General features: G+C 41.6%; 1 protein-coding gene across 1 annotated transcript; it reads right to left on the bottom strand.

Moving 5' to 3' along the window:
- Positions 1-20,556: 20,556 nt before the first annotated feature.
- Positions 20,557-71,766, bottom strand: TMEM242 (transmembrane protein 242). The gene is made up of 4 exons (XM_073627905.1): positions 71,611-71,766; positions 63,795-63,895; positions 57,906-58,043; positions 20,557-21,890 (listed from the first exon to the last, which is right to left on the bottom strand). Exons 1-4 carry the CDS (start codon positions 71,693-71,695, stop codon positions 21,777-21,779), a joined length of 438 nt encoding a protein of 145 aa, XP_073484006.1. The 5' UTR covers positions 71,696-71,766; the 3' UTR covers positions 20,557-21,776.
- Between the last annotated feature and the right edge of the window lie 323 nt (positions 71,767-72,089).

Here is a 72,089-nt window from a genome sequence, read left to right as displayed (position 1 = left end):
CTGTATGCACGTTCACCACGCAAGACTCCATTGCTGAAGAAAAAGCATGTTGAAGCTTGTTTAAAGTTTGCTGCACAACATTTAGACAAGTTTGTGAAATATTTGGAGAATATAGTTTGGTCAGATGAGACCAAAATTTAACTCTTTGGAGGCCATAATACACACCATGCTTGGAGACAATGATCCCAAACACAAAGCCAAGAAAACTCTCAAGTGGTTTCAAAGAAAGAAAATAAAGCTGCTAGAATGGTCCAGCCAATCACCTGACTTGAGTCCCATAGAAAATCTATGGAAAAAACTAAAGATCAGAGTTCATAGAAGAGGCCCACGGAACCTTCAAGATTTAAAATTTGTTTAAAGTTTGTGAGCAATGCATGAGACAAGTTTCTCCATACAGGAGGCGTCTTGAAGCTGTCATTACCAACAAAGGATTTTGTACGAAGTATTAAATACATTTCAGTTAGCACGTTCAATACTTTTCCCTGTGTCATTTCATTTTATTACACATAACTTAATTTCTGAACTTATTTGTTTTGGTTTCTTTGTATGTATGGATTGCATGGATTAAAATAGCAAAAAACTAGTGCGCAAAACCCCACTCTCAAAGGACCATGAGCGATAGTACCAGATAGAACAGCTGCCAACATAAAAGGTGTCCTCACACACCCTGATAAATAGGTAATATAGGTAAAAAGAGTATGTGGCGCTAATCTATCTAAATGTACCACTCACAATTGTGAAAAGGACCTCTCAAATTAACATGAATCTGAATCCTGAAGTTCACAGTGCACGCAATGCCTAAGGTTAGTGTAACAACCAACAAGCACCTACAGATAGTTACCATAGACCAGTGTACATATTATTTCGATGTGAACACTACACTTCAATATTGACTACTACCTTCTCCTCTTTAAAAACAGCCAAACTATATTAAAGTGCTAAGTGCTGGTTACTATTCCTAGTGAGAATATATAAATAAATCAAACAGTGTGCATAATGTTCCTAAAACCACACCATGTAAAAATATAACCAAAATATTGAAAAAAGTATTGATGGTGAATAAAAATATTTCTCAAAATATATAAATAAATCATACAATGTGCATTGATATTTCTAAAATCCACAATGTGCAAAAATATAACCAAAAAATGAAATAAATATTACTGGTGAATAAATGGAATACAGTTCCTCACAATCTAAGCATAAAAACTGCAATGCAATGCTTGATTAAAGGATGCGACTCTGCACTCCATATCTATGCATCAGTGATCAAGTGCAAAACAAAGTGACAATTGTGCAAAGATCATGCATGTATAAATACGACTCCAATAATGACCCCAAGATGAACACCCCTCCCACCTGAAAAAATGCAAAAACTGTGACAAATATAATGATTGAGTCCAATTAAATGTTGATCCATGCAATGTGACTCTTAATGTCCATAAAAGTCAATAATAACGTGCCAGAAAAGGTGACTTAGTGCTGTAATCTTTCACTTCAAAACTGGTGCAGCACACAGGTGTTTCCCCCAGCCTCTCACCTCAAATGGCGGCCCCCAATGGGCCAAGTCAAGCAGATGGTTAATGCTTCTATGCAGAGGATGAAGGTCCAGAGACTGTCCCCCTCCTCCGGAGGGTGTGCGTGGGTCAGGCTTTCTATAGTAATCACCACCGCTCACACAAACCCCAGAATGACAATAAGGAAGAAGAAGATGCTCCCATAGTGTAGTAATTCAATTAAAGTTTAATGTAACATATGTAGCGACTTACATTTAAAAAATGAAAATAGCAGCAGGAACAGTAAGGCTTCCGGGTTCGGCCGTCCCCGGGAAGCGTCGGCACCTGGCTCCTCCTACCCTGACGCGTTGCGTCACACCACGTGACTTTATCAAAGGGAATATTTATATATTTTGAGAAATATTTTTATTCACCATCAATACTTTTTTCAATATTTTGGTTATATTTTTACATGGTGTGGTTTTAGGAACATTATGCACACTGTTTGATTTATTTATATATTCTCACTAGGAATAGTAACCAGCACTTAGCACTTTAATATAGTTTGGCTGTTTTTAAACAGGAGAAGGTAGTAGTCAATATTGAAGTGTAGTGTTCACATCGAAATAATATGTACACTGGTCTATGGTAACTATCTGTAGGTGCTTATTGGTTGTTACACTAACCTTAGGCATTGCGTGCACTGTGAACTTCAGGATTCAGATTCATGTTAATTTGAGAGGTCCTTTTCACAATTGTAAGTGGTACATTTAGATGGATTGCATGGATTGTTACCGGACAAGTGGTGAAAATTTCATGTCAATAGCACCTTTAAAAATATATTTACCTAGAAAAATGGTGACGTGTTCAATACTTATTTTACCCGCTCTATATTACCGAAAGTATTGGGACACCTGCTTTTACACACACATGAATGACATCCCAGTCTTAGTCCGTAGGGTTTAATATTGAGTTGGCCCACCTTTTGTGGATATAACAGCTTCAACTCATCTGGGAAGGCTGTCCACAAGGTTTAGGAGTGTGTCTATGGGAATTTTTGACCATTCTTCCTGAAGCGCATTTGTGAGGTCAGGCGCTGATATTGGACAAGAAGGCCTGGCTCACAGTCTCCGCTCTAATTCATGCCAAAGGTGTGCAGGCCAGTCAAGTTCCTCTACGCCAAACTTGCTCATCCATGTCTTTATGGACCTTGTTTTGTGCACTGGTCCAAATCATTAGATGGGGGGTTATTATGGTGTGGGGCTGTTTTTCAGGGGTTGGGCTTGTGAGTGGAAAATGATTTCAGGTGAGCGTGGGCTGCCTCGGAGCAGGAGGGCAAGCACCACTGGCAGGTGGGGTCGAATGGGAGCCATTCTCCCAGCGATCGCCCAGGGGAAGAGAATGGATGAAGAGGAAAGCTGGCCGGATCATCACAAAGCAGGGATTGCAGACAGAACACGTCCCAGCATTGGACTGGCGTTCTGTCTGTCACAGGCACCAGGTAAGGAGGCGGGACTGTGTTTGACCGCAAGCGGACGGCAATTTAAATGAAAGCTGTTACAGCGGGCAATCCACGCTCTGTGATGATCTGGCCGCCCACTCTCTTCCTCTGCACAGGTCACGCTGCAATAATAGGCACAGGTCCCGCACAGGCGAGGCTGCATTGGTGGGCACTGGTCACGCTGCAATGATAGGCACAGGTCACGCTGCAATGATGGGCACAGGCGAGGCTGCATTGGTGGGCACTGGTCACACTGCATTGATGGGCACAGGTCAGGCCTCATTGATGGGCACTGATCACACTGCATTGATGGGCACAGGTGAGGCTGCAATGATGGGCACAGGTGAAGCTGCATTGATGGGCACTGGTCACGCTGCATTGATGGGCACAGGTGAGGCTGCATTGGTGGGCACTGGTCACGCTGCATAGATGGGCACAGGTGAGGCTGCATTGATGGGCACTGGTCACGCTGCATTAATGGGCACAGGTGAATCTGCATTGATGGGCACTGGTCACGCTGCATTGATGGGCACAGGTGAGGCTGCATTGATGGGCATAGGTGAGGCTGCATAGATGGGCACAGGTGAGGCTGCATTGATGGGCACTGGTCACGCTGCAATGATGGGCACAGGTGAGGTTGCATTGATGGGCACAGGTGAGGCTGCATAGATGGGCACAGGTGAGGCTGCATTGATGGGCACTGGTCACGTTCCAACGATGGGCACAGGTGAAGCTGCATTGATATGATGGGCACAGGTGAGGCTGCATTGGTGGGAACTGGTCACGCTGCAATGATGGGCACTGTTCACGCTGCATTGATGGGCACTGGTCACACTGCATTGATGGGCACAGGTGAGGCTGCATAGATGGCCACAGGTGAGGCTGTATTGATGGGCACTGGTCACAATGCAATGATGTGCACATGTGAGGCTGCATTGGTAGGCACTTGTCACGCTGCAATGATGGGCACAGGTGAGGCTGCATTGATGGGCATAGGTGAGGCTGCATAGATGGGCACAGGTGAGGCTGCATTGATGGGCACTGGTCACGCTGCAATGATGGGCACAGGTGAGGTTGCATTGATGGGCACAGGTGAGGCTGCATAGATGGGCACAGGTGAGGCTGCATTGATGGGCACTGGTCACGTTCCAACGATGGGCACAGGTGAAGCTGCATTGATATGATGGGCACAGGTGAGGCTGCATTGGTGGGAACTGGTCACGCTGCAATGATGGGCACTGTTCACGCTGCATTGATGGGCACTGGTCACACTGCATTGATGGGCACAGGTGAGGCTGCATAGATGGCCACAGGTGAGGCTGTATTGATGGGCACTGGTCACAATGCAATGATGTGCACATGTGAGGCTGCATTGGTAGGCACTTGTCACGCTGCAATGATAGGCACAGGTGAGGCTGCATTGATGGGCACTAGTCACGCTGCACTGATGGGCACAGGTGAGGCTGCATTGGTGGGCACTGGTCACGCTGCATTGATGGGCACAGGTGAGGCTGCATAGATGGGCACAGGTGAGGCCAGTGTAACCCTACATAAGCTATATTGTTAATACATTTTCCATCACCCAGTAAATTTGGGCCCATTTTTTTTTTCATTTTTTTCTCATTATTTATACCTCACGTGGCGTTAGGTGACTCTTGCACGTGCGGAAGCCTCACTGGGGGCTGGTTGTCCACATTGATGGCTCCTGTTCATTGTTAGGATAGCAGTCATTGTACGTACATCCCAACTGCTTTCAGTCCTACGCCAGGTAGTACAGGTAGTTGGATCGATACATTTGCATTACTCTGTACTCACTCAAGTACGCAAATTACTATTTTGATCAATTTTACATTTTCTTTAGTAGTTGTGCGTAACCTCCATTTGTCTACATCCCTCATGAGCCACAGCTATCCTTCTGTATGGACAGCTATCCTTCAATTGTGGGGCCAGGCGGGGGATCTGCTTGTGCTTCCGGACAAGATGCCCTATGGGAAGCCTTCCAGTTCTTAGGTTTATGTCCACATGGCGGTTGTGTCTACCTTTTAGAGGAGATTACATTTTTTCACTAAATTCTTTTCATGGTGCCTTTTTTCCCCCAAAGGTTGTGACCTAGATACCTTATGTCTCTTTTCAGATAATAAGACATTGCTGCTCCTGAAGAGTGGATATAAATACTCCACAAAACGCGTAGAGCCTTAGTATATGCAATGCTCAACTGATCATGTATTTAATTTTTATTCATATGCATATGTGTAATGCTACTAGTGATTTCTAACAAATAGGAAGTTTCTCAGTTGATGTAGTCCATATTTCTACACTCTGTCATGCAACTCATGTTCCTGTATGTACATAGATGAATTTTACTGTTTCATTATTTATTGCTGTATGAATTTTTTCATGATTTACATTAAATATGCCGTTTTGACCTCCGATTGGTGACTGCATGTTTCATTTAAAGGCCCACGTTGTTCTTTTTTTTTTCCAATTATACCGGGATGGAGGCTAGAGACACTTGTGGTCTCTGCCTCATTCAGGCTGGATTCACACCTATGCATTTTTAGTGCTTTTTGCATTTTGCAGATTTTCACTACAGTCCATATAACATGGTTTCCTATGGAACACGTTCTGTAGTGCAAATCTGCAAAATGCAAAAAGCACTAAAAATGCATAGGTGTGAATCCAGCCTCAAAGTCCCATACCCCCTCCTTCTTCCTACATAAGCCATATTGTTAATACATTTTCCATCACCCAGTAAATCATATGGATCAGAAAAATAGTGCAGTGGCCATTGAGCCCCTGGTCTTTGGGGGAAATAAGTGTACTAGCATGTGCGTTAAATACTTTCTGCCAATTTTCCACTGTTAGGTCTGGAATATCCCCCAACCATCTATTTTGCATAATAAATAAGGACCTCAACTGACGATCCACAAGCAGGACATAATAAGAGGTGAAGAGGCATGTATGATTAGGTCGGAGAAGGGTGTGTTTGAGCTGGGTATTACTAAGGGAAACATTACGTAGGCCAAATTGGGCTCCTGGTGTGTGACAGAGCTGTATATAATAAAATGACCACTGTAACGGGATATGCAGCTCGCATCGAAGCTGATCAAAAGACTTAATTGTACCAGCCTCATATAATTGGTGTAAATACAGCAATCCTTGGCTTGCCCACTGCAGACCACATGGAAGTGAGTGGAAGTGAGGCAATCTGGGATTATGCATGCCAGAGTGGCTGATTAGGAGAGCACAGATGGTTGTCCTCCTCCAACATATTTGGAACATTGGGTGTAGATTCGAAGGGACATTTTAAGAATAACAATCCCCTCAGTTACTGGTTAAGAGCGTCTTTACACAAAATTGGATGAAAGACCATTTTAAATAGATTTACTTGACCCATCAAAGAGAGAGGTAGTTTATCCATTGCGCAATCTTAGTATGGAAGGAGGAAGTACAGGGGGCCAAATTATTGTCCAACCAGGATAAAGGGAGTTGAATTTCTACACCCAAGTACCTGAATGTAGAAGTAATCCGTAGAGGGCAATCCGGAGGAAACGTAAAAGCAGGATTCTCATCGATTAAAAAAATATGTGATTTATTCCAGTTAACCCGATAGCCTGAAAACTGGCCAAAACTCTGAATTAAATAGGCAACCTGATGCAAGTTTGTTTGCGGGTCTGTGAGGTATGGGAGCATATCATCCATGTAAAGCGAGACACGTTCATCCAAAGAGAAAATTGGAAATCCCCAAACTCATAGGCGTGCACACATGGTGTTCAGGGGTGCCTAGGCACACCATAATCACCTTGTGTGGTGCAGTTCCCCCTTGTTTAGACCCCTGATATTTCACCAAAGCCCCCTAACAGAGCTCCTAAAAAAAATTGTAAAAAAATAATTTAAAAAATAAAATTATAAAAAAAAATATAATAAAAATAAAAACTACTGACATCGTCTAGTACCCTACTGGTACCAATCTGCTCTACTTACACCGACAGCATATACATACACATGCACACACACGTTTGAGCTTTTGGGTGCACACACTAATGCAATAGGCTGCACACATCTTTGCCTGACCCACAGAAAGGGTCTGTAGAAGCTCCACCAAAGGCTCTATGGCCATGGCAAATAACAGGGATGAAAGAGGACACCACTGTCTTTGTACCTCTACTTATGAGAAAGGGATCACAAATATGAGAATTTTTTTTTAACAGAATCACCCTTTTTAAGGTACAAGGTACATGAGCACGGACATAGCAATGCAAACAATCAAGAAAACTTTGGTACATAATACAGTATCTCACAAAAGTGAGTACCACCCTCACATTTTTGTAAATATTTGATTATATCTTTACATGTGACAACACTGAAGAAATTACACTATGCTACAATGTAAAGTAGTGAGTGTACATCTTGTAAAACAGTGTAAATTTGCTGTCCCCTCAAAATAACTCAACACACAGCCATTAATGTCTAAACCACTGGCAATAAAAGTGAGTACACCCCTAAGTGCAATTGTCCAAATTGGGCCCAATTAGCCATTTTCCCTCCCCGGTGTCATGTGACTCATTTGTGTTACAAGGACTCAGGTGTGAATGGGGAGCAGTTGTTTTAAATTTGGTCTTATAGCTCTCACTCTCTGATACTGGCCACTGGAAGTTCAACATGGTATCTCATGGCAAAGAACTCTCTGAAGATCTGCAAAAAAGAATTGTTTCTCTATATAAAGATGGCCTAGGCTATAAGAAGATTGCCAAGACCCTGAAACTAAGCTGCAGCACAGTGGCCAAGACCATACAGCGGTTTAACAGGACAGTTTCCACTCAGCCTCATCATGGTCGACCAAAGAAGTTGAGTGCACGTGGCTCAGCATCATATCCAGAGGTTGTCTTTGGGAAATAGATGTATGAGTGCTGCCAGCATTGCTGCACAGGTTGAAGGGGTGGGGGGGTCAGCCTGTCAGTGCTCAGACCATACGCCACACACTGCATCAAATTGGTCTTCATGGTTGTCGTCCCAAAAAGAAGCCTCTTCTAAAGATGATGCACAAGAGAGCCCGCAAACTGTTTGCTGAAGACCAAGCAGACTAAGGACATGGATTACTGGAGCCATGTCCTGTGGTCTGATGAGACCAAGATAAACTTATTGGGTGGTGGGTGGTGGTCAGATGGTGTCAAGCTTGTGCGGCGGCAACCAGGTGAGGAGTACAAAGACAAGTGTTTCTTACCGTGTTTCTTACCTACAGTCAAGCATGGTTGTGGGAGTGTCATGGTCTGGGGCTGCATGAGTGCTGCCGGCACTGGGGAGCTACAGTTCATTGAGGGAACCATGAATGCCAACATGTACTGTGACATACTGAAGCAGAGCATGATCCCCTCCCTTCGGAGACTGGGCCGCTGGGCAGTATTCCAACATAACGACCCCAAACACACCTCTAAGATGACTGCTGCCTTGCTAAAGAAGCTGAGGGTAAAGGTAATGGACTGGCCAAGCATGTCTCCAGACCTAAACCCTATTAACCAGTTGCCGACCGCCGCACGACTATATACGTCGACAGAGCGGCACGGGCAGGCAAAAGGACGTGTATGTACGTCCTTGCCTGCCCGCGGGTGGGGGGTCCGATCGGACCCCCCCCGGTGCCTGCGGCGGTCGGCAAATCTCCCCCGGCGATTGGAGGTGAGGGGGAGGCCATCCATTCGTGGCCCCCCCCTCGCGATCGCTCTCAGCCAATTGGATCATTTCCCTGCCTCTGTATTGTACACAGAGGCAGAGGAAATGATGTCATCTCTCCTCGGCTCGGTATTTTCCGTTCCGGGCCGAGGAGAGAAGACTGCAATGTAAGTGCACAACACACACACACACAGTAGAACATGCCAGGCACACAAAACACCCCGATCCCCCCCCCGATCGCCCCCCGATCCCCCCCCAATCACCCCCCCCCCGTCACAAACTGACACCAAGCAGGTTTTTTTTTTTTTTTTTTTTTTTTTCTGATTACTGTATTGGTGTCAGTTTGTGACAGTTACAGTGTCAGGGCAGTGAGTGTTAGGCCCCCTGTAGGTCTAGGGTACCCCCCTAACCCCCCCTAATAAAGTTTTAACCCCTTGATCACCCCCTGTCACCAGTGTCGCTAAGCGATCATTTTTCTGATCGCTGTATTAGTGTCGCTGGTGACGCTAGTTAGGGACGTAAATATTTAGGTTCGCCGTCAGCGTTTTATAGCGACAGGGACCCCCATATACTATCTAATAAAGGTTTTAACCCCTTGATTGCCCCCTAGTTAACCCTTTCACCACTGATCACTGTATAACCGTTACGGGTGACGCTGGTTAGTTTGTTTATTTTTTATAGTGTCAGGGCACCCGCCGTTTATTACCGAATAAAGATTTAGCCCCCTGATCACCCGGCGGTGATATGCGTCGCCCCAGGCAGCGTCAGATTAGCGCCAGTACCGCTAACACCCACGCACGCAGCATACGCCTCCCTTAGTGGTATAGTATCTGTACAGATCAATATCTGTCAGGCCTGATCCCTGCGATCGCTAACAGTTTTTTTGGTAGCATTTTGGTGAAATGGCAAGCACCAGCCCCAGGCAGCGTCAGGTTAGTCCCAGTACCGCTAACACCCACGCACCGTACACCTCCCTTAGTGGTATAGTATCTGAACGCATCAATATCTGATCCGATCAGATCTATACTAGCGTCCCCAGCAGTTTAGGGTTCCCAAAAATGCAGTGTTAGCGGGATCAACCCAGATACCTGCTAGCAACTGCGTTTTACCCCTCCGCCCGGCCCAGCCCAGCCCACCCAAGTGCAGTATCGATCGATCACTGTCACTTACAAAACACTAAACGCATAACTGCAGCGTTCGCAGAGTCAGGCCTGATCCCTGCGATCGCTAACAGTTTTTTTTGTAGCGTTTTGGTGAACTGGCAAGCGCCAGCGGCCTAGTACACCCCGGTCGTAGTCAAACCAGCACTGCAGTAACACTTGGTGACGTGGCGAGTCCCATAAGTGCAGTTCAAGCTGGTGAGGTGGCAAGCACAAGTAGTGTCCCGCTGCCACCAAGAAGACAAACACAGGCCCGTCGTGCCCATAGTGCCCTTCCTGCTGCATTCGCCAATCCTAATTGGGAACCCACCACTTCTGCAGCGCCCGTACTTCCCCCATTCACATCCCCAACCAAATGCAGTCGGCTGCATGAGAGGCATTTTTATGTCCTCCCGAGTACCCCTACCCAACGAACCCCCCCAAAAAAGATGTTGTGTCTGCAGCAAGCGCGGATATAGGCGTGACACCCGCTATTATTGTCCCTCCTGTCCTGACAATCCTGGTCTTTGCATTGGTGAATGTTTTGAACGCTACCATTCATTAGTTGAGTATTAGCGTAGGGTACAGCATTGCACAGACTAGGACACACTTTCACAGGGTCTCCCAAGATGCCATCGCATTTTGAGAGACCCGAACCTGGAACCGGTTACAGTTATAAAAGTTAGTTACAAAAAAAGTGTAAAAAAAAACACAAACAAAAATATAAAATAATAGTTGTCGTTTTATTGTTCTCTCTCTATTCTCTCTCTCTCTATTCTCTCTATTGTTCTGCTCTTTTTTACTGTATTCTATTCTGCAATGTTTTATTGTTATTATGTTTTATCATGTTTGCTTTTCAGGTCTGCAATTTTTTATACTTTACCGTTTACTGTGCTTTATTGTTAACCATATTTTTGTCTTCAGGTACAGCATTCACGACTTTGAGTGGTTATACCAGAATGATGCTTGCAGGTTTAGGTATCATCTTGGTATCATTCTTTTCAGCCAGCGGTCGGCTTTCATGTAAAAGCAATCCTAGCGGCTAATTAGCCTCTAGACTGCTTTTACAAGCAGTGGGAGAGAATGCCCCCCCCCCCCCACCGTCTTCCGTGTTTTTCTCTGGCTCTCCTGTCTCAACAGGGAACCTGAGAATGCAGCCGGTGATTCAGCCAGCTGACCATAGAGCTGATCAGAGACCAGAGTGGCTCCAAACATCTCTATGGCCTAAGAAACCGGAAGCTACGAGCATTTTATGACTTAGATTTCGCCGGATGTAAATAGCGCCATTGGGAAATTGGGAAAGCATTTTATCATACCGATCTTGGTGTGGTCAGATGCTTTGAGGGCAGAGGAGAAATCTAGGGTCTAATAGACCCCAATTTTTTCAAAAAAGAGTACCTGTCACTACCTATTGCTATCATAGGGGATATTTACATTCCCTGAGATAACAATAAAAATGATTAAAAAAAAAAAAAAATGAAAGGAACAGTTTTAAAATAAGATAAAAAAGCAAAAAAATAATAAAGAAAAAAAAAAAAAAAAAAAAAAAAAGCACCCCTGTCCCCCCTGCTCTCGCGCTAAGGCGAACGCAAGCGTCGGTCTGGCGTCAAATGTAAACAGCAATTGCACCATGCATGTGAGGTATCACCGCGACGGTCAGATCGAGGGTAATTTTAGCAGTAGACCTCCTCTGTAAATCTAAAGTGGTAACCTGTAAAGGCTTTTAAAGGCTTTTAAAAATGTATTTATTTTGTTGTCACTGCACGTTTGTGCGCAATTGTAAAGCATGTCATGTTTGGTATCCATGTACTCGGCCTAAGATCATCTTTTTTATTTCATCAAACATTTGGGCAATATAGTGTGTTTTAGTGCATTAAAATGTAAAAAAGTGTGTTTTTTCCCCAAAAAATGCGTTTGAAAAATCGCTGCGCAAATACTGTGTGAAAAAAAAAAATTAAACACCCACCATTTTAATCTGTAGGGCATTTGCTTTAAAAAAATATATAATGTGTGGGGGTTCAAAGTAATTTTCTTGCAAAAAAAAATAATTTTTTCATGTAATCAAAAAGTGTCAGAAAGGGCTTTGTCTTCAAGTGGTTAGAAGAGTGGGTGATGTGTGACATAAGCTTCTAAATGTTGTGCATAAAATGCCAGGACAGTTCAAACCCCCCCAAATGACCCCATTTTGGAAAGTAGACACCCCAAGCTATTTGCTGAGAGGCATGTCGAGTCCATGGAATATTTTATATTGTGACACAAGTTGCGGGAAAGAGACAAATTATTATTTTTTTTTTTTTTTGCACAAAGTTGTCACTAAATGATATATTGCTCAAACATGCCATGGGAATATGTGAAATTACACCCCAAAATACATTCTGTTGCTTCTCCTGAGTACGGGGATACCACATGTGTGAGACTTTTTGGGAGCCTAGCCACGTATGGGACCCCGAAAACCAAGCACCGCCTTCAGGCTTTCTAAGGGCGTAAATTTTTGATTTCACTCTTCACTGCCTATCACAGTCTCGGAGGCCATGGAATGCCCAGGTGGCACAAACCCCCCCCAAATGACCCCATTTTGGAAAGTAGACACCCCAAGCTATTTGCTGAGAGGTATAGTGAGTATTTTGCAGACCTCACTTTTTGTCACAAAGTTTTGAAAATTAAAAAAAGAAAAAAAAAATTTTTTTTTTTGTCTTTCTTCATTTTCAAAAACAAATGAGAGCTGCAAAATACTCACCATGCCTCTCAGCAAATAGCTTGGGGTGTCTACTTTCCAAAATGGGGTCATTTGGGGGGGGTTTGTGCCACCTGGGCATTCCATGGCCTCCGAAACTGTGATAGGCAGTGAAGAGTGAAATCAAAAATGTACACCCTTAGAAATCCTGAAGGCGGTGATTGGTTTTCGGGGTCCCGTACGCGGCTAGGCTCCTAAAAAGTCCCACACATGTGGTATCCCCGTACTCAAGAGAAGCAGCAGAATGTATTTTGGGGTGCAATTCCACATATGCCCATGACCTGTGTGAGCAATATATCATTTAGTGACAACTTTGTGCAAAAAAAAAAAAAAAAAATTGTCACTTTCCCGCAACTTGTGTCAAAATATAAAATATTCCATGGACTCAACATGCCTCTCAGCAAATAGCTTGGGGTGTCTACTTTCCAAAATGGGGTCATTTGGGGGGGGGTTGTGCCATCTGGGCATTTTATGGCCTTCAAAACTGTGATAGGTAGTGAGGAGTAAAATCAAAAATGTACGCCCTTAGAAATCCTGAAGGCAGTGATTGGTTTTCGGGGCCCCGTATGCGGCTAGGCTCCCAAAAAGTCCCACACATGTGGTATCCCCATACTCAGGAGAAGCAGCTAAATGTATTTTGGGGTGCAATTCCACATATGCCCATGGCCTGTGTGAGCAATATATCATTTAGTGACAACTTTTTGTAATTTTTTTTTTTTTTTTCATTATTTAATCACTTGGGACAAAAAAAATGAATATTCAATGGGCTCAACATGCCTCTCAGCAATTTCCTTGGGGTGTCTACTTTCCAAAATGGGGTCATTTGTGGGGGTTTTGTACTGCCCTGTCATTTTAGCACCTCAAGAAATGACATAGGCAGTCATAAATTAAAGACTGTGTAAATTCCAGAAAATGTACCCTAGTTTGTAGGCGCTATAACTTTTGCGCAAACCAATAAATATACACTTATTGACATTTTTTTTACCAAAGACATGTGGCCAAATACATTTTGGCCTAAATGTATGACTAAAATTGAGTTTATTGGATTTTTTTTAGAACAAAAAGTAGAAAATATCATTTTTTTTCAAAATTTTCGGTCTTTTTCCGTGTATAGCGCAAAAAATAAAAACGGCAGAGGTGATCAAATACCATCAAAAGAAAGCTCTATTTGTGGGAAGAAAAGGACGCAAATTTCGTTTGGTTACAGCATTGCATGACCGCGCAATTAGCAGTTAAAGCGACGCAGTGCCAAATTGTAAAAAGTGCTCTGGTCAGGAAGGGGGTAAATCCTTCCGGGGCTGAAGTGGTTAAGCATCTGTGGAACATCCTCAAACGTGGAGGAGCGCAAGGTCTCTAACATCCACTAGCTCCATGGAAGAGGACTCCAGTGGCAACCTGTGAAGCTCTGGCGAACGCCATGCCCAAGAGGGTTAAGGCATTAATGGCTGTGTGTTAAGTTATTTTGAGGGGACAGCAAATATACACTGTTATACAAGCTGTACACTTACTTTACATTGTAGCAAAGTGTAATTTCTTCAGTGTTGTCACATGAAAAGATATAAAATATTTACAAAAATGTGAGAGGTGTACTCACTTTTGTAAGATACTGTATATACATCAGTAATATTGGACACAGGCAGAAACAATACGAAAGTAAAGGTTCCAAACCTGGCCTTCAGATTTACACAGCTTACTTTAATTGGGGGTGGGGTGGGGGCAGGAATGCTCCCCAAGTCAGTAAAAGGGGGGGGGGATAGGGGGTGCAGGGGGATAATGGGGTTGGAAGGAAGATAAAAGGAAGGGGGGGGCAGGAGACAGGGAGAGGGCACACATAGGACCACCATAGCAGTGATCAGCAGGCAAAATCACCAAATATTAATGAACGGGTAATGCACAACATTAACAATAGTAACAAGCTGGTATCATCAAACCGCCCCAGCACCCCAAGAGTCTATCCAGGCAGACCAAACTTTATCGAACTTCTTTGGGGACTTCTGGTTCAGATAGGTAAGTTTGTATAAAGGTAGCACCTGGTTCACAGCTGACCGCCAGGAAGTGACCGAAGGAGGCTGAGAGCATTTCCAGCATAGGAGTATCTCTTTTGAAGAGATACTCCTTTGAATAGAATGAAGTATAGCAAATAAACAACTTAGCATATGTATTCAAATGAGAGTCATCAAAAACATTCAGTAACAGGATTTTTGGGTCCAGTCCGAGAGTCAAATCACACACTGAGTTGACATCAGACACTACCTGCAAATAAAACGACTTCTGAAATGCACAGGACCACACCTTATATAAAAAAGAGGCCTCCAAAGTTTGGCATCTTGGGCATTCCGAGGAGACAGATGAGTAAATGATGGCTAATGCGCCGAGGGGTGCCATACACCAGTGGTGGTGCGTCCATAAAGGGTGCAGGAGCGCCGCCCCTTCTCTCCTGGCACCGCTCTATCATCATAGATAGATTCATGCGTTGCATGAATCTATCTATCTATCTATGGTCGCCGCTGACACCCCCTATTTAGGTGTTCGGCCCCTTTTCGGGTGCCGGCACCTGAATTACAGTGGTGGGGGTGGTTTTTTGGAAGCACCTGATTAGAGCCTTAGGCTCTAATAGGCACCCAAAAAGGTGAATAGTGGGCGCAATGCTGTGCGCTCGCTGTTCACTCAGATGTGTGTTAGCAAAGTGAAGGAATTTGCTTTGCTAACACTGGACCACCTCTCAGCCAATCAGGTGCTCGAGTCTGTTACCTGTCACCTGACTGGCTGAAACGTCAGGCGCTGTGATTGGATGGATAGAGAGGACGGAAGAAGACATTGAGGAGCGTGCAGGACACCGCCGCTGACCCACTGCGAGACAGGTAAGTGCCGGGCGATGCACACTGGCAGCATTAGATGGGGCACAGTGGCTGCGTTTGATGGCACAGTGGCGGCAATTGATGGGGCACACTGGCAGTAATTGATGGGCATAGTGGCAGCATTTGATGGGCACAGTGGCTGCACTTGATGGCCACAGTGGCTGCGTTTGATGGCCACAGTGGCTGCGTTTGATGGCCACAGTGGCTGCGCTTGATGGGCACAGTAGCTGCAATTGATGTTTTTTTTTTTTCAGTTTGTTTGCGCCCCCCCCCAAAAAGTTTCGAGCACCAGCCGCAACTGCCATACACCCTATGGAGAAACTTAAGTTGGACGAATCTATCCCTAGCTGAGATCATTGTGTTGACGTAGGAGCCTATGCATCCTCCCATTCGTTTTCCTCCAAATCAGGGATAGCTGCATGCCATCTAGAATACAGCCTGTCGACTTTAGCAGCATAAGCCATAGACAGGCACAGGTAAAGGGAGAAAAGAGGTTTATCTAGCACCCCAGAGATCAGCAGTCTCTCAATAGGATCAGACTCCAGTGTGATACTAGGGGGGGACTGTTGGCCAAAGATGTGCCTGAGCTGCAAGTATCGAAAGAACATCCAATTGGGTAAATGAAAGGTAGCTCAGGGAATGTCTGCAGACGACCCTCCACCACCACATGCTTGAATCCCACTATTCCCCGAGAGGCCCAAACACTAGTGTCCAGGATTGTACTCATATGTAAAAGAGAAGGATTGCCCCATAGGGGGATATGGGGGGAGAAGGACTCTGGAATGCGACATTTAACCATAGCCCTATGCCAGGCCTGTACAGTAGTGCGCATCAAGCTTGTCATTTCAGGGTGAGCTTTGGGACCTCTAAAGACTAGGTTACTAAGAGTTGAATAGGAACCCACAAGTAAGGCCTCCAGGGTCACAGCAGTGTTGTCCTTAGGCTGAGAGAACTACCATCTGATGGTAACCAACTCTGCTGCCCAATAATATAGCTGGAAGTTAGGGAGCGATAATCCACCCATACCAAGAGGTAACTGTAGCTTAGAAAGAGCCAGTCTCTGGGTCCCTCCCACCCATATAAAACTAGTGAGGGTAGCATTTATCTTACGAAAAAAGGAGCTTAATAAAAGGTAGTGGACTATTGTGAAAAAAATACAGAAATCTTGAGAGATACAACATCTTAATTAGATTAACCCTACCTACCAGAGTAAGTGGAAGAAAATGCCAGCTGGTACATTGCTGGGAAAACCGACGCAGCAGGGGATCCGGGTTAACCGCATAATACGAATTTGGTTCCCCACCAACTCTAGTGCCCAAGTATTTGAACTCCTCCACCCAACTAAGTGGGGTACCCGACGAGTGTTTAGGGTGTGCTGGATGAAGTGGGAATAGAAGAGACTTTGTTGATTTTAATCCCAGAGAAGGAGCAAAATATTTCTAAAATTCAGAGGGCTGCAGGGAGGGACGAGGTGACATCTGTCAGACATAGGAGATCATCAGCATACAACTACAAATATGAGCATTGACTCTTAAATGAGCTAAAGGCTGTGTATATAAAATGCGTATCCATGTTAGAAAAGTGTCCCCGAATCAAAATCTTTGCAGCACCTGGAATAAATAAGGCCACTCTATAGAGTCGAATGCCTTATTAGTGTCAAGAGACACCAAAGCTCTAGGGGCAGTCAGGACACTTAGCATCTGGAGATTAGTAAAGAATCTACGGAGGTTAATATTTGTAGCTCATCCAGGGATGAACCCAGTCTGACCCAATTTTACAGGTGAAACAATCACTGTATTGAGGCGATGAGCCAGAATTTTTTAGAGGAGTTTGAGATCAGTATTATCTAATGAAATAGGTCGAAAAGATTCACAGAGTGAGATCCTTATTAGGAATTAGAACTATTAATGCCTCTCACATTGATGGAGGGAGTAACTTGTCCTCTAATATGGCTTGGTATAAGATTTTTAATTGTGGTACAAGATATTCTCGATGCCCCACATACCATTAGATAGGAAAACCATCCAGGTCAGGGGTTTTATGTTTGGCAAACGTGGTAAGGGTTTTATCAATCTCCTCTGAGGTAATTGGACGCTCTAAAAATTGTTGGTCATCTAGAAATAAAGTAGGAAGCCGAATGTCACTGAATGTCACTGAGATAGCCCATGAGAGCTTCAGAACTATAAGTCACTTGAGACGCATACAAGTCAGTGTAAAATTGTAAAAAAGCCTTCAATATACTTTCAGTAGAGGTATGTAGGTTACCCGCACTATCTAGAATCCTAGGGATGGTAAAGAGTTCATGCATGGGTTTAGCTAAAAAGGCTAGTAAACGATCATTTTTGTCACCAGAAACAAATATATGTTGTGCTTGGACCCACTACAATTACCGCTGTCTGCTCTTAACATGCTCTTGATGACTTTTAACATGTGAGTTTGTTTTTTATATTCTTTTAATTAAAATAAGTTTTACGTTATCACGCTATGCAAGTTTTTCATTCATTTTCGCATGGTATGTGAACATCTGTTTGTGGCCCCCCATTGGAGCATTATCTTTATGCCGCCGCATGTGATCGTTGGTGCTAAGCTGTTGTCCTGACCTAGGCTCCATCATGGCTGTCCAAGGAGATGTACCCTTCTAACCAGCTGATTTAAAAGCCTTTGCGACTTGGGTGGCATAAGCCTCCCCAAGTCAACAACATCTGGTAAGCCTCCTAAGACTCTTGGTGGTGGCTCCTTCACTATTCTAGCCTTTCCTGAAAAGTTGTTGGTTACAAACACCTGTCCAGACGTTTGAGGATTTTCTTTACATCTTTGGACTTTAATACATATTAGTTTTTACTAATATATGCCTGGACCCTTATATTAAAAATGTATTCTTAGTTGGGTATTTTGGCACTTTAATTCACCTTGGGTACTTCCTTTTCATTTATAATTGTATCACTAGTATGCACATGTATATTGTATTATATATTTTGCACAGGACATGACCATATTGTATCTATATATATCCCTTGATTCGCGTTTTTTTCACTGAAATATTATTTCATGACTTGCTATTTTTGGTTTTATAATTCTTGATATTAGGATTTTGACACTGATTTCATTATCTTTAAGTCTATTTTGGTTTTATAGCGCTACACTTGCACATTCACATTTATTGCTTGGGTCTATAGCTGTGTTGGCTGCTGTTCTACCTATATTACACACAGCGCTGTATTTCTCCTATATAGATCACAGACACCGGACATGTAAGAGCCCCTCATCACCTCCTTAAAGCCATCCCAATGGAGGCCTGTGGAACCCCCTGGTTCTATCTCCTGCCAAAAAGCTCTCATGTCATCACAGCATTTGTAAAGCACCATGAGGTTCCAAGCCAAAAAGGGCTCATCCTGCCCGGCGCGTAAACTAGGTGAACCATTTATAATTTTTCTTCCACTTCATAATTATGTGCCACTTTGTTTTGGTATATCACATAAAATACATTTACATTTTTGGTTGTAACATGACAAAATGTGGAAAATTTCAAGGGGTATGAATACTTTTGAAAGGCAATGTAGGATATGGACTTTACAGGTAAGTCAAAATTACTCTTTTTATATGCCTCAAAAACACATGAATTTGATATCAATATAATCAGCACAGCTTAATATTTTATAATAATATATCTTTAGGTTCCCCACCTCAAAATGCCCAGTAGAGGGGTAGTCAGTAACTTTATATGTTTGCAGGTTATTCAGTGCTTGTACTAAAGAATATGTAAACCCAACATTTCATATTTCTGATATATGCTTGCTGTACCATGTAATTGTATAAAAAAGTATCCTGTTCTCTTTGTATTGCTTCCTTCTGTGTGTTCCTGTCAGTCCCATTGCTTTTCTATCAAAAACTGACCACACTAGACATGAGAGCACAGCATGGTAAGTTTTCTGGCTGTGCTGGGAACTCAGTGGAAGATCAGTGTGCTGTTGATTTTCCTCCTCCTCGCTCTTTGAGCTTCATATGCAGGTGAGAACAGAGGACATGTGATCACTTTTAAAAAGGGGGAAGGGGGGGTGTGGCCGATGTAAGGAGCCTTTAGAGAGCAGCTCTGGTGGAAATGTCCTTTCTGGCGATCCTGCGGGAACAGCAAGCCAGAAATCTGCCACTTGTCTGCCTTCCCAGCCTACTGACAGCCTCCTGCTTTTCCCGCAATGGTGAAGATCGGGCACAGAGCGCATGAGAGAGCCACCAGCTAAGAGACACGTCTGACATACATGACAGCAACCAAAAAGGCCACTTTGCAGGAGAGATCATCAAAGAGGATACACCTTATGGGCTCAAAGTGTGGTTTCTGCAGGGCAGAGAGAAGTCGAGAGCCTAGAAAGCACAGGGTGGGGTAAGGGGGCCTTATGTGACAAACACCTTGAATAAAGTTTTGACAAGAGAGAGCAAGGCCAGGGTTTTCTGAAAAGAATTGACAGTGCTGAAACCTGTCCTTTCAGAGTGCTTAAGGCCAGGCTCTGTTCAAGTCCTAATTGTAGGAAGGCCAAAATGCAATGCATAAACTCTAGGATTGAAGTGTCTGTGTTCACACCAGAGAAAAAAGAAGGATTTCCAGGTATGATAATAGATCTTTCTGGAAGTGGCTTTTTTTTGCTTTTAGCAAGGCAGGAATGACAGACTCAGAGACCCTTCTGTCAATTACGACTTAAACCATGCCGTTTAAGCTAGTGACTAAGATGCAGAATTGAAGAGAGCAGCAGGTCTGGCCTATGGGAGAGATGCCAGGGTTCATCTTCTAGTAGCCTAATTATGTCTGTCACCAGGTTCTTCTGGGCCAGTTTGGTTGCTCTATTTTATGGAGCAGACGAGGTAGAATCTGCACTGGAGGGAAATATTGTAAAGTTTTCTTACTGAGGTATTACAGAAAACGATACCACATTTTGGCGACTATATGGAGCCCATGATACAAGCATTATTCTCTTAAAAACATTTGTGACATTTCGTTCAGCTTGCATCATGAATATTTCTGACATTTATGCAATGCATGTTTTATAAAAAGACCCCTTAAATTTGCAATTGTAATCCACATAATCCACCAAAGGGTAGCCCCAGTTAAACTTGGTTTAATAATCTAGTAATTCTAAGTTGAGATACAGAAAAAAAACAGAAGCATTCATAGGATAATATTACTTTTATTATGAAATCAGAAAAAAATATGTAACTTCACATTTTCATAATGTATATAGCACTATCAACATAACGTTCAAATATAAATGGTCATATGAGGTGTACACTGCTGCTGCACTGCGTGTCTTAATTCCAGCTGAAATGATGCGATTGATTTTACACTACACGTTTTGCAATTCAGGACTTCTTCAGGGAACCCGAAACTTGTAGCTCAGCTACAGGACTTTAATCTGGAAGTGAGGCACACAATGTTGTGGCACTGTACAGTGACTATGGATCGCATTGCTCTGTTCTGGCATCCCGGTAGTAACAATGGTGAGACTTGCCTATGCAGTGTTATCTTAACATAGACACTTGTAGTCTCAACCAGGGGTGCATATTACAAGGTGGCAACACATTTATGAGACAGTTGTCAAACAGCAAGTGGCCTTCATAACAGGATCACCGTTTTTTTTTAATGAAAGCTGCAGATTTAAAAAAAAAGAATAAAAACTTTTAAAATGACATTACAGCGTTGCAGCTTATATGAAATTTTAGTAATCAGGTTTAGATCTAACTTTAATAAATCCCTCTCACTGTGTTTATAGGAGGCTGAATGTAGGAAGTTTGGTTCCTGGTTTTCAGTAATTGCAATTACCAGGGTCTTCCTTGGGAGAAGCAGAACAGCTTCTGGTACTGTGGCTCCTACAATTATCCATAGTGTAGGCCTTCCTAAAAGGTAGACAAGTAACTTTCATTGCTGACCCTAAACTGCAGCTCCTTTATCCGCCAAGGACGAGTGAGGGACTAGCAGCAATAAATTGACAGGGAAGTCTGAGCTGTTGATTTCTTCTTTTTTCTAAACTCATATCTGTAGAGTTCAATCATTTCTTTTGTTTTCATGAAGTCAGTTATTTGATGATTTCTGGCTTTGGAAATTGATTTTAAGCACTCAGAAGTCACTAAGGTAACCCACTGTTTACACTATTACAGTTGTTAAATAATCCTTTTATAACAACCTTCTTAAAGAAGTAGTAATACATTTCCATTTGGAAACAAATATGCGTAGAAGAATATCTGTAAGGGTCCAGAAGTCCTTTTGCATATATTAAATACACATTCATCATTCATAAATGAACTTCATGCAATATAGGGTGTAGCCAAGTAACTTCGGAAGCTGCATGGCTAACCAGACTATAAAGTTGATACCATCAGGCATGTGCCAAAACATCATTTCGATTTCAGGAGGCTTTCCATGCTGAATGGCTCAGAAGTGGAAGGCTGCTCTTGGGTTCTAGGCACAGCTGGAAATATAGACTGCATTTTCTCCCGGAATTCTTTAATCTGTAGAAAGCAGAAGAGATTACATGAATATAAAACAAGTGATGGAACTCATGTTCATTATTCTATGTTTTTTTGTCTTTATCATTATCGTATCTGCACTGCTTGCACCAAGAAGGGGATAGACCTCAGAACTGTCCTGAAAAAATAAAGTGTTACTAAACCCACAACAGAAAAATCAATCTGTATATGCAGTAAAGCATGCTTGTTATGCTTACTGTAGAACCTAAGGGATTAATCCTCTGCATTGTGTAAAAAGGCTGCTTGATCTTGTATGCACAAATCCTCCCCTCCCTGCACATTCCCCCTAGACAAGTCCGGATAAGACAGAGCCTTTGGGGTCAGGCTGCACATGCTCAGTTTGGTATTTATTGCTAGGGAGATTTTTTTTTTTTCTTGGGAGGGTGTATGTGATCAGCACAGGGCCAATCAGCACTGTCCAGACAGAAGGTCAGGAGCCCTGCAGCCTCATATGACAGCTCCGTGCAGTATGAAAACTCCTCCTACAAGCTTCACCAGGAACTGATAGAAGTCACAAGCCTGCTATATACTACTAATGAGAAAAGGTATTTAGCAGTTTATATTTACTAAAATAATTGCATTTCCATGTTCTGTGTACTGTGGGAAACCAGATATAGTGAATGCAGGGTCCTGGTTTTAGTAACACTTTAACTTTTAGTGAAGAAAAAAAAAAATACATACACTTAGGTCCTGTAACAAGGGGCTTTGGGCTAGCATTGATGGGAAACTTCATTCAGAACTCATTGCCAGGCGAATCTGACCTGCGTCAAGCTGAGTTTGCTTTCCCCTTGACTTGTATTGGGGAAAAAAGAGATCTGACACAAACAGAAGCCTGTCAACAAAGGCCCTTAATAAACATTGAAAAAAAAATGCTTTGGCTAGATTTGGGCATTGATAGTGACTCAAAACATAGCTAAACCCATTTTTTAATTTACTGCAGCCCTTGGGAATCCTGCTAATAACACACTTCCTGTCTTAGGGAGACAAAGCTTACACACGGTCCTGTGTTTGCATAGGAGCAGCATTGTCACCCTAGGACAGGACTACAGAACACCTCCTCTTTTTAAATATCCATAATATAGGCACTGTAGTTCACAGAAATAGCTGCTAACTGATAAGAGTGCAGCACAAGCAGAGAGCACAGGAAGTGCAACATTTCTGGCAGAACATTTTTTTTCTCTTTTGCACTTTTCAAGCAGATATAACATAGTGCTTTCAATTGTATATTTAACTACTTGCCAACCGCGCTATAGCAAATATTTGGCTACAGCACAGCTCTCCAGTTCTGGGAGGATGTTCCTGGAAGTCCTCCCCTGGGCGTTCATCGGGAAATGTCTGTGATTGCTGTGTACCATGGACAGAGCAAATCATAGATCGGAATAAAGGGCCCATCACAGTGGCCCTTTGCCATGTGATCAGCTGTGTCCAATCACCACTGGTCACATGTAAAAAGTCTTGGCGGTTATCGCTCTGTGTGAGGAAATGACAGCTGATCTGACAGGGCACAATGAGTGATCATCAGTGCTCTGTTTATCAGTGCCCATCAGCGCAGCCTCATCAGTGCTCTGTTTATCAGTGCCCATCAGCGCAGCCTCATCAGTGCTCTGTTTATCAGTGCAGCCCCATCAGCGCAGGTTATCAATGCTGCATCGTCAGTCCCTATCAGTGCGTGCCCATCTTTGGTACAGCCTCATAAGTGCTCATCAGCGCACATCAGCAAAAAAGAAAAAATTACTTATTTGCAAAATGTTATAAAAGAAACTAAGAAAAGGTTTTTTTTTTTGTTTTTTGTTTTTTTTTTCCATTTATTTAGCAAAAAAATAAAAAAAACCCAGTGGTGATTAAATCCTACCAAAAGAAAGCTCTGTCTCAAAAAATGATCAAAATTTCATTTGAGTACAGTGTTGTATGACCGTGCAATTGTCTTTCAAAGTGTGACAGCACTGAAAGCTGGCCTGGACTAGGAGGTAAAAGTGCCCAGCACTGAGGTGGTTAACAGACCAAAATAGAACGAACAAATGAGAGAAGTTCATTGTTAGGGCGAACGTTTAATAACTTTGAACAGCATTTAGTTTTCTTCATTATGTTTAATACATTGTGTAAAAAAACAAAACAAGAAAATGTGACAAGAGTTTCAGTAGGAATAAAAATAGAATATCTGGAAGAGAATACAACAATGACTCTTGGGTTCAGCTTACAATGTGTTGTTTTTTAGTTATCTTTTATTGTAGTACCAGTATTTTATTGCTATAAAAAGGTTAAAAAAAAACTGTCAGCGGAGAACCAACTCTACAGCAATTCCTGATTCTCCTCCGATAATGTACGTTCTGTAGCTGTAATGGCGACACTTAAGTTCCTCTACTTAGTACATACCGGGGCTAGGGCTAATGCACCTTCTTTTATCAGGTCAATGAACCACTACGCAGTAAACCTTCAAGATCAGAATGAAAGCAAGGGGCGTAGCTTTTTTGGAAGAAGGTCAGGAATAAAGTTACAGATATTTCTCCCATAACAAAGATAAAACACAGAAGAAGGGAAGGGTTAGAGCTTCTGCCAATGTTTTTATTGCTGTCTGTGCCTTCCTGTACCACTGCTTACCTTTTACTTTTATAGATATCACAAGCACAGGAAGTGAGGAAAAATCTTCCCAATGGGGCCACACATAGAAATAAAACCCCTGGTGAAATTTTTTTACATCTCCTCTCTATATCCAAAAGTTAAAAAAAAAAAAAAAAAAAAAAACAAGAGGGCGTTGAGTTAAAGTAGAACTATAGGCAAAACTTTTTTTTTTTCATTTTGGATAGAGTAAGGGAGGGTTATAACCCCAATCAGATATTTTTTTTCACTATATGTGTCCCATTTCAGAGATTTAATTTCACTTCCTGTCCCATATCCACACAGGAAGTGAGAGGAAATCCCTGCAAAAAACTGAATGCTAAAAGAATACCACTGATGTAAAAAGATTGGATTTTACATAGGTCTTCGTTTCTGCCCCTCATAATATCCTAGTATTAAAAAAGAGCTTACAAATACTACGAAAGAAAATTTATTTTTGAATGAATTATGCAGTCAGTCACTTTACACAGCGCTCTTACAAAAATAAAAATTTCACAAAAAGACAGAAGATAAATGGTTAGGGATATACAACAATTACCAGTGCTGGGTACAGCAATTTTTCATTGTTTTATTAATAGCTTAATAGATGGAAGGACAAGTAATGCTGCCATATTCTGCTGAAGACACAAAATTAAGTAAAGGATTAAATTTCAGCAGGATAGTGGCATATTACAGAACAATCTGAACAAATAGCAACATGGGCAGTTAAATGGCAAGTACAATGAAATGTTGATAAAAGCAAGGTTATTCACCTTGACGGTGGTAATAGCTTTGCCTGTTCATTGAAGTTAAACTAAATTCTCAGAAAAGAATACTTAGGGTTTGTAGGCACTGTTATTAAAACTGCATCACTTTTTTTTTATTAAAATAAATAATTAAATAAAATATTTCTCCTTGACATTGTTCATGTTTGTTTCTGTTTTGTGCACATTTTGGAAGATATTTTTATGAACTTCCAGTGAATATATGTGTGTAATTCAGAAGAGGCAGAATTACTGCAGTGACTATGGTGGGGTGTGCCAGCACATTATGCATTGACACAACTATATCTACTCCCAAACCAATTGGGAAAATGTGACAAAGCCACAGCTGAACTCAGTATACTATACGTTTCTTTTAAACAAAATTACAGTTATTAAAAGCAGGAATAAATACATATTATTCTTTTTGATACGACAGGAACCTTTTAGTTTAAATTATCATAATATATTTTAGGTGCATCAAAACAAAAGGGGTTCAATGTCCTACAAAAAAGTGTCATCAAACCCAAATCATTATAAACTGTCATTACATTGTTTTCATGCTTATTTTGCCACTAGTGCATTGGTTTTCGGTGGATTGGTAAAAGGAAATCCTGGTTGATTCTGCTGTGCACTGTTCCTCCCTCCTTGTCTGTGTCCCCACTGCAACCTGAGATTGTGTAGACCAGCCATTGCTATGCCTACTAGCATGCCCAGTTTCAGTTCCCTTTTAAACTGTTAATTTCCTCTTTTTTCTTATCTGGCCAGTCCCCTCATGACTAAAGAGTCACGCATGTGGGCATATATACAGTAGTAAATGACAGTCTCCTCCCTCCTACACCATGTCCTCCTATTGCTACATCTTATGCGGTCGGGATAGATGTTGATTGATAGAGGATTCACCTCCCTGGTAGTCCCAGCAAATACAGTGCATCCGGAAAGTAATCATAGCACTTCCCTTTTTCCACATTTTGTTATGTTACGGCCTTATTACAAAATGGATTAAATTTAATTTTACCTCAAAATTCTACAAACAATACCCCATAATAACGTGAAATTTTTGCAAATTTAATAAAAATAAAAAACAAAAAAATCCCATGTACACAAGTATTTACAGCCTTTGCTCAATACTTTGTTGAAGCACTTTTGGCACCAATTACAGTCTCAAGTCATTTTGAGTATGATGCTACAAGCTTGACACACCTATTTTTGGCCAGTTTCTCCCAATCTTTTTTGAATGAACTCTCAAGCTTCATCAGGTTGGATGGGGAGCATTCCTGCACAGCCATGTTCAGATCTCTCCAGAGATGTTCATTCAGGTTCAAGTCTGGGCTCTGACTGGGCCACTCAAGGACATTTACAGAGTTGTCTCGTAGCCACTCCTTTGTTATCTTGGCTGTGTGCTTAAGGTTGTTGTCCTGTTAAAAGACGAACCTTTGCTCCAGTCTTAGGTCCAGAGCGCTCTGGAGCAGGTTTATATCAAGGATGTCTCTGTACATTGTTGCATTCATCTTTCCCTCAATCCTGACTAGTCTCCCAGTTCCATGCTTCATTGTGAGGATGGTATTGACCAGGTGATGAGCGGTGTCTTGTTTCCTCCAGACATGATGCTTGCCATTTAGGCCAAAGAGTTCAATCTTTGTTTCATCGGACCAGAGAAATATGTTTCTCATAGTCTGAGAGTCTTTCAGGTGCCTTTTGGCAAACTCCAGGCGGGCTATCATGTGCCTTTTACTGAGAAGTGGCTTCCGTTTGGCCACTCTACCATACAGGCCTGATTGGTGAAGTGCTGCAGAGATGGTTGTTCTTCTGGAAGGTTCTCCTCTCTCCACCGAGAAACAATAGGGCTCTGTCAGAGTTACCATCAGGTTCTTGGTCACCTCCCTGACTAAGGCCCTTCTCCCCTGATTGCTCAGTCTGACCGGGCGGCCCGCTCTAGGAAGATTCCTGGTGGTTCCAAACTTCTTCCATTTACGGATGATGGAGGCCACTGTGCTCATTGGGATCTTCAATGCTACAGAAATTTTTCTGTACCCTTCCCCAGATTTGTGCCTCGATACAATGCTGTCTCAGAGGTCTACAGACAATTCCTTCAGACTTCATGGCTTGGTAGTGCTCTGACATGCACTGTTAACTGTGGGACCTTATATAGACAGGCGTGTGCCTTTCCAAATCATGTCCAATCAACTGAATTTACCACAGGCGGACTCCAATCAAGTTGTAGAAACACCTCAGGAATCATTAGTTTTAACAGGATGCACCTCAGCTCAATTTTGAATGTCATTGCAAAGGCTGGGAATACTCATGTACATGTAATTTATTTTTTGTTTTTTCTTTTTAATAAATTTGCAAAGATTTAAAACAAACTTTTTTCATGTTGTCATTATGGGGTATTGTTTATAGAATTTTGAGGAAAATAATGAATTGAATCCATTTTGGAATAAGGCTGTAACATAACAAAATGTGGAAAAAGTGAATCTCTGTGAATACTTTCCGGATGCACTGTATACACCACAGACACAGGCTGGTGGGGCATGACACACCCTGTGATTGGAAGAACGTCTTCCTTCAGATATCTTTACTGTGTGAACAAAGTGAAAGCTATTGTCAGTCAACGTAAACTCCGCCATGTTATCGTATAAAAATAATAAACATTTGATTTGAAAAAAAAATGCTAATATGCTTTTAAACACCTTGTTGCTATTATTTATTTTTATTCTCTATTCTGAAAGCTTTTGTTTCATCATGTGACCAGCACAGTGCCAATAATAGTCCAGACATCCTCTGCTGCTTCAGAGCATATATCAGCAAAGTACTAGAAACTCTTCCCTTAGATCTTTTCCTGAGGATGGGACAGACCTGGGAAACGTCATGTGACTGTTAAACAAAGTTGATTTAATAAGGTACTCAGATGCTTTTGTTTTATATTAAATTAAATACAGTGGCATGATCTCTATACATAAATAAAAGGGATAATGGCAAATAAACATTGTATGTTTAGTATTCAGCTTTCTTTCTAAAGCAGCCATGGCCTATGTAGAAAAACCCGTCCCTTGCCAGCATGCTGAAGAGTGGGGCTCTTGCGCTCTCTGTGTGGAAGCAGCAATCTCTTTGCAAAGGTCTGACATGACCCCTGCTGAGTCAAAGGAAGAGGTTTCCAACCAACATGGAGCTTGTCCTTCGTAGGGAGCATAGCAGACCTCTGTAATAAGACCACTGCTTCCTCATAGATCCCACTACCTGCTGGCAGTAGACAGGCTTTTCTTCTGAGACTGTAACTGCTTTAGAAGGGAAACAAGCTGTAGGACATTTACTGCCTTTTGTTTTAACCCTTTTGCTTCCAGGCCCTTTGCTCCACTTTTAAACTTAGGTGGCCAGACCATTTTTTTAAATTTTTCCATTGTTTTTATTTTTCACTTACAGCTTTCAGAGTTTGTTAAAGACCCCCAAACCATACATTTTCTGAAAGCATAGGACCAGTAGAAAAAAAAAAAAGTGCTAATGATTTTTTTTTTTTTTAGGGACCCGTGTTATCCACGCAAATGTTTTTCAAAATTATTATTTGACACAAACACAGCAAAACTTACAAAATTCCAGCTAAATTCCTAATAAATATAATAGCTGAAATTGTATTGGATAAACAAATAACAAATACTTGAATTGTGCCTTTTTGGGTGTCCCCAGTGGGTGATTATGTCCAGTAATGCTATACAATTGTGCTAGACAATTATAAAGTGCAAATAAATGAGCAAAGAAATGAGCACCAAAAGAACTTTTGGACTTTATTTACACATTTATTCTTTGGACATTGCACAATTTTTGGTATCCATCCACCGGAACATTGGGTGGTCATTTCTATGCTCATTTATTTGCACTTTATAATTGTCTGGCACAATTGTATAGCATTACTGTCATTAAATAAGCAATTTAGTCAAAAAATCTGGAGGTTATAATTTTTCGTTTCCAGCTTTTAGAGTTTGTAAAAGACCCCATAAACCACACATTTTGTGAAACTACGTTACCTAAAGAATATAAAAATGTGCTACTAATTTTTTAGGCTCTGCAATAGTTGTGCAACTGTTTAGCAAATCACTATTTTCACAAAAAATACACTAAAATTATCAGCACAAGCAAACCCTCGTTTTTAACAAAGATCTGTTGAACGATTGTGTGTTAACGCCATCATTGTATCAAATTATTTTCCATATATTATCGATCGTTAATGACATGAATGGTACACTTTTTGTCGAACAATGATCAATGCACATGCGCTGTACGTTTTTATCGAACTATTTACGATTGATTTTCCCACTGTTTAGAAAATCTTTTAATTACACAACAAAAATTCCAACATGACAGATCTTTCTTTTGGCATAAAACTTGAGAATCAAAATGTGCCCATTAACATTTCTAAAGTCAAAACGATTGGGCTTATTGAATGCTTTTTCAAATGACTTTCTATCCGTGTTTGCCCAGCATTACACAGTTCTTGCTAAATTCCTGCTAAGTCCTCATTCACACGGGGCGTACTAAAGTGTACTCCCCTGTGAGGGCTGTGTTTACACACACACACACACACACGGGTGATAAGGTGTTGAGTGTATCCCCATGCAGGCAGTCCCATTCGTGTTAACTGGGACGCAGCAGCTGCACGGACACAGCCGCTGCTACCAATCTGACATCCGTTTGGGTCCGGGTGCACAGCTCTGAAAGCAAACACTGGGAGTTCAGGGACATGCACCTGCCCTCATATGTATGTCAAATTGAGAGCAACGGCTGTGTCGATGCAGCTGCTGCTTCCCAATTGACAAACGGGACTGCCTGCACAGGGATGTACAGAAAACCTCTGCATCCCCATACGAGTAAACACAGCCTAGCATGGGCATACACTGTATTGTGCCCCATGTGAACAAGCCTTATGGGTTTTTTTTTTTCATTTAATTTTCTTTTTTGTGTTGCAATTTCCTTTTTACATTTTTTTTTGGGGCGGGGGGGACCTCTGTGTAACTTTTAGACCCCTGTTGTCTCTTTTTTGAAAAAGGGACTGAGGACATTTGCTCAAAGTCCCAGCTGCAGCTAAATGAATATGTGCCTCTGTACAAAGCCTTCCTGTTTACTATGCTTCAGTGATGAATGAACACAGGAGCGATCAGTACCAATCGATCGTTGTGTTCATTCAAGAAGGGGCTAGTAAACATGAGAAGTTTACGAGGCACTTACACCCCCCTCCCCCCCCCCCACTCTCCTTTCCGACCCTGATCTCCCACCAACCCAGCAGCAGTTGCAGCCAGCAGGGAAGGGAGGAGGGGAAGCTGGCCAGCAGTGCTGCAGGAAGGGGTCCCGGGAGGATCAGTGAGGAGGACACAGGGGCTGGGGGGATCTATTTGAATAGTTAAATTCCTCTGTGGCTCTCCTGCAGCACCCAAAGCCGGCAGGAGGGAAGAGGAGGAGAAGCTGGCAGCTGCAAGGGAATCACAGGGGATCAGTGCTGTGGGGGGAGGGAGGCAGTGCTGTGGGAGATCTGTGCAAAAGAGCGGAAGAGTACCATTAGAGCATAGCAAAGCGGCTGGGGGCTGTGGAGCGGCGGAAAGCAGTGGAGACACAGGGTCACCTTTTAAGTGAATAGTACTAATCAGTGGCTTGTCAGACGCTGATCACAGCTATTGGTTTGCTCAGCGTAGTCTGCATTATACAGTGCTGTGTTCTGCCAGCGGTACAGGGACTTCCTATTCCGTTCCAGGAACAAAATCGAGTCGGGCTGAGCACTGCTCAGCAATTCAGAGGAATTATATTCATAAAATACAAGGCTTCCACTGATTGGCTCAGGTGGAGATCATGAAGTCATCTGACAATCAGAGGAAGCCTTGTATGTATTCATAAACTACAAAGCTTTGTGATTTTGTACCAGGAACAGGAAGGGAAGTCCCCATACCTGAATGAGGTGGAAGGCGGAAACCATCGTAGGAAGAACAAAGTCACGAGGATTAAAAACCTCCCTGTCTTAATGACAAACAGGAAATGGTTCCTTATAGGATAAGGCCACTGACATGATAGCCATGAGAAAAAATACCCTACAAGTAAAGTCGGCCAAGAAAAGTTGAGATTCCAAAGGGAGACAGGTGTACAAACAGGGGGGAGCGATGTTAGATTTAACCTAAACAAAGGCCTTTATCCAGAGAGGCTAGCAATCTCTGAGAGAGAAAGGGACTAGCCCGTTAAGGGTTCACAAGATCAAAATATTGCTCTAGCTCAGACTGCAGAAAGAACAGTATACTATACATCCAAGGAGTATCATCTAAGGTGCCACTTCTGTGCCTCACAGCATGCCACGTAAGCCTTCCAAGTGCAAAGCTAGCTCTTGTGAGAGGTCAACTTCCTAGCTTCAGGCAGCATATGAATAACAGAGTCAAATAGACAATGCCCTCCCAGGACTTGGGTTTTAACAGCCAAGTCAGCAACCATGAATCAGGATGGTAGACTGGACCCTGAGACAGTAGGTCTGTTCAGTCTAGAAGTGCCCATGGAGTGTCTCCCAGGAGAATATCCATGTACCATGTCCTTCTGGACCACTTTGGGGTCACTAGGATGTTCTCCATATTGATCCTGCAATGCAGTAGAATCTATAGCAGATTGAAGGTGATAACCAAGCAAAACTGATCCCACAGGGTCACCAGTGCATCCACTGCAAAGGCATTTGGATCCTTGATTCTGGCTACAAATCTGTCCAGAGGCTACCCCCAGGTTGAGAGAAACTGGGTGTGAGAGGGATAGGAGGATCCCTTGGGGAAGGGGCAACGTTCTGGACTCACAACACCAAGGTATATGGCACCTGGGCTGCCTAATCATGTGATAATTGACATGTTTGGGAGACCATCCTACCACCTTCCAACCGTCACTATGTGACAAGGAGCTTCTGTCACATAGCTGGGGGCCCACAAATGAGTGCACTTCCAACACAAAACAGTAACGTGTATGCGTGACAGCAAGGTGTAAAGCCTACCTCTATGCTGAGACATATATGCTGGCCAGCAGAAATGGGGTTAAACACTTTTCACTTTAGTTGGTTAGTTGCAAATTAGTGTTGCTGATAACCTACAGCCACTTTCTGCATGCACTCCAGCGATCACTGGAAGAAGTTCTTTGGGGAGAAACTGTCAGATTATCTGTGTTTCAGGAGCACTGCTTGAACACTTTATTCAATAAAGTATAAAAAAAAGGCAAAACTTTTTTTTTGTTTTTTGACAGAAGAGGGATAAGAACACCTGCCAGTTTTTGGGTTTTTTTGTGGTCTGTGCCCTCATTAGGGTGATTCACCCTCTCACCCTCAATTTATAAACCTATTACAAGACAATTTTATGATCCAGTTTATTAAGGCCCCGACTAGAAATGATGCTCTGCTGGACCTGGTAATCTCAAACCATGCAGAGCTTATTACCAATATTCATGTAAAAGAACATCTGGGTAGCAGTGACCATAACATAATTTACGTTTAATGTTAGATGTAAGCAACAAACACATAGGGGAAATATAAAAACACAACTGTAAGGTGTTACTAAACCCATTACCCTGCATTCACTATATCTGGTCTCCCACACTACACAGAAATGCAATCTTTTTAGTAAATAGAAACTGCTAAATACCTTTTCTCCTCAGCAGTATATAGGAGTCTTGTGGCTTCTATCAGTTCCTGGTTATAGCTTGTAGGAGGAGTTTTCATACTGCACTTAGCTGTCCTATCAGGATCCAGGACCCCTGACCCTCTGTCTGGTGCACGCCCAAAAGAAAAAAAACTCTCTAGCAATAGACACCAAACTGAGCATGTGCAACCTGACTCCAAAGGCTCTGTATTATCCAGACCTGTTCTGGAGTCAGTGGAAGGAGGAGAGAATCTGTGCATACATGATCAAACAGCCTTTTTACACAATGCAGATGTGAGTACAGTGAGTATAACACGCATGCTTTACTGCATATACAGACTGATTTTACGGTTGTGGGTTTAGTAACACTTTAAGAGAGAAAAATTTCCAAGGATGGGGTCTGCTCTCAAAGACTGGATTGGGAGGGAATACTGGCATAGATGAACACAGAAATGGGAATTCTTCAAAAAGACTGAATGCAAACATGAATGCAAGTATGTTCCCATGGGCAATAAGTTTAAAAGGCTAAAAATAAAACCTATGTGGCTCAGGGCCAAAGTTAAAAAAGCTATAAAAAAAAGGAAAGGAGATTTTAAAAAATATAAAAATGAAGGAACACTATCAGTGTTTAAATGTAACAAAGAATATAACAAAATATGTAAAAAGGAATCAAGGACACAAATTCAAAACGAACGGCAGACTGCAAAAGACAGTAGGAAAAACCTCAAAAAATTCTTCAGATATATTAATAGTAAATAGGTCAGGTCTGAGCATGTAGGCCCTTTACAAAATAATCTGGAGTGGGAGACTGGGGACAAAGAGAAGGCAAATTTATTAAAGTGTTACCAAACCCACAACAGTAAAATCTGTCTGTATATGCAGAATAGCATGCTTGTTATACTCACTGTGGAACTTAAGGGGTTAATCCTCTGCATTGTGTAAAAAGGCTCTTTGACACTATATGGACAGATCCTTCCTTCCTGCACTGTCTATCTTGGCAAGGCCATATACTACAGTGAGGGTAGCCATCATGCACATGCTCAGTTTAGTCTCTATTGCAGGAGAGAACATTTCCTGTTTCAGTTGAACTGTTCAGGTCACATGATATTGACATCACACATGTGGGTGTGTATACAGGCTGTAGTGGAAATTCCTCCTACCTAAAAACTCAGCACTGGACAAACTGCAGTTTATCATGTGACCATGGTATACAGATAAGCAAAAAAGGTATTTAGTTGCAGTATTTTATGTAAAAAGAATATTTATAAGCTGTGGGCACTGTTGGGGGGCAGAGGAACTATTTTCATATTACTGGGTTTAGTAACACTTTAAATAAGTTCTTCAGCTCTGTGTATACAAAGGAGCACAGGGGAGCTCATGTCCATAATGGGGTTGGTATTGACACAGCCCCAAATAATCCATAATGGCTCAAAAGTGATATGGTCCAGAAATATTTAGACAGAATAAAGGTGGATAAAGCACCAGATGGCATCTACCCACGGATCCTAAAATAATTGAGTTCTGTCATTTCAAAGGCCATTGTTTCTAATTTTTAGGGACTCTTTAATGACTAGAATAGTACCACTGGATTGGCGTAGGGCCAATTAGGTGCCTATATTTAAAACGGGATCAAAGTCTTTACCAAGTAACTAATAGACCTGTTAGTTTAATTTCTATAGTTGGGAAGATACTGGAGAGTTTAATAAAAGACCACATAAATGAGTTCTTGCTGGAAAAAAAAATATTTTAAGCAATAGACAGCATGGATTCATGAAAGACAGAAGTTGTCAGACAAATCTGATTTCTTTTTATGAGGAGGTAAGTACAACCTTGGACAGAGGGGTGGCTGTAGATGTAGTATACTTGGATTTTGCAAAAGCATTTGACACAGTTCCCCACGCATGGTTCATGTGTAAGGTAAAGTCTACAGGCTTGGAAAGATCAGTTTGTAAATGAATAGAAAACTGGCTAAAAGACAGAATTCAGAGACTAGTGGTTAATGATTCTTACTCTGAATGGTCTAAGGTTATAAGTGGTGTACCCTAAGATTCAGTGTTGGGACCCTTACTTTTTAATAACTTTATAAATGATATAGGGCCTGGGATTAAAAGTACAATTTCAGTCTTTGCAGTTGACACCAAGCTATGCAGTGGAGTAACGTCCTTACAGGATGTCTCCAACTTACAAACCAACCTCAATGCACTGTTTAATTGGGCAACTATGTGGAAAATGAGGTTTAATGTTGATAAATGTAAAGTTATGCACTTGGGGGCTAAGAATATGCATGCATCATACATACTAGGGGGGAGTATCTGATCTGTATACCACAGTCAGTGCTAAACTGCACAGTTTCTCCAGTGCCGAGAGTTCAGGAAGGTGGAGATTTCCACTGCAGCCTGTATACACGCCCACATGTGTGATGCCAATATCATGTGACCTGATTAGCTCTGATCAAAAAGTAATTAGTCTCTCCAGCATAAAAGACAACTGAGCATGTGCAGGTTGACTACTCTGCCTGTGTTAGCTGGCTTTCCCCAGATAGACAGTGCAGGAAGGGAGGGTCTGTGCATACAGAATGAAAACATCCTTTTTACACAATGCAGAGGAATAACCCCTTAAATTCCACAGTGAGGATAACAAGCATGCTATGCTGCATATGCAGACAGATTTTACTGTTGTGGGTTTAGTAACACTTTATTAATAGCATGCAAAGTCAAGCTGCGGTTTCCAAAGCAAGCATAGTCCTTTCATGTATTTCACGACCTGGAGGATGGGATAAACAGTTCAGTCTCTGTATTTGCGGACGACACTAAGCTAATCAGGGCAATAACTTCTCCGTAGGATGTGGAAACCTTGCAAGAAGCTCTGAACAAATGAATGGGGCGAGCAACTACATGGCAAATGAGGTTTAATGTAGAAAAATGTAAATAATGTATTTGGGTAGCAAAAATATGAATGCAATCTACACACTAGGGGGTGAACCTCTGGGGGAATCTAGGGTGGAAAAGGACCTGGGGGTCCTAGTAGATGATAGGCTCAGCAATGGCATGCAATGCTAAGCTGCTCTAACAAAGCAAACAGAATATTGGCATGCATTAAAAAGGGGTTTAACCCCAGGGATAATGCGATAATTCTCCCGCTCTACAAGACTCTGGTCCGGCCTCACATGGAGTATGCTGTCCAGTTCTGGGCACCAGTCCTCATGAAGGATGTACTGGAAATGGAGCGAGTACAAAGAAGGGCAACAAAGCTAATAAAGGGTCTAGAGTATATTAGTTATGAAGAAAGGTTGCGAGCATTGAACTTATTCTCTCTGGAGAAGAGGCGCTTGAGAGGGGATATGATTTCCATTTACAAATACCATACTGGTGACCCCACAATAGGGATAAAACTTTTTTGCGGAAGGGAGTTTAGTAAGACACATGGCCCACGCACTAAAATTAGAAGAAAAGAGGTTTAATCTTAAACTGCATAGAGGGTTCTTTACTGTAATGCCCCGTACACACGGTCGGACATTCCGACAACAAAATCCTAGGATTTTTTCCGACGGATGTTGGCTCAAACTTGTCTTGCATACACACGGTCACACAAAGTTGTCGGAAAATCCGATCGTTCTAAACGTGGTGACGTAAAACACGTACGTCGGGACAATAAACGGGGCAGTAGCCAATAGCTTTCATCTCTTTATTTATTCTGAGCATGCGTGGCACTTTGTGCGTCGGATTTGTGTACACACGATCGGAAATTCCGACAACGGATTTTGTTGTCGGAAAATTTTATAGCCTGCTCTCAAACATTGTGTGTCGGAAAATCCGATGGAAAATGTGTGTTGGAGCCTACACACGGTCGGAATTTCCGACAACAAGGTCCTATCACACATTTTCCGTCGGAAAATCCGACCGTGTGTACGGGGCATTAGAGCGGCAAGGATGTGGAATTCCCTTCCACAGGCAGTGGTTTCAGCAGGGGGCATCGATAGTTTCAAAGAACTATTAGATAAGCACCTGAACGACTGCAACATACAGGGATATACAATGTAATACTGACATATAATCACACACATAGGTTGGACTTGGTGGACTTTTCAACCTCACCTACTATGTAACTATGAGAGGTATGGACTGCAGAGAGAGATATCATTTTGCCCCTGTACAAATTATTAGTAAGACCTCACCTGGGATATGCAGTTCAGTTTTGGGCACCAGTTCTCAAAAAGGATATCGGGGGACTGGAGAAAGTGCAGAGAAGGGCAACCAAACTGATAAGAGGCATGGAGGAGCTCAGCTATGAGGAAAGATTAGAGGAACTGAACTCATTCTCTCTTGAGAAGAGGCGATTAAGGGGGGATATGATCGATATGTACAAATACATAAGGTGTCCATATAGTGAACTTGGTGTTGAGTTATTCACTTTAAGGTCATCACAGAGGACAAGGGGGCACTTTTACATCTAGAGGAAAAGAGATTTTATCGCAAATACGGAAAGGTTTCTTCACAGTAAAAGCTGTGAAAATGTGGAATAGACTCCCTCCAGAGGTGGTTCTGGCCAGCTCAGTAGCTTGCTTTAAAAAAGGCCTGGAATTTTTCCTAAATGTATATAATATAACTGGGTACTGACCTTTATAGGTAAAGTTGATCCATGGAATATCCAATTGCCTCTCAGGGGATCAGGAAGGAATGTTTTCCCCATGCTGTAGCAAATTGGATCATGCTTTGCTGGGGTTTTTCACCTTACTCTGGATCAACTGTGGGTATTGGATTGTGTATAAGGCATTGTATGACTTTTTTTTTATTGGTTGGACTAGTTGGACCTGTGTCTTTTTTTTCAACACGACTATGTAACTATTGGGGAGATTTACTAAAACTGAAGTGTGCAAAATCTGGTGCAGCTGTGCATAGAAACCACTCAGCTTCCAGGCATTATTGTCAAAGCTAAATTGAACAAGGTGAAGTTAGAAGCTAATTGGCTACCATGCACAGCTGCACCAGATTCTGGGTGCCCTAGTTTTAGTAAATCTCCCCCTATTTTTCTTGTTTACAATCATCACTGAAAGTGAAAGTAAAAGAAAATCCCAAATTTTGGGTTGTTCCCAGAACAGTAATAGAGGGGAAATTGTCTTATTGAGACCAGTTCTGGAGTCCTGGGGAGCCCCAAGAGATTCCCTTAATTTGCAGGGACTTCCTTTCACTTCCTGTTTTGGGACAGGAAGTGATGGGAAATCTCCCCAAAGGGACACATATGGCACAAAAAAAAATATGATGGTGGTGGTGGTGGGGAGTTATAACCCTCATTTACCTCTATCCAAAGTTTTGCCTATAGTTCTACTTTAATACATTGTAAGGGCCTGCCATTGTATTGTACAATAGCCACTTTCGCTTCCTCATCTCACTTCCTTCTCCCCACTTTCTTTTATTTATTTACCCCGTGTTCTTCACTTTATTGTATTTTTTGTTTGATGTGTACACTACTGTTTCTCACTGTGTGACTGGTAGAGTGTGGGTCCTCGGGCCTACCCTGAAAGTCTTGGGAGGGGGTGGACATCGCCTTCTGGCTTGGTTCGTCCTCTCTCATGGGGTCTACCTTCGGGGGAGCCCCACCAAGTACTTGGGTGGGTCTGTCTTGGCAGACCCTCCAGAGAATGGGGTTCATCTGGTTTCAGACAGACGGGCCATAGTGAGTACCTGAGTCCCCGTCTGGAGCCTAACGCCCGGGGGATCAGCGTAAGGTCCTTCCTTGGGAGGACCATAGTGCACCCGTTGCACGTTTTGTGTGTCACTCTTTATGTGTGTGCACTTGGAGTGGAGTTTTTGGGTGTGTTTCACATGCCACTGGCTTTTCAAAAAAAAAAAAAATTTGTAACAATAATGTTACATTGTATTTTGATTAGTACATTCATGTACAGAGAATAGCGTCTCCTTTGATCTACACATTATATCAGTTTTATCAATCTTGAACAGGATTTGTTTTAATAAATATTGATATCTTTAACATTTATTAACCCTTCGTTAACTTTATTCAGCCTAAATAAACATATTCCTCTCTTTCTCCTGATACCTATTAATTTCTTTTATTATTTACTGTGTTTATGTAAATTTTGTAAGTTTGTTTTGTAGCATGGCATTAAAATATTTAAATTACAAATAAACTGTATTTCATTTGTGAATAACTTTGCAAGGCTTTGCATCAGAAATGTAATTTTTGTTTCATTATAAACATGACAGATCACCGAATAAAATTAGCATTTTTTGGCTAGTTTCTGTAAATCTGTTTACGGAGTTTATTTTACACAGAGGGCAGAAACTTTGAAAAGCAATAGGAAGGAGGAATGCTTGTTTTTCACATTTCTGGGCAACATCAAATGACCACAATCATATGACAAGATGGATTTCTCACTGATATTAATAACAGATACTTCATGAGAATAATCTATGGATGCCAAATGAATTACGTAACAAAAAGAAACAAGAATGTGACTTAGAAAGAAAATGACTACAGATATGCAGCATTACTGTTGTTTCATCTGTATTTGTATTTATTATAGACAGCAAAGTATGCTTTAATTTTTGCAGTCTGGTAAAAAAAAAAAAAAAAAAACATTTATTATAATATTCAGTATTTTCATTTCCAGCCACCAGGTGAAGATATTTTTTTCCTTTTTTTTTAATTTTTTGTTACGGGGGATGGAAAAAATCAGACGTTTGCAAAGTCTAAATCAAGATGAAGTTTACACACATCAGTTACATTAGTGGTGGAAAAGCCTTGTAATTTTTTAGGTCTTCAGGCAGAACAGCAGTAAAGATGGTCCGAAGGGGACCTGCCCCTCCTTCCTCCTCTGAGAAATGTTCTTTCATTGATTGCACTGGGTATAACACGATCTGTAAATGGGGGAGAGAATCCTGTAACTGATTAGACTCTCCCCCATTCCCAGATTGTGTTACAAGCAGTGTAATCAATGAAATAACTTTTTTGGATAGAAGAGAAAGGGATGTTAACTACTGCAGTTTCAGGAACTTCAGAAACAGGAATAGGACAGGCATTGGAGTTTTCTTCATGATCTGACTTGTATTTTTGTACTTCAATTATTAAAATTTATATAATTTTTTATGTTTTTTGTAACTGTATATTATTTTCTAGTACCAAGATATTCCCAATATCCAATTCTGGGGGTGCACACGTGAATAGACAGTAGCAGCAACTGCCTTCACGCCTCCACCCCTGTATCCCTTTCATGATCTATCTGCAAAATGTAGGACGAATGTCATTATCAGTAGGTAATGTGACTAAAGGTGTAGGGATTTTTTTAAGCTAAACTTCAGCTTTCATTTTTTACTTTAAAGGCGTACTTCCCTCTGCTCTGTGTAGGTGCCCCTCTAGCTCATAAAGTACTGTATCCTTTACAATGAATTTTTAATTTATTATCACCCTCTGAGACCGTACCAAGCTTTTCAATACATCCACTTATACGTGCTGTGAAAGAAGTCAAATGATTTGCCTCCCAGATCAAAAGTTCCCATTCAGCCTACCACAAATATTGCACAATTTAACATTTAGAAACTGAAATTTGCTTGAAGTTCCTGGAATGTTTCTGCATATAAGGGCCCTTTCGCATGGGCGAGTCCGCCTGTCAGTTTTTTAGGGGGACCCGATTGGACAATCCATTGCCCTCTATGGAGCAGTGGAAGTAAACTGACATGTCTCCACCTGCCAAGATCTAATCTGATCCTATCCGCCAAAAACAAGACGAATGGGGGATCCATTCCCCATTAGTCTGGTGGATCAGATCAGATGGCAGTTGGATGTAAGTGGACAGGTGGTCCATTTATATCTGACTGCCCTCATAGAGGAAAGCCGGCTTTGTCCACTCTGCATAAGCGGACATGTCACCTACCTACTCAGCGGCAATCAGCGGACAGATCCCCTGCTAAGCAGGCAGATCTGATGGCAGAGTCCGCCCATGTGAAAGAGCCCTAAAACATATCTTAGGAAACCCAGTGGACAAAACTCATATACCAGTGATGCTGGGTTGAACTGAACACAGCATATGAAACCAGGGTTTTGGCAATGTGTATGTTAAATATTCAAATCATATTTATTCTGCTGATCCTAGCTGAGTATTGGAACTGAGAGCAGACTAAAGCAGGCCATACACTAGTACAGTGATGGCGAACCTTGGCACCCCAGACCCCAACATTTAGTTTGCTTTCAATATTCTATTTTGGAATAAGTAATGACTGAAAACCACTCCATTCCTCTTCAAAATTTTCCATTCTGATCCTTCAAATCTCATCACTGGGGTTGAAAGCAAAGATAGATTTGACTGCACTAACAATTCAAAAATCTAACATTTATAACATGAAAATTTTAAAAAGAAATTCTTCTACTGTATGGCCAGGTAAAGCAATTCAGCCATGACTTCTTTTTCTAGTCTTCCAATAGATTCTTTTGAGAGTGATTTCAATTTAGTTGCCAAAACACCAACCTTGACTGAAAAGCTGAACAATTTTTATAGCCATATCAAGTAAGGAAGGAACCCTGCCCACTACAAATAAATGTTTAGAACAAACCTGATAACTTAGTCAAGATTTAAAAATGCATACCAATGTAATAGAAGAAAAAAAAGGTAATCATGCTAGATGTGTAAAATAAAAAAATGATCTTCTAACACCTGTTTGTGTAACAGAAACAATTGACACTTGAGGAAATACAAGCATTTTTTAGATATGTTAGATTGCTTTATAAATATATATTTTTTTTTGCAGAAAAGAAAAAAAAAATATTCCAGCCCAAGATTCCATTAGCTTGCTATTTTTGTCTTGTAACTGGTGGAAATGCTTTCACGCTGTTCATGTGGGAACTAGTGATTATGTCTTTGAAGTAGAACACTGAGTGGCATCAGCGTCATGAGGGCCAATGGGGATTCGTCTCTAACTTGGCCATGTCTTTCATGTATGACTGCAGGGAATAGGATGCTGACTCGCTGGTAATGAATTACACGGATTAGCTGTGGAACGAGGCGATCAGAAACAGGCATGTTCCTGTTTTTCTTCTGCATCTCTTAGGGCTTGCTGGGACAAAAATAGCTCAGGAAACAAATACACACCGTTTCCTTTGGCTTGTTTGTAAAGCGATTATCCAAATGTTGCAGCACATGTACACTTGATATGAGCCGTCCTCTCCAAGGCACGTGTGGCATATGATAATGTTTAGCACGGTACACTGAATGTACAATGGTTCTGATCCAGGGGGAGAATTTGTAATTCTTTAAAATATAAATCCTTCTTCTATTTAAGTTATTTCCTGCATATTTTTTCACATCTCATTATATATTTAAAGATCAACACAACATTTCCCAATAGATTTGTTAAAGAAAAATCTGGCTGCTCTGCTCGTTTTGGTTTTGAGTAGAATTTCTTAGTACAGTATTTTTCCATTTTTTTTTAATTAGAAAGACAGCTTTCCAAAATAAGACTTGTGTTTAAATAGAGACTTGTGTTTAAACATCTTACACCCTGTAAAGCTACTTCCACATCTGAAAAAAGTAAAAAAAAATCCAATGAATAATTTTAATTTAGCCAACATTTTTTTTTCATTTTGGATAGCGTAAAAGGACCCCTGTCAATTTTATGAACCCTGTCAATTTTTTGCCACACTTGTGGAGATTTCCCCTCACGTCCTGTTCCATAATAAAACAAGAAGTAATAGGAAATCCCTTGCATTTTACCACTAATCTCAGCGTTGTCTTATATACAGTATATATTATTTATATGTATATAACATTAAATATTTAAATATACAGTACATACACACACATACTGTACACTTTAGTTTTTGTTCTCCCTTGGATTTTTTTCAACTGGGTTAAGGAAAAAATAGCAGGGTGGTCAATAAACAGGCACTGACAGGTAAACAATGTACTGACAGTCTCGCCAGATAACGGCTCTCCTTTTGGTCACACAGACACAGCATGGTTGGTACAGACTGCCAATAACCGGCAATCTGTTTACATGTTACAAGCTGTGATAGGACACAGCGGTCACAGAAGGGTGCGTGGGAGATGGGGTTCTGGGGGGATGCCCATGGACACCCTCCCAGAGCTGGAAGCCTGTGCTGTGGCCATCTTTTGGCTATAGCGCTGACAGAAAGAGGTTAAAAACCTTGAGCAGAAAGTTATAAAAATGTATAATATATACAGTGTCTATATATTCACACACACACACACGTGTGTATATATATATATATATATATATATATATATATATATACACACACACACATACAGTATGTATGTGTATATCTATATAGATATACACACACACAGTACTGTGCAAATGTTTTAGGCAGGTGTGAAGAAATGCTGTAAAGTAAGAATGCTTTCAAAAATATATTTTTTAATTGTTTATTTTTATCAATTTAAAAAATGCAAAGTAAGCAAACAGAAGATAACTCTAAATAAGATCAATATTTGGCGTGATTACCCTTTGACTTCAAACCAGCATCAATTCTTACACTCTTTGTGCACTCACAAAGTCTGGAATTTTATAGGATTAGAGTCAGTTGTATGATTAACCAATCATACCAAGCAGGTGCTAATGATCATCAATTTCATATGAAGTAATTAACTGAAATAAAAACAGCTGCGTGTAAGGCTTAAAATAGGGCGAGGAACAGCCAAACTGCTACTAAGGTGAGATTATGGAAGACAGATTCATATCACAGGTCATACACCATGGCCAGAATGAGCACAGCAACAAGACACAAGGTAGTTCTATTGCCTCAACAAGGTCTCTCCCTGGCAAAGATTTTAAAGCAGACTGTGGTTTCAAGATGTGCTGTTCAAGCTTTTTTGAAGAAGCACAAAGACGCTGATGATGGGATAATGTTGAGGACCATAGATGCAGTGGTTAACCAAGGAAACATAAAAAAAATACAGCAGATGAAAGACACATGATGCTTACCTCCCTTTAACATCAGATGATGTCCAGCAGTGCCATCAGCACAGAACTGTCAGAAACCAGTGGGACCCGGGTACACCCATCTACTGTCTGGAGACATCTTGCCAGAATTTCTCTACATGGAAGAATTGAGGAAAGAAATGGGAGTTTGGGACTTTAAATGAGGTCCACGGACAACAGGGGGTAAATTAAAATGATGTTTATTGATCATGGAACCTGTATCAAACCATATTACAAACATAGACCTCATGTAAAAGAAGAACATTGTAATAAATGTCATTCAATACACCTACGCACATTTGTGTGAGCGCATGCACTAAGGCATCAAGAGTACATTAATATGTCAACTAGAGGCCACATGATAGTCACAAGCAATTGATGGATACATACAATGATAAATACATATATATACACATAGAAGCAGCATTAAGCGATGGAAGTAAAAATGTGTGAAACCATAATTGATTGAAGAAAAATGTTCTGAGTTGATAATGAAAATGTGAGCATATATCTGCGTAACAAAATGCCCGACGCGTTTCGTGTGAACCACTCATCAGGGGCACAATGCTCAAACATATCTATAAAATATAATAGAATGAACAAATTAATCTATATACAACCAATTGTAACCAGGTGAAGTAATTATACGACGGTCGTATAATTACTTCACCTGGTTACAATTGGTTGTATATAGATTAATTTGTTCATTCTATTATATTTTATAGATATGTTTGAGCATTGTGCCCCTGATGAGTGGTTCACACGAAATGCGTCGGGCATTTTGTTACGCAGATATATGCTCACATTTTCATTATCAACTCAGAACATTTTTCTTCAATCAATTATGGTTTCACACATTTTTACTTCCATCGCTTAATGCTGCTTCTATGTGTATATATATGTATTTATCATTGTATGTATCCATCAATTGCTTGTGACTATCATGTGGCCTCTAGTTGACATATTAATGTACTCTTGATGCCTTAGTGCATGCGCTCACACAAATGTGCGTAGGTGTATTGAATGACATTTATTACAATGTTCTTCTTTTACATGAGGTCTATGTTTGTAATATGGTTTGATACAGGTTCCATGATCAATAAACATCATTTTAATTTACCCCCTGTTGTCCGTGGACCTCATTTAAAGTCCCAAACTCCCATTTCTTTCTTTAAACTAGGGATGGAGGCACCTTTCCCATGTGCCTCATTCAAAGTCCCGACAATTCCAATATCCTTACATGGAAGAATTGCAACCGAAAAGCCACACATCTAATGTGAAAAAAAACAGCTAAGCGATTCAACTATGCAAGAAAACCTAGGAACTCGAGTGCAGAAAAATGGCAACAGGTGCTCTGGACTGATGAGTGAAAATTTGAAAAATATTTGGCTGTAAGAAGCAGTTTGTTGGCCAAAGGTCTGGAGAGCGGTACAATAATGAGTGTCTGTAGGCAATAGTGAAGCATGGCGGAGGTTCCTTGCAAGTTTGGGGCTGCATTTCTGCAAATGGAGTTGGAGATTTGGTCAGGATCAATGAAGTCCTCAATGCTAAGAAATACAGGCAGATACTTATCCATAATGCCATACCATCAGGGAGGCTTGTGATTGGCCCCAAATTTATTCTGCAGCAGGACAACGACCCCGAACATACAGCCAATGTCATTAAGAACTATCTTCAGCGTAAAGAAGAAGTAGTCCGGGAAGTGATGGTTTGGCCCCCACAGAGCCCTATCCTCGAGTCTGTCCGGGATTACACATAGAGACAGAAGGATCTGAGGCAGCCTACATCCACAGAAGATCTGTGCTGAAATCTCCAAGATGTTTGAAACAACCTACCTGCTAAGTTTCTTCAAAAACTGTGTGCAAGTGTACCTTGAAGAAATTATGCTGGTTTGAAGACAAAGGGTGATCACTACAAATATTGATTTGATTTGGATTTCTCTTCTGTTCATGTACTTTCCATTTTGGTAATTGATAAAAAATAAGCTTTAACACTTATATTTCTAAAAGCATTCTTAGTTTACAGCATTTTTCACACCTGCCTAAAACTTTGGCACGGTAACATAGGTAAAAAGCCAAGGGGGGTGAATACTTTTGCAAGGCATTGTGTATGTATGTGTATATATGTGTGTATATATATATATATATATATATATATATATATATATATATATATATATATATATATATATACACACATATATACACATACATACACAATGCCTTGCAAAAGTATTCACCCCCTTGACTTTCCGTCCCCACTGTATGTGTGTGTGTGTGTATATATATATATATATATATATATATATATATATATATATATATATATATATATATATATACACACACACACATACAGTGGGGACGGAAAGTATTCAGACCCCCTTAAATTTTTTACTCTTTGTTATATTGCAGCCATCTGCTAAAATCATTTAAGTTCTTTTTTTTTTGGAGGCCACTGTGCTCTTAGGAACCTTAAGTGCAGCAGAAATTTTTTGTAACCTTGGCCAGATCTATGCCTTGCCACAATCCTTTGACCTCATGATTCTCATTTGCTCTGACATGCACTGTGAGCTGTAAGGTCTTATATAGACAGGTGTGTGGCTTTCCTAATCAAGTCCAATCAGTATAATCAAACACAGCTGGACTCAAATGAAGGTGTAGAACCATCTCAAGGATGATCAGAAGAAATGGACAGCACCTGAGTTAAATAAATGAGTGTCACAGCAAAGGGTCTAAATACTTAGAACCATGTGATATTTCAGTTTTTCTTTTTAAATAAATCTGCAAAAATATTTTTCTGTCAATATGGGGTGCTGTGTGTACATTAATGAGGAAAAAAAAAATGAACTTAAATGATTTTAGCAAATGGCTGCAATATAACAAAGAGTGAAAAATTTAAGGGGGTCTGAATACTTTCTGTCCCCACTGTATATATATTGGATATGTTGTAGTGATAGTTCCACTGTGTTAGCACACCAAATTTGGGGTTCCTAGCACCAAGTGGCCCCGAAATACGGGGCCCCAAACTTGGGTCGCAAAATGTCATTCCGTGCTCTGCAGACGCTTCTAGACGCAAACGCGGTAAAATGCGGCTAAACGCGGCATGCAAACGCGGCAAAACGGGCGTTTCTAAACGCTGGTTTCAGGTTTTAAAAACATGTGTTCAGCAGAGTTTGCACCAGCATCTCGTGTGCATGAGGCCTAAAAGACAATGTTGTTGAGAAATACAAGTCAGGGTTAGGTTATAAAAAAAAATATCCAAATCTTTGATGATCCCTAGGATGACCATCAAATCTATCATAAACAAATAGAACATGGCACAACAGCAAACCTGGCAAGAGACGGCCGCACACCAAAACTCATGGACCAGGCAAGGAGGGCATTAATCAGAGAGGCAGCACAGAGACCTAAGGTAACCCTGGAGGAGCTGCAGAGTTCCACAGCAGAGACTGGAGTATCTGTACATAGGACGACAATAAGCCGTACGGTCCAGAGAATTGGGCTTTATGGCAGAGTGGCCAGAAGAAAGCCATTACTTTCAGCAAAAAAACAAAATGGCACGTTTTGAGTTTGCGAAAAGGCATGTGGGAGACTCCCAAAATGTATGGAGGAAGGTGCTCTGTTCTGATGAGACAAAAATTTAACTTTTTGGCCAAAGAAAACGCTATGTCTGGCGTAAATAGAACAAATCACCCAAAGAACACCATCCCCACAGTGAAACATGGTGGTGGCAGCATCATGCTGTGGGGATGTTTTTCAGCAGTCGGGACTGGGAAACTGGTCAGAGTTGAGGGAAAGATTGATGGTGCTAAATACAGGGATATTCTTGAGCAAAACCTGTACCACTCTGTGTGTGATTTGAGGCTAAGACGGAGGTTCACCTTCCAGCAGGGCAATGGCCCCAAACACACTGCTAAAGCAACACTTGAGTGGTTTAAGGGGAAACATGTAAAAGTGTTGGAATGGCCTAGTCAAAGCCCAGACCTCAATCCAATAGAAAATCTGTGGTCAAACTTAAAGATTGCTGTTCATAAGCAAAAACCATCCAACTTGAAGGAGCTGGAGCAGATGGAATGGGCAAAAATCCCAGTGGTAAGATGTGGCAAGCTCATAGAGACTTATCCAAAGTGACTTGGAGCTGTGATAGCCGCAAAAGGTGGTTCTACAAAGTATTAACTTTAGGGGGGTGAATAGTTATGCACATTGACTTTTCCTGTTATTTTGTCCTATTTGTGGTTTGCTTTACAATTAAAAAAAAAAAAAATCTTCAAAGTTGTGGGCATGTTCTTTAACTTAAACGATGCAAATCCCCAAACAATCCATGTTAATTCCAGGTTGTGAGGCAACAAAACACGAAAAATGCCAAGGGGGTGAATACTTTTGCAAGGCACTGTATATATTATTTATTTCTTTTTCCCCCCATACATTACCCATTAAAAATAAGACAAGGCAGTCCAGTTAAAGATTTAAAAAAATATCACTTCAAAAAATAAATAAAAATGCATGCACTTCCAAAGCAGTGAAAACGACATCATCCAAAATGATGGGTAATGCATTAAAGCGGCACCCCCCTCCCCCCCGACTTAAACTGAGAGTCTTACAATCTGATTACAAAATCCATTCAATCTTGTATTGGTTACTTGCCTTTTTTATTTTAATTGCAGTTTCTTTGGTGCGTTTACCACTGTGGATAAAAAACCTGTGCCACAATCTTTTGAAAACACATCATCGGCAGCCAGCTTTTACTTCCTGATTCGCCACTGGCCCAACCATGACGTCTTGCCTGATCTCCCACATGTGCCATGTCTCAGTTTGCTATGTTAAATAGCAAACCAACCAAACCGAGATCTTGTACAGTGCTGGCAAATGTGCAGTAGGAGATCACAGAATAAAGTATGGTGCATTCTTTGTACAAAAACCTTAAACTGTGCATGCATCATAAATCTAAGTCAGTTTGCTATTAAATGCAAATTGAGATAGATCTCATACAGCGCATGTTCAAGATCTTTCTGGAAGATGCTGGTGACGTGGCCTTCCCAAGGAGCAGCTGTAAGTCCTCTGCCACCTCACCAGTGCTGCAGTGAACCATGAAGTGCCAAAGTACTTTTAACCAAAAAAAAAATTTAGGCTGAAAATACCAAAATAGTGTTTTGGGATGTACATAAAAAGATGCATTCACCATGTATTTTTTTTTAACTGGGGGGTCAAGGTCCACTTTAAAAATCTTCACTGCTCATCACTTTAGCATTAAACCTAAATTATAGCTCTAAAATTATTCTCTATTTTCCTATGAAACAGAGGCAGTCGGAAGTTATCTTTATTGAGATATTAATGGTCTCTGAGCCCTAATGCCACCTATGTCCTTAGCCCATGCAGATTGGGGACCAAAGTTTAACATCTGCTGATTACACAGCCGCTGCCTTGTGGATTGGCACTTTTAGGTACATTTAGCCTGAGATCAATGAACAAAAGTTCATTCATCTTTGTTTTACAAAAAAAAATTTAATACAGGGTACAACCTTAACAAATGATTCATAAAGAGAGAGCACAGAAGAAGCTGCTTGCCATTAGACTTCCTCTCGCTAAATGAGACACTGAATTAAACTATCTGAACATGGAGGAACAGAGGGGGTTGAGATAGGAATTAATCATTTCTTCTGATTTCTACCATTTAGCTATCATAGAAGGCACTGGGCACTACAGTGCCCATCCACCAGGAGCTGGAGGCATTTGTGCGCACGTGTGCAGAACTTCGCCATGTATGCACGTATGGGGCAGTCTCTGCCAGTTCCCAAATGCTGGAAGAGATAAGCAGAACATCTTTTTTAAATGGCAACCTGGAACTGCGGAGGGGAGGTCATTTAGGAGTAGTTAGATTCCGCTTTAAATGGATGAGCGCAATCTAACACTAACTGACACTGACGTCGCTAGTGACACTAATACAGTGATAACACTGTACTAATTCTGTACTTATGGCATTTACTGGAAAGGGGTTAACTTCAAAGGAATTTAAGGGGTGAACTGTGTGCCTAAGAAGTGTATTGTGTGATGCTTTTACTAACAGATCTGTCTGCTTTTTCTCCCTGAAATTAGAGTAGATTTCAGAGAGAAGAAGCAGACAGATCATCTGTAAACACAGAACACTGTGCTGTGGTTGGTTACAGCCAATCAGCAGGTTTTAGCCCAAATCATTGGCTGAAATCTTCTGAGAAACTCATGCTGTGCCCAATCACAGCACGGGTTAGAAACCAGGAGTACGCCGTGGAGCCTGGCTGTGCCACCCACTTGCAGTATAAAGTCAGGTCCATAAATATTGGGACATCAACACAATTCTAATCTTTTTGGCTCTATACACTATCACAATGGATTTGAAATGAAACAAACAAAATGTGCTTTAACTGCAGACTTTCAGCTTTAATTTGAGGGCATTTATATCCAAATCAGGTGAACGGTGTAGGAATTACAACAGTTTGTATATGTGCCTCCCACTTTTTAAGGGACCCAAAGTAATGGGACAATTGGCTGCTCAGCTGTTCCATGGCCAGGTGTGTGTTATTCCCTCACTATCCCATTTACAAGGAGCAGATAAAAGATCCAGAGTTCATTTCAAGTGTGCTATTTGCATTTGGAATCTATTGCTGTCAGCTCTCAATATGAGATCCAAAGAGCTGTCACTATCAATGAAGCAAGCCATCATTAGGCTGAAAAAACAAAACAAACCCATCAGAGAGATAGCAAAAACTTTAGGTGTGGCCAAATCAACTCTTTGGAACATCCTTAAAAAGAAAGAACGCACCAGTGAGCTCAGCAACACCAAAAGACCGGGAAGACCATGGAAAACATCTGTGGTGGATGACCAAAGACTTCTTTCCCTGGTGAAGAAAACACCCTTCACAACAGTTGGCCAGATCAAGAACACTCTCCAGGAGGTAGGTGTATGTGTTTCAAAGTCAACAATCAAGAGAAGACTTCACCAGAGTGAATACAGAGGGTTCACCACAAGATGTAAACCATTGGTGAGCCTCAAAAACAGGAAAGCCAGATTAGAGTTTTCCAAATAACATCTAAAAAAGCCTTCACAGTTCTGGAACAATATCCTATGGACAGATGAGACCAAGATCAACTTGTACCAGAGTGATGGGAAGAAAATAGTATGGAGAAGGAAAGGAACTGCTCATGATCCAAAGCATACCACCTCATCAGTGAAGCATGGTGGTGGTAGTGTCATGGCGTGGGCATGTATGGCTGCCAATGGAACTGGTTCTCTTGTACTTATTGATTAAGTGACTGCTGACAAAAGCAGCAGGATGAATTCTGAAGTGTTTCGGGCAATATTATCTGCTCATAATCAGCAAAATGCTTCAGAACTCATTGGACGGTGCTTCACAGTGCAGATGGACAATGACCAGAAGCATACTGCGAAAGCAACCAAAGAGTTTTTTAAGGGAAAGAAGTGGAATTTTATGCAATGGCCAAGTCAATCACCTGACCTTAATCCAATTGAGCATGCATTTCACTTACTGAAGACAAAACTGAAGGGAAAATGCCCCAAGAACAAGCAGGAACTGAAGACTGTTGCAGTAGAGGCCTGGCAGAGCATCACCAGGGATGAAACCCAGCGTCTGGTGATGTCTATGCGTTCCAGACTTCAGGCTGTGATTGACTGCAAAGGATTCGCAACCAAGTATTAAAAAGTGAAAGTTTGATGCATGATTGTTAATCTGTCCCATTACTTTTGGTCCGTTAAAAAGTGGGAGGCACATATACAAACTGTTATAATTCCTACACCTTTCACCTGATTTGGATGTAAATACCCTCAAATTAAAGCTGAAAGTCTGCAGTTAAAGCACATCTTGTTTGTTTCATTTCAAATCCATTGTGGTGGTGTATAGAGCCAAAAAGATTAGAATTGTGTAGATGTCCCAATATTTATGGACTTGACTGTATCTCCTGTGAGCGGGTTGGCAAGTAGTTAAAGTGGGGCTCCATCCAAAAGGGCAATTACCACTTTAAGGCTTCTACCCCACCCCCCACTCTTCTACAAATGGCACTTTTTTTGGGGGGGGGCAGGTACCTGGTTCTAACAGGTACCCGCTTCCACTTCCACTCAGATCGCCTAGGCAATCTGACTGGAAGTTCTCCTCTTCCCCTCTCTCCCTGCAGTCTTCTGGAACATCACAGGTCCCAGAAGAATGCAGGACCATTCACATTGCATAGCCCGACTCGTGCATGCACAGTGGGCACCTGGCTTTGAAGCTGCAATCTGTCACAGCCGGGTTACCCACAGTTGAAATGGCGGCACCGGGGAGAAAAGCCCGTGGGAAGGGGTCGCTCGGGTGATCACATCGCTGGATCATGGGACAGGTGAGTGTGTGTTTATTAAAAGTCAGCAGCTACAGTTTTTGTAGCTGTTGACTTTTAATAAACCAAAAAAATGACTGGAGCTCCGCTTTAACAAAGCAGGTAAGGTTAGACAGGTAAATATATAAACAAAATCTAAAGCGTCATCTGTTGGCTGAAACTGAGAATACAATATATTCATAAACAATATTTTTCTAACTTTTTTCTAAATGTTTTGCCCCGACCATAACATATATATATATATATATACTGTATATAAAGCAATTCCCCTTTTCTGTATATATGCTGGGTAAATAGCTTTACAAATACAAAGTTATTTATTCCCATTTTGTTCCTAGAAGTAACCATGACATCAAGATAAACACTTCTGCCTGGAACCTTTCATATACGCGGTTCTCTTGGGACATTTGTTTTCATGCCTCAAGTACTCTGTAATGAGATATTTTCAGCTGCAATATCATACACCCAGGCTAAATAGGACAAAGGGAGGAGACGGCCTTAATGTTAGTCCTGGAGAAAGCTCTCCGCTGCAGCATAATAAAAATGTTTCCTGGTCTCCAGATGTAGCCAGTATGAAAATATATCTTCCAGGCTTTTCAAAGTATTTCTAGGTAATTTATGTCCGTGAAGGCTAGATGGCTCACCTTATGACATTCTAAACACAACTCTTTAGACTGAAAGCTTTATTTTACCACTGAGGAAAATATGTGTGGTCTATTTTAGCAATATGATATACAAGTATATTAAGAGATGCTGCTGAAAAGTGGAACAAATAAAGACGACTGTTAGGCCAGTGTTTTCCATTTTCTCTATGCAGAAATCATGCTCTCTTGACCTGTCCATATGAATTAAAGCAAAACTTTTTAATATGGATAAGGCATGAGCATTATTTCTATATAAAATCCCACCATGTACACAGAAAACAACAATAGCTAACAGAGGTTCCAACATCTCTTCATTTTATCCTAAACTTAGAAAACAGCTAGCTTTGCATTTTATAGTAACTAGCAAAAGTGAGCCTATTCCACGATGGGCGAGGTTGGGAATATTGCAAACAATGCTAAAAAAAATGATTTAGCTTTCAGTATGTCGAAGCGAGGAGTGTGAAAAGTTTGCAAGCTGTTAGTATGTACAGGAAAGGAGTGTTGGGGATATGACAGCAGGCAACATGTGCAGAACAGTGCAAATGATATGACAGCAAGCTGTATATGTATGAGGAGTGAAAAGGGCACGACAGCAGGTAATCTGTGCAGGAGAAGAGCATGAAGGTTATGACAGCAGGCAGTATGTACAGAATATGAGCACTGAAGACAGTGGGCAATATGTACAGAACAGGAGAGCAGAGCACACAACAGCAGGCAGTATGTACAGGAGAGGAGTGCAGAAGGTATGACAGCTGGCAGTATGTACAGGAGAGGAATGTGGAAGGTATGACAGTTGGCAGTATGTACAGGAGAGGAGTGCGGAAGTTATGACAGCTGGCAGTATGCACAAGAGAGGAATGTGGAAGGTATGAGAGTTGGCACTATGTACAGGAGAGGAGTGTGGAAGGTATGACAGCTGGCAGTATGTACAGAAGAGGAGTGCAGAAGATATGACGGCAGGCAATATGTACAGGAGAGAAATGCAGAAGGTATGACAGCAGACAGTATGTACAGGAGAGGAGTGCAGACGGTATGACAGCAAGCAGTATGTACAGGAGAGTAGTGTGGAAGGTATGGCAGCAAGTCGTATGTACAGGAGAGGAGTGCAAAAGGTATGCCAGCAGGCTGTATGTACAAGAGAGGAGTGTGGAAGGTATGGCAGCAAGTCGTATGTACAGGAGAGGAGTGCAAAAGGTATGCCAGCAGGCTGTATGTACAGGAGAGGAGTGTGGAAGGTATGGCAGCAAGTCGTATGTACAGGAGAGGAGTGCAAAAGGTATGACAGCAGGCTGTATGTACAGGAGAGGAAAATGGAGGGTAGGACAGCAGGCTGTATGTACAGGAGAGGAGAGTATGACAGTTGCCATTATGTACAGGAGATAAATGTGGAGGGTATGAAAGCAAGAATTACATGAAGGAATAATGAAAGACATTAAGGCAGGAAATATGAGCAATAAAGGAGTTCCGGAAGATTTGAAAGCAGGCACAAGAATAGTGCAGAGCTTATATTGGCCAGCAATACAGTATGTGCAGGTTAGAAATGCAGAGGGTATGACGGCAGGCAGTATGTGCAGAAATAGAATGCAGAAGATGATGATAGACAATATGTGTAGGAGAGGAGTGTGAAGGGTATGACAGCAACTATGTATCCTCAGCCAGGCCCCTGTGCATCCTTTTGGTCTGTCCCCTGTTTGGTACTGGCTGTCCAGCAGGAGGCATCAGTGTTCCTGTCAGTAAGATTTAATCAAAGATTTCCCCTCACCTTCTCTCCTTACATTGCACTTTCTTTAGGACTCAGATCAGCAGAGCCACTTGAGGGCTGGTTGTTCACAGTTGTTCCTCAGCATCCCTGGCTCTGTCATGGGCACCCACTACCCACTCAGTCAATAAATTCCCACTGCACTACATATTAGGTTTGCACCTCACATGCCTGACAAAGGGGTCCTTTGCAGCACTGAGTCTAATTGCACTGAGATGATTAGATTGCAGATCTTTCTTTTACTCCAGGGTCCAGTAAATCAAGTATGACTTCACCCTCGGCCACCATCCCCTTCTGATGGTCTGATGCTCAGCGTGTGGTGGTGGAAGTGATGAAGGGGAGCAGGTCTGCTCTACCTGGTTGCTTTTGACACTGCCGGCCAAACATATAATCTCAGACGTCTCCATCCTGGCACAGCTATTGACCACATGAAGAGACTGACCAGTGAGGATCTGCAGGTGCAGGTACCAGACTGGAGTTTTGGGGCACAGACTGTTCAGAGGTGACTGGCTCTGGGCTTGAGAACCAATCACCTACACATAGGAACATATAACTTCTAAATTAACACAGAGAACACATACCTAATCACGATTTACGTCTGCTTAGTTCTATAGAGAATTCCCAGTAGAAACTTTACAAGATATTTGCATGATGTTGACATCAACTAGGCATCATTGGCAGAGTAAACAGTACCTTTCTTAGCAAAGTATGTTTACTCTATACTAGGAATCTGATGCTGGAAAATCTCCCAGCATGTACAAGTTCCTGAATAAAAAAGGAAAACACACCCTCTCTATATTCGTTTTTGTTCCAAGGTTCACTTAGAGGTTTTGGCAAGTATCACAAACTGCATCACATAACAGAAAGTAGTACTTGGTAGTGATAACAAAAAGTCATATCGCACAGAAATAATTCCCGGGACTGTAACTCAAAAAAGAAAAAATAAAGACTACAGCAAGAGAGAGACAACCGTCTAAAAAGACGTACTCAGGAAACACATTCAGGGGAATAAAACAAAGGTAGTTACCCACTTCATGACCAGGCCTTTTTTTTTTTTTTTTTTTGCTACTTGGCACTGCACTACTTTAACTGGTAATTGTGTGGTCATACAACGTTGTACCCAAGTTAAAATGATATAATTTTTTTCACACAAATAGAGTTTGCTTTCAGTGGCATTTGATCACCACTGAGTTTTATTACATAAACGAAAACAACTGAAAATTTTGAAAAAAAACCCAAACTTTTTACATTTCTGCTATGAAGCATATCCAATAAAATGTTTTTAAAAAAATCGAATTTCTTCATAAATTTAAGTCAAAATGTATTCTCCTATGTGTCTTTGGTAAAAAAAAAAAAAATCCTAATACCCCGGTGTCCCATGACGTACTCCAGGAAATAGATTTTACAGGCAAGTACAAAAATCCAGTTTTCTTTATCATACATCACAGGACATAGAACCACAATATTATTCCATACTCATAGGGATGTCCCGAAACAATGCTCATGAAGGGAGGGAGACACAGCCACCACCAACAGGCCAAAAAAAAAACCACTCTACAGCAGCCTGCAGAAAACACTATTAGCAAAAGCAGTGTCCTTAGTGGCTCTTACATCAACCTGGTAAAATTGAGCATAGGTAGGACTAAAAAAGTCCAGGTTGCAGCCTTACAGACCTGAGCTTCTAAAGCAGGGGTCTCAAACTGGCAGCCCTCCAGCTGTTGTGAAACTAAAAGTCCCATCATGCCTCTGCCTGTGGGAATCATGCTTGTAACTTTCAATCTTGCTATGCCTCATGGGACTTGTATTTTCGCAACAGCTGGAGGGCTGCCAGTTTAAGACCCCTGTTCTAAAGCCTTCTGACAGACAGCTTAGCCAACCCTAACCCTCGAACATGTACAGAAGACATAGAGCTCCACCCAAGACAGGTAACCTAAAATAGTCCCTTTCTTGGATCTCCAAAGGCATGAAAATCAGCCCAAGACCCTCAAGAATACTTCCAGGGCCCTGCACTGGAATTCCAGTCCTTTACTGCAAATTGCCTGAACTTTTGGTGAGAAGGAAACAAAACTGACACACACAGGCAGCATCCTTTATCTCCACTGATGCCAGAAACCCCTGGCTACAGCAAGGTCACCCCTATATGCAATGATTTCCTCTGTCAGAGGAGTGGCCCCCTTTGAACTAGAGATGGAGGGGGCAACTGTGCACTAAGCAGGCACAGCTGATGCCATAGGGCTGGCCAGGACCTTACCTAGAACAAAAAACTTGGTGAGATTCTAGAGAATCAACCCTAGGATGAACATCGCCCTGTGACTAAGGACAGCAAAGAGGTTCAAGTAGAAACCGTGAAGAATATGGCATTATGCATGTATTGAATATGGTATCATCAAAGTCTTGATCTATGGGTTCTTTTTGGAGACTACACATTGGAAAAACTGTGCTATTAATTATTTGTTCAACAGCCAAACTTGATATTTGAAATAAAGGTCCTCTTCCATATTCTAGCCAAGACTTAAACAATGAACTTATTTGGTTCATTAATCCCTTTATGACCAGTCAACACATGCATCGTGGCAAAAGGATGGGCTTTAATCCCCACACGTATGCATTTCTGGGTAGTTGATGCTTACGTTCTGAGAGTGCCCTCATTGTGTGCTCCCAGCACAAAGACTGAGCTCTCACAGATGGCTCTCGGCCCAGACTAACTATCAGTAGCTGGCGGGACCGGTTACTGATCATGTGACCACTGTGTTAATATGCTTCCTGCCCCCTGGGTGTTCAGAACTGTTTATAAGGGCGGCAGGGCAGGCAGGGAGGGGTAAACTATTGAACACATTTTGTTATATTTGTTTTATAAATGACAAAAAAAAACCCCTGTTGATCTTGCTAGAAATCAGCTGATGAGTTTCCATGATCTCTGCTCACTGTTATCTGTTACTGTTCCCAGCTCTCTCTGAGGACTATAAAAGCTTGCCTTTCTATGTCACAAAGAGGAAGTGGGGAGGTTTCTGAAGTTCTTTTTCAGTTGTCCTGATATAGTGTACTAATAAATGAGTGTCGTCATCCTAGGACAGGAAGGGTGTTAATGGCAGAAACGCCAGGTAAAAATAAATGTTAAAAAAACCCCTAAATAAAGAAAACTAATGCAACCACCACATCAAAGGATAGTTAAGCTTCAAATATTTCACTTTTGTTCTACGTTTAGATAAAAATGTAAATATTTTAAAGCATTAACAACAAAAGAAAGCCACCTGTGAATGTTCAATAAATATTGAAGGATACTCACACTGTGTACTCCAAGTACTTTCCACACAGTCAAACTGATAAGTCCCACTCCACACCAGGCATACAGTGATCCCCAACCTAAAGCTCTCAAGGCAAGGGATGCACCACTTTCTGGCAAGGAAGCTGTGGCAGTAGCACCCTAAAAAAGAAACAGAAACCATTAATTCTGAACTTCCGTTCAAAAAAAATAAAAAAATAAAATAATAATAATACAATTTACCTGACCCCATGCAATCATTTGAGTGAGGTCGGACATTTAAATAAATCCTGTTCCCCTACCCTTGTAGTCACCAATATAGGTCAGCGGTATTAATGCATTATATGTCCATTTATGCTTATTGCTGCAAGCTGAGTTGTGAAGCCCTGCTGATGCACAGAATTACAGGGATGCCGGCGTGAAAAGTAACTCATCCAGTGAATGGTGAACTTTAAAGCAAGAAACCAAGGCACACCTGAGCCAATCCTAGTAAGGATGTGTACATGTGAAAGCCTCAGTCAATGGCACTCCTCAGACCACGCCTTCCGACACGTTTGCCCTGCCCACTGGGGCTTTATCATAGAGGTGATGGGCGAGAGCAGGACAACAGAATTTATACATCATCGGCTGTGAGGACTGAATCAGTGAAACATGTGCATGTGATTTCAGTAAAAGGTGTGATGAAAGAATGTGAAGATAAAGTAAAACTGCCTCCTGGATAAATGGAGGAAAAAAGGAAGAGAGAAAAAGAAAGAAAATGTGAAAATTAAAATATAAATGGAAAATAAAAATAAACAAATGAGAAGAAAAAAGAAAAAAATATTAAAAAATACAGAAATAAAATAAAATAATATACAGAAATAATATAATAAAAATAATATAATACAATTATTTATTTCTGTATTTTTTTCACATTCTTTCATCACACCTTTTACTGAAATCAACATGCACATGTTTCACTGATTCAGTCCTCGGAGCAGATGATGTAGAAAGGAATTGACAGGAATTTTCATATGATCGTAGGAAATTCTATTAGCGTATGGTCGGCTTTAAAGGGGCTGTAAAGGCAAAAGGTTTTTTATCCTAATGCATTCAATGCATTAAGATAAAAGGTCTTCTGTGTGCAGCAGCCCCCCCCCCCCCCAATACTTACCTGTGGTTTCTCTCTGTCCAGCAATGTCCACGAGTGTCTCAGCTGTCCGAGATTCTCCTTCCTGATTGGTTAAGACACAGCAGTGGTGCCATTGGCTCCCAATGCTGTCAATCAAAGTCAGTCAGCCAATCAGGAGGGAGAGGGGGCGGGTCCGGATCGCGGCTCCATGTCTGAATGGACACAGAGAGCTGTGACTCGGCTCGGGTGCCCCCATAGCACGCTGCTTGCTGTGGGGGCACTTGGAAGGATGGAGGGACCAGGAGCACAGAAAAAGGACCCGTGAAGAGGAGGATCAGGGCTGCTCTGTGCAAATCCACTGCAACAGAGCAGGTAAGTATAACTTTTTATTTTTTATAGGGAAAAAAAAAACGAGACTTTACAAATCACTTTAATGTCCAGTTACCTATAAGCAAATCAGTCAGCTTTTTACAGCATTGCATTGTGAGATTTTTTTTTTTTTTAAAAGAGCTAGCCTTCAAAATAATTCTCAGAAAAAGAAAATCACTGCATCCCAAGAAACCATAGTTCATCCAGAAGTACATACAAAAAAATAAAAATTCCTGTCTGGACCCTAGAGGCAAATTACTGCCACAAACATTGTACTGTGTACTGGATTTCTAGAACTGAATGCATTTCTTTACATGCTGTTCTTTTAGGAAATCATCCAACCATTTGTGTAAGAATCAGCTACAACCAGTTCCTGGCTGCGACCCATTTTCACAGCTGTTACCTTAAAGAAAGCTCGCAGTTTGAAGATCAAAACCTCTTTTTTTCCAATTGCAAGGGTGCCATTGTATCTTTTGTAGCTTTAGGGTTTATTCACGTAAGAGGTTTGTGACACATTGTGCTACATTTTTTGGTGGAGACAAAATACATGAACAATAAAAAATCTATTGTTTTTGGAAGGATCAGTCTATGCATGCTCAATTTTTTGTGCATTAAGCTGCATTTGGCCATGAGTGAAAAAGGGAAAATTATGTTTCTCTCACATTCTCAAATCTATGCCTCTAAAGGGTTATTTAACCTTTCCAAATAAAATGAAAAAATAAACTTACACTGTACACCCCCCCCCCCCCCCCCAGTTTCTGCTGTACTTATCTCTGTGTTGAGCTGTCAGTGCCCATGTGCCGGATGTAGCAGCCCAAGTATTTGAAATCTGTGACGGTGCTGACCAATCAGGATCACTCTGATCTGGCTCAGGAGCCCTGCAGAAAGAATGTGATCTGAAATCCCTGGACCAATACACTGGCTGCTTGGGCAACTCATAGCTCATTACCCATGGAGGCAAGTACAGCAATGTAAAATCAGATGAAAAAGTGCATACAGAGCCAACCTGTTTAGGGGCTAAGTCTTGCCCCCTTCATCAGGGCTTGCAACATGGAGAGTAGTGTGACTTGGTATGGGTTACTTAGTTAAAAAGTTCACTTCTGAAAGAAAATTGCTGAAGAACACTCGCTCCTATAAAATCGGGTGCAGGTGTTCAACTGTTGCAGCATCTTAGCATTTGGTCAGCATGGGGCAAAACTTTCTATTTGAGTGTTTCAGCCAGGTTTCGGTAGAGGAGGAACAAATGACCTACAGGTATATCAATGATATTATTCAACATTTTTAGAAGCTGCACAGTTTCTTAAACCCCTTCAGCCCCGGAAGATTTGGCTGCTCAATGACCAGGCCATTTTTTGCGATACGGCACTGCATCGCTTTAACTGACAATTGCACGATTGTATAACACTGTACCTAAACAAAATTGCCCTTTTTTTCCCCCCACAAATAGAGCTTTCTTTTGGTGGTATTTGATCACCTCTGCGTTTTTTATTTTTTGTGCTATAAACAAAAGAATAGAGAGAATTTTTGAAAAAAAAAAAAAAAAAAAAAAAAAAACACAATATCTTTTACTTTTTGCTATAATAAATATCCCACATTTTTTTCAAAAAAACTATTTTTTTCCTCAGTTTAGGATGATATGTATTCTCACAATAAGCGTATATTGATTAGTTTGCACAAAAGCTATAGCGGCTACAAAATAGGGGATAGATTGATGTCATTTTTATTATTATTTTTTTTTTTTTACTAGTAATGGCGGCGATCTGCGATTTTTATCAGGACTGCGATATTGCGGCGGATAAATTGGACACTTTTGACACATTTTTGGGACCATTGACAATTATACAGCAATCAGTGCTATAAAAATGCACTGATTACTGTATAAATGTCACTGGGAAGGGCTTAACACTAGGGGGCAATCAAGCGGTTAACTGTGTTCCATAGGTGTGTTCTAACTGTAGGGGGGATTGGACTGTCTAGGAGGAGAGAGAGAGAGAGATCGGTGTTCATACATAGTATGAACACACGATCTGTCTCCCCTCCCCTGAGAGAACCTGGATCTGTGTGTTTACACACACAGATCCCAGATCTCGCTATGTCACGGTGATCGCCGGTGCCTGGCAGTCATCGCGCCCACCGGGCACTCACATCGGCTCCGGGCACACGCTGCGGGCGCGTGTCCCTAGTGGCCGAAAGGCGAAGCGATGTAAGGTAAGGTCGTTTCTCCCAGCCATGCCATTCTGCCGCAGTGAAACAGCGGCGGTTGGTTGGCAACCAGTTAAATTTCACAACTGAGACACAGAAATCTTAGCTCTTATTCTAATATTTTCTACCGCAACCAAACCTTGACAACCTATCAGCCCTCTATTGTAACACAGCAGGTTTTTCTAAGCTGTTGGAAACCAAATGAAACTGACTTTAGAACCTTTATTGTGTTTTCCACTAATGAATTACTTCACAGTACAAGCAGCTAGAGAGGTCGTGGATGACTTATTTTTAAGCTCATCAATTGTGTCAGGCGCGGGTATGGAGATCGAGATGCTAAGAGGGCTCCCCTTGCGGCTAATTGCAGCGCGCCCCTGGAGTTGGGAACAGGAAGCGCGGTGCCCAAAGAAGCGTGGTTGGCCAGGTGCTTGATTGCAGGCAGATGAGCTTGGCCACTGAGGGATGACTGAAGCAGACAGAGCTGAACTTGCTGTGTTCAGGTAAATGGAGAAACCAGGAGCCAGGCCAGAGGTCATACATGGATAAGTCAGTCCAGAGCATAAACAGGGGCGGGCCAAGGTCGTACACGGAAGATAGGAGCAAGCAGGGTTCAGGTACAAGCCGAAGGTCAAGCCGGGTGATCAGGAGACAGAAGCAGAGTCCAGAAGCAGGCCAAGGGCCAAACCGGGAGATGAAGAAGCGAGGTCAAGGCAAGCCGGGTCACAACGGGTAATCACAAATCAGGAAGGAAGGTCAAGGTACACAAGGGAGCTGAGGAGATAATCCAGCAATGTCCTGTAGTCACAGGCTGGCTTAAATAGGGCCACTGGTGTCAGCGTCTGTCAGGCCACTTGCGCACCGGCGTGCGCCAGTGCGCGTAGATGCGCGGCGCACGCTCGTGCACATCTCAGAACCCTCCGTGAGTGCCCATGAAGGTTCTGGGCAACATTGCCAGTTCTGTGACGGCCATGTCCCTGACAAATTGCTTCTAAGGAAAATGTAATGAATCATTTTTAGATAGAGTGGAGAGGGATTAGAACACCTGTACGTTTTTAATTGCCGTCTATGTCCCCATTAGGGCCATTCCCCCTCTCTAGTTGTCCTGGTGACTTTTATCACCGATTGTGAAAGAAAATCACAAATTTTGAGTTGTCACTAGAACAGAAATAGAGGAGAAATCTTCCGATAGGGACACTAGATCTGATAACCCTGTTTTGGCTATGATATAGGATAAGAAGGGAAATCTCCCCAATGAGACACAGGTGGCAAAAAGAAAATTGACAGGGGGTTATAAGCCTCCATTTCTTTATTGAAAACATTTTAAAAAATTGTCTTTAGTTCTTCTTTAAAGTCTAATTCAAACAAAGCAGTTACAGCAACAGATTATTAATATTTTTTTTGGTGTGTTGGGGAGAGAGGATTAAACCATAATAATTAAAGCTGACAATTGTAAGCACTTCTGTGATAGCTTCTCCCCAACCCTGTAACTGCTTTTTAAGACAACTTGGTCTCCATGTAAATGTAAGAAAAATATAAATAAAGTGTGAGATAAATGTAAGATAAAAATATAACTCATAAACTGAATACTATCATTATAGATATAAACCTCATGCCTGAAGATTTTTTTCTGTGTTTTAAAATTGCTAGCTGTGCTTTAAAATAAAGCTGTCCCTAAAATGAAATTGCTTATAACCTCTTCTGCTGCCCAAATCACTGAACACAGATGTAATTAATAGAAATCTCAAACCGTCAAATTATTTGCTGTAGTCAGTTGTTCCTCCCATTGACCCCTACATTACTACTGTAACCTGTAGCAGCATGTTTTTCCATTTCCAAATAATTGTGGCAAAAAAAAAAAAAAAAAAGTGGTTACCTTGAGAAGAAAAGGGGTAATTTCCTGGCATTTTTATTTGTAGTTTTAAACTAGAAAGTAAGGGGAACAGATTTTTTGCAATTTATTTTTATATCTTTTTTTCCTTTGTATAGTAAAAAAAAAAAATCCATTGGTTATTAACTATTACCAAAAATTTGGCTCTTTTTAAAAAAATTCTATAAAATTCATTTGGAAACAGTGTTGCATGAGCGAGTATTTGTCAGGCACAATATCACAGTGCTGGAAACTGAAAAATGGCCTGGGCAGGAAGAGGGTGTAAAATGCTTGTCTTCAAGTGGTCACCTTATATAAAGTTTCAGTGTTACAGGCTTTCCTGCATGCATGCACCAACACATACCTTACTGAACCAGTGAGGGCTTTTCTTCTTTGCAAGAGACAGTGTTGTACCAAAACCTGCAAGCATTCCTGCTGTTGCAACAGTGCCAAGAAAAATTCCTCCTGTTATAAAAATAAAAACTGGATTTAATATGCTATATGAAATATATTGCAGCAAAAATTTTTATTCCTGGCAAATTACAGGTCAGACTGTATTTAGGGCTCATGTACAAAGGCGCCGTACAGCGTGAATGGGCCATTTGTTTTTCTGGTTAGAGAGGCATACAGATAGACTATGAGGACAAAGCAGGTGTACACAACCACTCATCCTAATTTGCAGGTGTGCAGGGGACAGTGAGTGGCCCCAAACGCACATTGTCTAAATTCAGAACTATTCCCCTGTCCCTGCATGCCTGTCAAATTAGGATGAGCATTTGTGTCCATACAGCTGCTGCATCCCCATAGAGTAACACAGACTGCCTGCACGCAGCTACAGCCACAAAAACAAAGGCCCATTCACATGGTATGGCCACAGAGCCCATGTGAATAAGGTTTTAATTGGTTTGGTAAAAGTTTGGTGAAAACTACAGTAAAATGTACATGCCACTGCAGAATACATGAGCCAGTTAAATAAGATATAACACTGAAATTCTGGGAGCTGTCATGGCTGACTTCTTCCTTTAAAATGCTACCTGCCTGTTGACCCAAAGGCTTTAATACTTTCTAATTCCCTTGGCTGGAACAAGTATGCACATCAGAATAATGAGAAGTCTTTACTTGCATATTTGTTTTGGGTATGGGATCAAAGTACTGAAGCAAGAGAGTCAATAAGCCAGCCAAGCAACTAGCATTTTCATATAAAGGCAACCTCCTGGTATCTCTCATGAAAGCTTACTTATAACACAAAAAAGGGCTTGCGTGCAGTATAAGGGATTTTGTACATGGGCACTGCTGTCAAACAAAGGTTTCTGTACTTAAAGCCTGAACTCCATGTTTTAGTGAACTCTAAATAGTTTGCTTGGACTAAGCTTGGTCCAAACAAACTATTTCCTTCACCAACACATGCAGCGGCTGTCAGCGCTATGTGAACTGAATGTAGCCTCAGCTAAACACAGTATACAGAGCGCTGTTCAGACAGACAGACAGGGACTTACCATCCCAGGCCAAAATCGAGTCGAGGTGAGTGCTGCTCGTCCATTCACAGGAAGCTTTGTATTTTATGAATGAATACAAATACTTCCTCTGATTGAATGTGCTCACGTGTCTGTAGGGTGGGGAATGACCCAGCCCGCAAGTCATTGGAGTACAAACAAGTGGACGTTTGGGTTAGAGACGATTTTTAAGGACACCTAAGCTCATCTCTAGTGGTGACAACAATATTAACCCTCCTCCTCAGCATTCCTCAGGATGCCACCGCGCAAGGTGACAACCTGTATAGTGAGTTCACTGCATTGTCACTCTGCAAAGGAATGGTCATCGACTAGCAGGATGACCAGGTATTTCAATTAATGAACCTTAGGAAACAAAAAGAACTTCAGTTTAAGACCTAGCTTACAATTAGGCAGTTTAGCCTTGTTCATATTTCTACACCTCCCCCTCTTCCCCCCAATCTTAACTGCTTCAGCCCCGAAAGATTTTACCCCCTTCCTGACCAGAGCACTTCTTGCGATTTGCCACTGCGTCGCTTTAACTGCCAATTGCGCAGTCGTGCACCGTTGCACCCAAACAAAATTGGCGTCCTTTTTTTCTCACAAATAGAGCTTTCTTTTAGTGGTATTTGATCACCTCTGCGGTTCTTATTTTTTGCACTATAAACAAAAAAAGAGCGACAATTTTGAAAAAAAAAAAAACGCAATATTTTTTACTTTTTGCTATAATAAATATCCCCCAAAAATATTTAAAACAATTTTTTTCCTCAGTTTAGGCCGATATGTATTCTTCTGCATATTTTTGGTAAAAAAAAAATCACAATAAGCGTTTATTGATTGGTTTGCGCAAAAGTTATAGCGACTACAAAATAGGGCATAGTTTTATGGCATTTTTATTATTGATTTTTTTTTTTTTTTATTAGTAATGGGACACATCGGACACTATTTTGGGACAATTTTCATTTATACAGCGATCAGTGCTTAGAAATGCACTGATTACTGTGTACATGACACTGGCAGGCAAGGGGTTAAACACTAGGGGGCGATCAAGGGGTTAACTTGTTTATTTAAAGTGGTTGTAAACCTCAGAGGAGAAAAATGAACAAACCATAGCTATCTATAGCAGGGGTCTCCAAACTATGGCCCTCCAGTTGTTCAGGTACTACAATTCCCATCATGCCTGTGAATGTCAGAGTTTTACAATGCCTCATGGGATGTGTAGTTCTACAACAGCTGGAGGGTCCGTAGTTTGGAGATCCCTGCTCTACAGTGTGTACTTGTATCAATTAAGCGAAGTGTCACTTCTGTCTGCTGATTCGTTCCTCTGCTATCAGAATGAGCCACTTCTGACAAGCTTTCCTAACACAAAGAGATTGACAGCCTCAGCTCTGTTCCTGTGTGAAAAAGTAGAGAAAGTAAGACAGCAAGTAAACAGGTACAACTTATGTAGGGGGATTTGTTTCATCTCTGTGTATCACCTAAGGCCAGTCACTTCACTGGGTATATATAAGGGTTTGCAACCACTTGCCATACACCTCTGCTCGTTTTCATAAATTCCCCCACAGAATGTTTGCACCCAGGGGGTGCACATCTGTACCTAACTGCAGGGAAACATTCCATGTGGCTGATCGGAAACACCGCAGAAATATGCTGATCTAGGTGGCGACCCTAAACAGTTGTGTGCATGAGCCCTTAGGCTGGGGTCACACTTTTGCAGTGCACTAAACCACAAACGTTGATGTGCCTTACTTCACGTGTTAAAGCGGAGTTCCACCCAAATTTTGAACAATATCTGTATGTATTCTCTTCCTTGCCTAGATGCTGACATGCCATTTAAAAAAATTTAAATCGCCGTAATTACCTTTTATTTTTCTATTCTTCTTTGCACTTCCTGGTTCTCCTCCCGTGGGAGTAGACGTGTTTCTAGCCTCTCCCAGACTCCTGGGAGCTAGTCTCAGGCTTCCCGGGATGCCACTGAGCATGTGCGGGAACGAGCGGTGAATGCTGGGAGCACAGCATTCACCACATCCAGGAAATAAATGCTTGTGGGCTTCAAATGCCCACAATGAAGATGGAAACCGCCTGCAGTGAATAATATAAGTTATTCTTTCCGACGAAATCTGACACAGGCGGACATATTACACACAATATGTGAGTATGTAATGCTGAGAAGAAAAGTTTGTGAATGAACTCAAAAAAAAAAAAAAAAAACGATAGATAGGTGGACCCCCGCTTTAAAGCAGAACTTCAGTCTCTCAGTCAACATTGACTAGTTTTAATCCTTGTGCTGCTATCATTAGTAAATAGATAGGAAAGTATTTACTTGTTTTAAACTTTTTTTTGTTACATTTCTTCAGTTACTTCTTGGTTTCCAGGTCCAGTCAAATGATGCCATACATCCCAAGAGTCTTCAAGAGAGGAGGGGGGGGGGTCTTTCTCAGCTAAACACACCCTCCTGCCTGAGCTAAGGGTAGATGGATTCCAGAAAGTAAATGCTACAGGAATCACCTGACCTTACTCAAGAGGGCCACGGACATAAATCCCGGGGGGGGGGGGGGGGGGGGGGTCTTAAAGTGATTTCCCAGTAAAATAAAGCATGGAGACATGGATGAATGGGAGAGTCTGCTTTGAATATTAAAAATGAATTTAATAGTATTTTGGATTTGTGGTGCTCAGATGCAGTGTAGCCCTGCTTCAACGTGTGTTGTTTTTTTTTTTTATCAGAATGCAGCACTCCACAACATATGGTAGTGTGTTAGGGCCCAATCACACGGGTGCTCAGCCCTGTATAGTGTGAGAAGACCTTTGTTTATTTCAGTGTCTTAGTGCTGAGCTGTGTGCAGGCCACACATTTTAGTGAATAAACGCACGCTGACTGTACCGACTCCCTGTACAGACGAATTTACAGGTACACAAGGATGGGCACGCTGGCCCTGGCGCAATGCCTGTGAATGCAGGTCTGTGCACCGGTCCCTGCGAGTGAGTCTGTACAGCCACCACACTCCCATTTCATTTGTATGGGCTGCCTGAATGTAGTTCAACACTTAGGCTAGGGTCACACACCTATGCGTTTTTAATGCGTTTTGCAGATAGGCACTACAATCAAATTTAAAGCGGGGTTCCACCCAAATTTTGAACAATATCTGTATGTATTCTCTTCCTTGCCTAGATGCTGACATGCCGTTTAAAAAAATTTAAATCGCCGTAATTACCTTTTATTTTTCTATTCTTCTTTGCACTTCCTGGTTCTCCTCCCGTGGGAGTAGGCGTGTTTCTAGCCTCTCCCAGACTCCTGGGAGCTAGTCTCAGGCTTCCCAGGATGCCACTGAGCATGTGCGGGAACGAGCGGTGAATGCTGGGAGCACAGCATTCACCACATCCAGGAAATAAATGCTTGTGGGCTTCAAATGCCCACAATGAAGATGGAAACCGCCTGCAGTGAATAATATAAGTTATTCTTTCCGACGAAATCTGACACAGGCGGACATATTACACACAATATGTGAGTATGTAATGCTGAGAAGAAAAGTTTGTGAATGAACTCAAAAAAAAAAAAAAAACGATAGATAGGTGGACCCCTGCTTTAACATGGTTTCCGATGGGACATATTCATATCTATGCATTTTCAGATTGCATTTTTGGTGCAATAGACTATAATAGAACCGCACCAAAAAAAGCAAGTGTTACGCTTCTGATGCGTTTGTGGGGGGGGGGTTTGACCAATAGGAAAGTATGACAATTTTGGGTTAGGGTTAAATGTTAGGGTTAAGGGCTAAGGTTAGCATGCTAACGCTTAAACCTAACCCTAACCCAAAATTGTCATACTTTCCTATCGGGCAAAAAAAAACAAAAAAACAGCAAAATACATAAAAAACACAAAGATGTGAACCTAGCCAGGGGCAAAAATGTAAACAAATGTCTCTTCACGCTGTACGGGGCTGAGCGTCCGTGGAAATAAGCCCTTGCTGTGCATTGTGGTGTGCTGCAAAGCATGTATGTTGGCATGGTGCATTGTAGTACTTTTAAGAATAGAAGGTACTGCACCCCCAATGCCACACTAAGGCTACATTCACACCAGATATTTAGGCCAGTGCAAATTGTAGTGGGAGGAGTCTTCTGATTCCTGCTGTGGCTGTGAGCGGCTAGGTGCGGCCGCAGGCCCCGTTAACTATAATGACAGGTCACCAGTGGTCGCAGCTATTGAAGGCTGTTTGCGTCCAGCAGCGATCACTGCAAGTAATGGCTGGCAGTACGGGGAGCCGCTAATAGCTAAAGTAGCAAAAAAGGAAAAACGACTCCTGCGCACCAGTGGATCATCATATAAATAATATGTCAACACAGGCCTTGCTGCCCTCAAGGATGGGGTATCCTTGTAGAAACCGAAAGAAAAAAGAAACAGGGGCGCACCAGCCATGTGCATTAACTTTTAAAACATTTATTGAATAAAAATGGTAAAAAGAAACAACTCACAAGCAATTGGTGAAGGAGGCACAACATGAAAGTGCACCGACAAACCGCATGCGACTTAGGATGAGCGAAACCTTCCAAGGATCGTGGAGGCACGCACAGGCATCACAATCAGCTAACGCGTTTCGAAGGGTACGCCCTTCTTCATCAGAGCTATGCAGATGTTTTAAAAGTTAATGCACATGGCTGGTGCGCCCCTGTTTCTTTTTTCTTTCAGCCGCTAATAGCTGCAGGTGCCGGTGACCTGTCATTATTGTGAATGAGGCACCTAGCCGCTCACAGCTGCAACAGGAATTAGAAGATTCCTCCCCCCCCACAATTCACACCGCACTAAATCTCTGGTGTGAACGCAGCCTTGGGCAAACGTTACGGCAGTGTGAACCCAAAAGCTGGCAATTCTATTTTCACTGTCATGTGACTTTCAGGTTGGTTCACACATGAATTGCACAGGAGTACAGTCTGCGTTCATGTGCAGTGCGATCTGCAGCCTATTCATTTGAATGAGCAGAAATCGCACTGGGTTGCATAAAAAGTAGTCCATGCACTTTTAAAAATTGTGCAGCACCAAATCACATGATACTGCGGTACCATTTGATCTGATGCAGGCAAATGCACTACATTTGTGATCTGTGTGTGGAATGTTGATAAGAATATATTGACACTTGCAGAAGATCGCATGGCAGTGCGTTTGGACTGCGGTGGAGGAATAGCAAATGTAACTCGCCTTTCTTGCACCGCATTCTGGTGTAAACCTGCCTTTATATACTAATGTAAGGCCCCAAACAGGCCTCCATGTTCCACGATTGAGCTTTTTTGTAACCACTTCATTTGAATGGGCTGCCCAACGTGCATTAACTGGTTCCCGACCAGCCGCTGCAGTTATACTGCGGCAGGTTGCCTCTCCTGCAGGAATCGCCGTCATTGTATGTCGGGGGCGCGTACACAACGATCTGTGGGCTGTCCCATTCCCTAGCGGGGGGAGCCAATCAGCGGGTCCGGTGAACTCGATGTGAACTCGGCCACCCACAATCGCTCCACAGAGAGGCAGAACGGGGATCTGCCAGTGTAAACAAACACATTCTGTCAGGGAAGTAGAGTGAGATTGTCTGTCCCTAGTGATCAGGAACAGCAATCTCTCTGTACTGCCTGTCACTCCCCTCCCCCAACAGTTAGAAAGCACCTCCCTAGCCCTTTGATTACCCCTGGTGTTAACCCCTTCCCTGCCAATATAATTTATACAGTAATCAGTGCATTTTTATAACACTGATCGCTGAATAAATGTCACTGGTCCCAAAAAAGTGTCAAAAGTGTCCGATCTGTCAGCCGCAATCGCACTAAAAATTGCAGATCACCGTCATAACTAGTAAAAAAAATGAAATAATAATAAAAATGCTATAAATCTATCCTCTATTTGGTAGACGCAATGACTTTTGCTCAAACCAATCAATATACGCTTACTGCGATATTTTTTTACCAAAAATATGTAAAAGAATATATATCGGCCTAAACGGAGGGAAAAAAAAAAATTTTTTTATATATACTTTTTGGGGATATTTATTATAGCAAAAAGTAAAAAATAAAGCATTTTTTTTTCAAAATTCAGAATTCAAATACCAAAGATATGTAGAAGAATATATATCGGAATAAACTGATGAAGAATTTCCCTTTTTTACATTTTTTGGGGATATTTATTACAGCAAAAAAAAAATTTTTTTTTAAATTGTTGCTCTTTTTCTGTTTATAGCGCAAAAAATAAAAAACGCAGAGCTGATCACATACCACCAAAAGAAAGCTCTATTTGTGGGGGAAAAAGGACAATTTTGCTTGGGTACAAAGTCGCACGACCGCGCAATTGTCAGTTAAAGCGTCGCAGTGCCGTATCGCAAAAAAATGGCCTGGTCAGGAAGGGGGTAAATCCTTCCGGGGCTGAAGTGGTTAAATGCAGCAACGAAACACCCGCACCTTTCATGGGCGCAATGCTTTACGTGTGTTTTGTTGTTTACAGTGGCGCCACAAGTCAGTTGCGTGTTTTTTTTTTTTGTTACATTCACTGCATGCACAGATATGAATGGAACTTTGCACTTTGTATTTGGTGACCATGTAAAATACTGACGAAGACTCCTATTTATTGTACAAACCGGACACAGGCTGTGTGGGGAGACTCAGTCCTGGCACCAGGCTGCAGTCTATATGTCAGGGTTATGGATGGAGGAAGCTCAGCACCTTTAATGAGAAGCAGCTTGTCCTTCGGGGTGACTTGTGCTCCGTATTCCCCATCCGTGTCCTGTACAGCCGCCCGATCCTCCATGACATCCCGGAGAGGTGACAGGACACGGCATGTACGGGGACACGCTCACCAAGACCCCGCCCCTTCCTCCACAAACTACTTCCGGTTCACTGACACCTAACACAGATCTGTGTACAGAACCTGACTCACTGTGTCCTGTATAATCCCTCCATTTCTGTCATCTCTTCATTTATACTCCCTCTAATAACACACTATAATATACAGAGGTGGATGACTTCCTATTATACGGTGTGTTTCCAATAAAATGAAAGTAGTGGAATAAAAAAGGAAAAATAATATGCAGAAATCCCAACCTGTAAAAACTAATTTCAAGGAGGTAGCAAACTCATTTCAGGGAGGTGACGCTTTTTATTTTTTGTGCTATAAACAGAAAAAGAGCAACAATTTAAAAAAA

This window comes from Aquarana catesbeiana, linkage group LG04, assembly GCF_042186555.1.
Source record: "Aquarana catesbeiana isolate 2022-GZ linkage group LG04, ASM4218655v1, whole genome shotgun sequence".
NCBI classification, from domain to species: domain Eukaryota; kingdom Metazoa; phylum Chordata; class Amphibia; order Anura; family Ranidae; genus Aquarana; species Aquarana catesbeiana.
Note: the sequence above shows the minus strand (reverse complement) of the source record. Positions and strands in the feature narration are given on the sequence as shown.

Excerpts from the sequence above, each read along its gene's own strand:
- TMEM242 (XM_073627905.1), bottom strand. The coding sequence starts at position 71,695 with ATGGAGGATCGGGCGGCTGTACAGGACACGGATGGGGAATACGGAGCA. Across the intron at positions 63,896-71,610 it reads CAAGCTGCTTCTCATTAAAG|GAGGAATTTTTCTTGGCACT; the intron begins GTGCTGAGCTTC and ends TTTTTATAACAG. Across the intron at positions 21,891-57,905 it reads AAGTACTTGGAGTACACAGT|ATTAAAGAATTCCGGGAGAA; the intron begins GTGAGTATCCTT and ends TGCTTTCTACAG.